Genomic DNA, 72,089 nt, shown 5'->3' on the forward strand with positions numbered 1-72,089 from the left:
TTACCATGTTCTAAATTATTTAATTATGTGGAAAAGATCCTGAGATGTTTTGACTGATGTAAGAGATGTATAGAGAAGCTGTGGGTAGCCTCAGTTGTTTGACAACCTGTACTCACCCTGACCTATGTTTTGTAGTGAGTAAAAATTGTCACAGCATTTTGCTGACCCCACAGAGAAGCATTGAACTACGTCAAAAACATGTTTTCCGTTATCCCAAAGGTACAGCAGACGAACAGCTGTGTTTCAGAAAGGGCAGCGAGGGTTTAGGGCTTAAAGCCCACAGTGATACTATCAACCTGTGAAGCCGAGTGTATGTTTCTAGCTATGACAATGCAGAAATGTGTTTATCTAGAACAACTGCTCGAAGAGATGGACACCTATGTATATATGAAGACTGTTGTTTATGAGGGCAACCAGGGACCCATTGTGATTGCTAGGAACCCAGTGTGCCGACATAGATGTAAACATGTCGATATAAAATATCATCTCATAAGATCTGTCATCAGAGAAGAAAGAATGACACTGATTTATTATCCAACGGACGACATGGTAGCAGACACTATGAGGAAACCTGTTCCAAATTGAAATTGAAGAGATTTGCAGAGGTCATGTTTAACGTGTAAATATTGACTGCCATACTCTTTTGATGTTTTTAGATTGTATTATTTTCTTTGTAAAAGTTATCCAGTATGCTAATACAACCCTAAGTGGGAGTGTTAAAGTTAGAGGTTCTATGTAGGATTGTTAGTAACGGTCTAACTGCATATATAACTGTTTCCACTAGAGGGCGCTATAGGCGGAGCCACTCATGATACCACCAGGTGGCGAGTATAAAAAGAGAAAAGGGGGGGGGGGGGGGGGCGCGTCAACACTTCAGGCAACCAACTTGCGTTCAGCGTTTCTCTGATTGGCCACGACGCCCATGTGACCGCGGCAGAGCGAGAGAGCGGCAGAGCGGAAATAGGCTGCTGACAGGCATTCTATTGCCATGCTCTGCGACAAACTCTAACCTTAACCAACTCCGAAAGAATGCCTAAACTTAACCCTAACCTTAACCAACTCCGAAAGAATGCCTAAACTTAACCCTAACCTTAACCAACTCCGAAAGAATGCCTAAACTTAACCGGCGAAAGAAATATTGCCATGCTCTAAGACAAACTCTAACCTTAACCAACTCCGAAAGAATTAGACGGTGGGCCGAAGGTTGCTAGAGGCTTCCGTTAGTGAAATGATTGATCTGGTTTTAGAGAGTATATGTTATTGTAATATGAACTACATAATATACTATAATAACACATTTCCGTTTGTTGGCAACGGTTTTTGGGTCATATCTTTATGAAAATGTATGTGTTGATAAGCTAAAAACTACCTACGTTTGTGAAAAGGGGCGTTGCTGCGGAACCAATCAAAACGCGTTACAACGTCAAGTGACTTGATTTCCCCCAATGACATTCCTCCAGCTCCGGAACCAGGAAGTAAATATTGCGTCTCGTCTGTTGACAACAGTGGATTTAGCTCTGCATCGGTAAGCTCCCAATTCATATACATTACTATTGAAATGCATTTTTACTTAACTTTACAGCATTATTCAAACGTGATAGGAAGTTATGAGTCATCAACAGTTTATATGCAGTCCGTTTTTACTTCCAATTACACCTTGGAAAATGTTGTAGCCAGCTCACATAGACTAACGTTACGTTAGCATTTTAACTTTCTCAGATAGCAATCTAACATTACGTTAGTGGAAATCAAACAACTCTAACTCAATACTAATAATAGTAACTTGTTTCACATTCTTGCTGTGTGTTACACTATGGTATAGCGGTCTGTGTTGTTGCCTGTGACGTTAGAAGTTTGAGGTGACGTTGTCACAACCGTTACATATGTACAAAATATACTGTCTCATAAATATACTCTTCCAATATATAAATATAAATATATTGTATTAGATGCTGTTGTCACTATGAATTACAAATGGGGGGCCCTGATGTAAACAAGACAAACGTCTTTCTCTGGTCTGCATCCCCTTAACAATTGTTTGATACTTTTCTGGACTCTTTGTATCATAAACAGTACTGTATTTGCAAATCTGGTATGTCATAATTAAATGTATAGATGTAGCAGTAGGCCTACTGTCTATCTGTATGTCATGTATGTCATATATGTTATGATGAATTGAAAATGGGGGACCCTGATGTAAACAAGATTAAAGTCTTTCTCTGGTCTGCATCCCCTTAACAATTGTGTGTATTGAGCTGTACTGTACCCATTCTGCAATCTGTTAATAACGTTTTCAATCAATCAATCAACATTTATAACACAATAACCAGTGTGAAAATAACATGTTATTTATTTGAACAGTCAGAAAAAATAAATAACGCACATCCTCCGTTTGTTGGTGCTGAGCCAAACTGTAAAAACAGTAATACATAAGAACAAAGCGGGGCTCGCAACTCACTTCTAGTTCCAAGGTGATTTTAATAAACAAAAAAGGCAGTCGATGCAACGTTTCAACCTTACCGGTCTTCCTCAAGCATGCCATTGACTGTCCATTTGAACCTAAACATCCTCTCTTCTGCACTTCTCCACTCAGCTCCAGTGGGCAGGATGGGAAGGCAGAGGAAGAGGATGGTGACCAGAGGAAAGAGGAGAATCCTGCTGCCTTGCACCGCAAGGAAAAGAAGAAGGTTGACATGGGCAAAGTGTTCATCAACATCTCCATCGGCCTGTGCATCTTCAGCCTCGTCTGGTTCTTCTATGCCCTCTACATGCGCTCTGCCCTAGCTAAACAGGTGGTGACAATCCACCCCTCACCTCCTGTGCTTGACGCCAACAGCACCATGTCTGGGAAAATGTATGCCGCAATTCATATCTTACAAGAGATGCATTGATGTATGTGCAGGCTATTCTGCCTCCGTCTGATCAGTATGTAAAAATCACAAAGTTGGGGATATGGATGGGAATATATTTCACTGATTAAAAGAAAAACCAAAAAAAGAAGCAAAACTCATTCTGTCTCTAGTATTATTTGTTCACGCCAACTGTTTGAGATGAGGGTGGAAGGGAAGAAAAACAAAAATGGTAAAGAGCAAGAATAGTTTGGTTTTCCATTATTGTTGATTAATCATCAATTGTAATGCATAATCTCTTACTTAATTTCTCCATTCAATCCCCAAGTTCCTCCTTTCTGTAGTGTTCGCTGTCTTTCTCAACACCTTTTTTGTTTGTTCATGGTCCAAGTGGATGTAAGAATATTACAATATCACGATGCTGGAAGAAAGTTGGAGCAGCGTGAGGCTGAAGTTGCATTTTCTTTTTCTCAATTCCTGACTTGTGGTGGTACAGTGTCTTCAACACCCATGGGGGTAATTTGGCAGTATGTTTTTATGGGGGGGGGGGGCATTTATTCTGTGTTTATTGTGTCATACTGGGGAATAATATTAATATTATTATGTCCTATTGGGGACATCATTAAAAATTCTGAGCAATTCAATCTTTTTTTATGGAGAGGACGTCTGACATTAATTGAAAACTGTATTAACAAATTGCAGAATGGGTACAATACAGTACAGCTCAATACACACAATTGTTAAGGGGATGCAGTCCAGAGAAAGACTTTCGTGAGAGACCAACAAAGTGAGGTATGTAAAAACTTGGAATCAAATTGTGGTCGGATAGATCTAACGTTAATATCACGTTAACAATCTAATGGCTAGCAAGCTCATCTGTGACGTCGGTATGGCTTAATACAGTGCGAAATACAATCTTATAGTAACAAAACAATACACAAGTTGAACATAGTTTTGAAAGTTTTATTGGAATAGTATTTAGGTCGGATAGATCTAACGTTAATATCACGTTAACCATCTAATGGCTAGCAAGCTCATCTGTGACGTCGGTATGGCTTAATACAGTGCGAAATAGAATCTTATAGTAACAAAACAACACACTAGTTGAACATAGTTTTGAACGTTTTATTAGAATAGTATTTACTGTCTCATGTTGCAATGTATAATCCAGCTAGCGTTCCAGTCAGATCCATTCTCCGTTGTTGACAATGTTGGGGTCCTTAATTCCCGTTTCTGTATCCTGATTGGTTTATCAGCTAGAGGTGTCCAAAGATATGCATGAGCAAACATTTAATTTAAATGTAAGATTACGAACAATGACCACAAAACGGCTGCCCAACAAACGTATTTTGACTCAACATAATAACTAGATATCACACACAAAGAATTGTGTAGTCTCCCAACGCAGATCAATCAAGTTCACTTTAGACACACTCGGCCTGCCATCTAAATGCCTAAACTTAACCCTAACCTTAACCAACTCCGAAAGAATGCCTAAACTTAACCGGCGAAAGAAAGACGTTTACATAGAGAGGCGATAAATTAATTAAGCGTAAAAAAAAAAAAAAAAAAATTGAAGTGACACCAACTGGACCGCAGGCTCCACAGCAAGCTGGCGAACGAGTTGAGCTAACCGTCGATGTTAAAACAGGGGGGATTGCGTGCTGCTGCCGCTGCGCTCTGGTGCTGGCGCGTCGCCGCGGGGGCGTGCTAGGCGCAAGATGGTTGCCTTAAGTAATGAAGCGGGGGGGCCTGAGGCATTGATCAGCCTGGCAGCTGAGGGGAAGAAGCTCAGTCTGTGACGAGCTTTCACAGCCTTTGGGATCCTCAGCCTTCTCCCAGAGGGGAGCAGGGTGAAGAGGCTGTGACCGGGGTGGGAGCAGGGTTTCCGTTAGAAAAAATTGTTGCCGGCTTCAGTGTCCGGTCAAATGAGAGAAATTCCGGTCAGAGTTTATTGAGCTTAAAAACAATTGATAGGCAAAAGAATGACAACAAAACAAAAGAATGACATCATCAAGGCATGTAGATTTATAATATTTTTACTTAAAACTAGGCTACTTTTGCGTATAAAGTCATTATATTCCAAATAAAATAAGTCCCGAGACTCGTGCTGCTGCAGACTTTAAATCAAATAGGTGTCTGTGGGCAGTCGCCCGACATTAATAAACAACAGTCTGTTATAATCACATTTTTATGAGCTAACGAATTCCGTTATATTGGATTGATTGATTGATTGAAAAGTTTATTAACAGATTGCAGAATGGGTACAGTACAGTACAGCTCAATACATACAATTGTTAAGAGGATGCAGACCTGAGAAAGACTTTCGTCTTGTTTCCATCAGGGTCCCCCATTTTCAATTCATCATATGACACACATGACATACAGATAGACAGTACTGCTACATCTATACATTTATGACATACCAGATTTTCAAATACAGTACTGTTTGTGATACTACAAAAATCCAGAAGAAGAGTATATACATTTGACATAGAAACTGTGCATTGGGGGAGGTTGGGTAGGTGGGGTGGGGCTGTACATTGGAGGTCGGGGGGGGGGGGGGGTAGGGGGGGGGACACACTGTACATTGGAATACTGACATACATTTGACATGGAAACTGTACACTGGAGGAGGTTGGGTAGGTGGGGTGGGGTTGGGTGGGGCTGTACATTGGAATACTGACAAAGCCATGCTTGGTCTTTATTGTACAACTGGGTTAGGACATTTGTAGGGGCCAGTTTTGAATTGCAGTCTCCCGTAGGTGTTCTTTGAGAGTGTTTTTGAAGGTGGGTAGTGATTTACATTCCTTTACAGCTTTGGGTAGGGCGTTCCACATTGTTGTGGCATAATTGCGAAACGTGTTTAGTCCCTTGTTTGAGCCGAATCTGGGTTTTACATGATTTGTGGAGCTCCCTCTGGTGTTGTGATCGTGGTATTCACTGACCTTTGGGAAGTATTTTGACATGTACATGGGTACCTTGGTCGTGTAGTGTATCTTGTAGACCAGGCCCATTGCAAGTTGCTGTACTCTGTCGTCTACTCTAAGCCATCCTAGGTTGGCAAAGTGTGCAGGGGTGAGGTGGGTTCTAGGAGTCAGGTCAAGCAGTAGTCTGACTAGTTTGTTTTGAGATGTTTGTAATTTGGTTTTTAGTGCCTTTGAGGTGCTTTGGTACCATGAGGTGCAAGCATAGTCGTAGTACCCTTGAATGAGTGCTCCTGCCAGAGTCTTCAGGGTATTCTTGTTTACCAGGGAGGAGATCCGGTACAAGAATCGAGTTCGTTGATTGACTTTTTTTTATTACATTGGATGCCATTTTGTCACAGGAAAGATTAGCCTCTAGGATGGAACCCAGGTAGGTAATTTCATCTTTCCTTGTGACAATATTGTCACCCACTGTAACTGAGAAGCCGTCTGTTTTGCTGAGTTTGTTATTTGAACCGAAGAGAATGGACTCTGTTTTGCCCATGTGTAATGATAGTTTGTTGTCGGCGAGCCATATGCAGATTTTGCCTAGTTCCGAGCTGAGGGTTTTTTCAACCTGTAACTTGTTCTTGTCAGAGACCAGCAGGGCTGAGTCGTCCGCAAACAGGAACAAGTTGCAGTCACAAGCTGACGACATGTCATTTGCATAAATTAGGAACAGTAGTGGTCCTAGTATGCTTCCTTGTGGAACACCACAGTTCACTGTGAGGGGGGGGGATAGGGTACCGTTTACCTCCACCATCTGTTCTCTCCCCTCCAGGTAGGATTGTATCCAGCTCACTGATAAACTATCAAAACCAATTGCTTTTAGCTTGTCAATCAGAATGGTGTGATTGACAGTGTCGAAGGCCTTTTGTAGGTCTAGCATGACCATGCCGCAGTATTTGCCCGCGTCCACCTCTTGCTTGATGTGGTCGTTCAAATAGAGAAGGCATGTGTCAGTGGAGTGGGATGTTCTGAAGCCAGATTGGAATTCGTAGATTAGATTTTTATCCGTAAGGTACTTTTCGACCTGTTCGTATACTATTTTTTCCATGACTTTCGAGATGGATGTAAGGATAGAAACAGGGCGGTAGTTGCCTGGGTCTAATTTGCTGCCCTTTTTGTGCAGGGGTGTTACTCTCGCTATTTTGAAGTCCTTGGGGACGTGTCCCTGTTTTATGGAGAGGTTTATTATGTGTGTGATGACTGGGGTGATGGCGGCTGCTGAGTCTCTGAGGAATTTGGAGGGGATGTTGTCATGGCCAGTGGCCTTGTTCGGTTGGAGGGCGCTCAGTTTATTGAGTACCTCATCTGGACATTTGTATTAATTATATCAAGCGAAGAACTGAGAAATTTGGCAGAGAGAGACGGCAACATTATCGTGGGTTTGCGTGACGACTCTCTCTCTCTCCACCTCCCAATGACTTATTTGCGAGAGTATGTCGATGCAGAGCAGCAGATTCAGCTGTTATTGGCTCTTTTCTGGGGACCGCACAGCAGCGCCCCCCACCCAACATTGAATTGAATGGCTGAATTGGAGTACTGCTGGAGTACTGCATTGTGCTGCTGCTGCTCCGGCTCTGCAGCTTCACAAAAGTTCGCACACCCAGCACTAAGCTCTCGCTGACAACGTCGTTGTCATTATTAGAAGCAACGATGAAACAAATGTAATGATTGTTTCGTTCATCGCATAGGCTATTTAATTTTAGCCTATTTTAATACAATTCAAATAATCAAATTGTGCTTAGACTCAGGGAATTATTTTCACCGGACATTAAGACCGGAGAGATTAAATATGTCGGACTTCAACAGATTTTGCCGGTCAAATACCGGTAATTACCGGCTAACGGAAACGCTGGGTGGGAGGGGTCGGCCATGATCTTCCTCGCCCTCTTCAGCGCCCTGGAGTCGTGCAGGGACCTGAGGGAGGGCAGGGGACAGCCGATCACCCTCTCTGCGGAGCGAATCACCCGCTGCAGCTTGGCGAGATCTTTTGCCGCTGCAGCGGGGAACCAGGAGATGATGGAGTGGGTGAGGATGGACTCAATGATGGCCGTGTAGAATTGGGCCATCATGGTCCTCTGCAGTTTGTATTTCTTCAACTGCCGGAGGAAGAACATCCTCCCCTGGGCCTTCTTGAGCAGGCCCGTGATGTTGAGCTCCCACTTCAAATCCCGGGAGATGGTCATGCCAAGGAGTCGGCATGACTCCACGGAGGCCACCTGAGTGTCTCCCAGTATGATGGGAGGGAGCAGGGCTGCTTTCCTCCTGATGTCCACTACCATCTCCACTGTCTTTAGAGCATTGAGGAGATGTCTCCTCCCCCTCTACCTCTTTCTCCACCAGCCTCTCAAGTGAGAGGAGAACTCATGTGCTGCTGCTCATACCATGTGAATGAATAAACCACGCCAAAGGCTAAAGATAGAAACCATGCCTCTTGACCACATTATTGTCACCCATAGCCAGATTCTGTCAACAGATTCCCTTATCGATTCCTGATAAATTTATAATTTAAATAAATAAATTGGAAATGCAACAGAACTAAGCTGGTTAGAATAACAACATGCAACTTGACATTTCTGATTGTCATTTATTGTTGAGCCCCCATGTCAGAAATACAAAAACTGTAAAAAAAAATGTATTCTTAAACTAATTTAATCTATTGAATAACGACCTGTTGAATGTAACTACAGTTCAATATATTTAATATATATATATAAATTATATAATATATAATTTAATCTATTGAACCGTAGTTGCATTCAACAGGTAGTTATTCCTCTGACTTCTCTGTCTCTGGTATAAGACCAGCGCGCACACACACACGCACAGAGCTCCCTCCCCAGTCCCCGCTCGCCCCTGTCCTGTAAGGTATTGGCTTGTGTTGTTACACGGACATGTTTGTATGTTGCACGGTACTTCCTGACTTACTAGTAAACAGTCAACGTGATCATCACGCTCTCCGTCTCTTATTATATGTGAACTAAAGAGTACAAGGTTTACACAACAGCCCCCACCCCCTTTTTTATTTTATTTGTACCTGTACTACCTGCTGTCAGCTGTTATCTCTCTGTGAGCTTGATTAGCTAGCGTTAGCTCCGTGGCTAATCTTAGGTTACCCTGAATTAAATCAATGACTAGGTTCTAAAACATTGGAGGAGTTTTCACTGCACATAGAACCAGCCAAACAGCGGGAGCATTTCGGGAGCATATGACCAAAACTCAGGCAATTTCGAGCCCTTAAGGAATCAAATAGTCTGCCATGGCTACATGCGTGGCGCTAACGTTATGCGCAACTGTAGGAAAAACCTGGCATCGATAAGAGGAATCGATAGCGGTTCTACTTCCGGTGGCATGGACTGAACGCAGCTCGCAGCATGTCGCAGCAAACCCTCGAATAATCATTATTTTGAACCCATAAAGAACAAAACTAAAGTTGACTTTACCTCGACATTTATCAGCTTCTTTTATTTTGTAAGCAAATTCGTTCAAAACGATCTAATCGCTCTTGAACAAACACATGACCACGCATGCACAAACAAAGTTCACAATGGAGAACGCTGACCTAGCGGTGCTCATGAGAACAATTGTACGCGAAGAACTTGCTACAGGACTCGAAACCAATCTAAAGCCGATCAAGGATCATCTAAACAAAATCCAGCTAAAGGTAACATCATGCCTGGACAAGATTGACTCTCTTGAGACGGCTGCCAACGACACTGATCAAAGGCTGATACAACTGGAAGCAGAGAATAAATCACTATCTGAGGAAGTTAAATCATTAAAACAGAAGACGGAATCGCTTGAGGACCACAGCAGAAGACTCAACGTGAGAATCTTGGGGCTACCAGAAGGAACGGAACAAGGCAACCCGACACTGTTTGTAAACGGAATGCTGAGCGAACTTTTTGGCGAAGATCTAGGGCCACCTCACTTGATCAGTATCGCTCACCGCATCGGAGCAAATAAAGGCAAGACGCGATGCCTAATCGCAAAATTCAACAACTCTGATATAAGGCAGAAGGTTGTGCGTCTTGCCGGTGGGAAAGCTAAAGAACCAGGTGGGCTACAATACAAAGGACATAAAATCAGCATCTTCCGTGATGTTACAGCAGAACAACGCAAGCAGCAAGCCTCCTTTGATGAGCTCAGATCACTCTTACGCAAAACAAAACTGCGCTACGGGGTGGCTCACCCTGCGAAGCTGCTCATCACCTTCAAGGATAAGACTCACTCCTTCACCGAAGCATCAGAGGCAATGGACTTCTACACAACCGAGATCAAGCCCACGCTAGACGCGGAGGCACATTCAACACCAGCCCCGACCTAGGACGAGACTGTCTACTACTGTATACACATCACAGAACACAGGTATGCCTATGGTCGCGCGGTGGTCAGCTGGAAGATTGTGAACATTTGAGACTAACGTGGCCACATGGACTTGGAATAATATAAAATCCTCTTCTGTTTGGGTATTGTTCATGGGTTCAAAAACAAACAAAAAAAATTTATAATTATTAATATCCTTTCCTATTTTTTTTTCTCCTCCCCCCTTTATTACTAATGACGTTATCATTATTATTTGGTCGATATATAATTTGTTTTAGTCCCCATGGTTTATATAACAAAAAAAATATATATATATCATTTAATTTTCTTTCCTATTTTTCCCCCCTTTATTACTAATGACGTTATCATTATTATTTGGTCGATATATAATTTGTTTTAGTCCCTCATGGTTTATATAATAAAAAGAAAATTGTTAATATTATTATTTACGATTTAAGTTATTAGTGACAGTATCAGTGGTAACTGTATTGGGTGAACTATTATGGCAGATATCTTATTTTGTACTACCATTAGTCAGTGCTGCTGTGGATGGTGCTGTTGGCATCATGATTGATGGGGATGATAATATCACCCATGGCATTACTCACCAGCCCTTACCCAATATAATTTGGGCCATATTCAGTTTATATATATATATGGGTTTGTGCTATTATTATTACGATCTACGTTATTAGCAACAGATATAGTGGTAACTATGTTGGGTGAATTATTACCGCTAGTATTTTTATTTATTTTATCTCTACTGTAGTGCAGCTGTGGATGGTACTGTGGTCAACATGACTGGTGGGGACGATAGTATCACCCTGGTGTCAAATCACTCATTGATAGATGTTTGGAGAAATTATAACCCAAGTTTAAAACAATACACCTTCTTTTCAAATAGACATAAAACATTTTCAAGAATAGATTATATACTAATATCTGCTAATATTTTACACTGTATTAAAAAAACGGACATTATCAACATGTCTTTATCAGATCACCATGCCAATCTGTGTGTATATACAATTGAAAATTGTCCAAAACGTGCTACTAGATGGAAATTTAATTTAACATTACTGCAGGATCCATCATTCTGTGAGCAATTTAGATCAGACTTCAACCTTTTTATCAATATCAATAAAAATAGTGTTACAGATATAAGATTTCTATGGGATGCAACTAAAGGCCTTATTCGCAATAATACAATATAATTTGCTTCAGCACGTAACAAAGCCCACCATCAAGAAATATCCAGATTGGAAAATAGACACTCATTGCTAACTGCAGAACAACAAAACAACTACGATCAAGAAAGAGAAAGGGAGCTTTGGAAAGCGAAGTCTGAACTAAATGCTCTAATGGCACAAAAAGCAGAGTTCCTAGCTCACAGAGCGAGGCAAACTGAGTATTTGAATGGAAATAATCCAAGCTTTGTGTTGACTAGGAAAATCCAATATAATGAACAGAAAGCAGACATCACATCAATCCTAAATAAAGAAGGAGCGATGGTAAACGATCCGGCCAAAATAAATCTAGAATTTAAACTTTTTTATCAACAATTGTATTCATCTGAAGCCCAATTCTCAAAAGCTGATTTAGACTCCTTTTTTGAAGACTTGGATCTACCTAAATTAACAGAGCAACAAATAACCTCAACGGATTCTCCCTTTACCCTGGAGGAACTTTACGATGCAGTGAAAGAAATGAAACAGGGGAAATCACCAGGTTTCGATGGTATCCCACCGGAGCTGTACTTGACCTTTTGGAAAGAGTTGGGTCCATTACTACTCGAGATGTTCCAACAAGCCATTATGAAAGGGAGTTTTAATAGAGACATAAGTACAGCAATCATCACACTGATACAGAAAAAAGGAAAAGATGGAAACATCTGTGCTATCGTCCATTGTCCCTTCTTAATGGAGACTTAAAATTATATGCCAAGGTCCACGCACGAGGTCTAGAGACGATACTGCCAATATTGGTCCACCCAGACCAAACTGGATTTGTTAAACAAAGATTTGCATCAGATAATTTAAGACGACTGTTACACATTATTGACAAAGCTCCAAAAATATCACCATGTGCAGTGTTGTCCCTTGACGCCGAAAAGGCCTTCGATAGGCTGGAATGGGAGTACTTATGGCACACCATGAAGAATATGGCATTTGGAGACACATTTATAAATATGCTCAAAATCTTATATCATAATCCAACGGCCATGGTTATCACATCCAATCAGTGTTCCACACCCTTCCCTATCAGACGTAGCGTCAGGCAGGGTTGCGCCGCCTCCGCATTATTATTTGCGTTATCTCTTGAACCCTTGGCCCAAAAAATTTGAAATTGTGCCGAAATAAAACCCATAATAGTAAATAACACCTACCATAAAATTTGTCTGTACGCAGACGATCTGTTATTATTTCTTGACAATACACCACGGTCCCTACCTGTAGTCCTAGACACTATTAAACATTTTAGTTTTATTTCAGGCTACAAGATCAACTTGAATAAATCAATTTTACTTCCCCTAAATACAGCAGCAAGTAGTCCCCAACTACATACAGAAATACCAGTGGGCTCTGGTTTCAGATATTTAGGTATAGATATATACACATCCATTGACAAAATTGTGTCAAAAAATTACAAGAGCCTTAAGAAGGTAATATCTGACGAGTTAAACCGTTGGTCACTATTATTAATCCCATTTTCAGTCAGGCTTTCAGTAGTCAAGACCCACATTCTCCCTAAGATCAATTTTCTGGTAAGCATGATTCATTTACCGCCACCTCCAGGATTTTGGGAGAAGCTACAGGGACTAGTATTCAAATTTATATGGCGTGAACAACATCCACGAATCAGCAATTCCACACTCCAAAACAGTAGGAAAGCAGGAGGGCTATCTGTTCCTAATTTTGAACAGTACTATTTTTCTTTTATGCTCAGACCGTTGCTAAGATGGTTCAATAATGATTCTGACATACCATGGGTGAATATGGAGAGGCACATTGTATCTCCATATACATTCAAAGATATACTCTTTTTCTGGTCTATCCCCAAGCTTTTGCCGTACTAAATTCGGCCCAATTATAGCACATTCAATTTACGTCTGGAAATATATTGCCGAAACGGGACAGTGGAACACAAAATGGCACATAGATACCCCTATTTTTGATAACTTCTTACTGTTGGGAGGGAAACCAGCTACATTTCCCAATTGGCAAAGACAAGGTATTCACAAACTATCTGACATATACAGTGAATACGGTCTCAGATCATTTCAAGAGCTCAAACAAATCTATAATGTCCCTAGTACATCCTTCTTTTTTTATTTACAGTTACGCACTGCAATGCGCACTTATGGTGTCCCATGGAATCAGCCTTTACCAGGTCACCCTTTAATGAATATAGTGAATGGCATAAATGTTAAAATGGTTTTGTTTCTGGGTTATATAATAAAATACAAGGAAAACTAAACAGAACTACAGGTAATACCAGTCTGGAAAATAGATTTAAAGAATTACAATGCCTGCATAAATTGGCAGAATGTATGGGATAATATTCCACTAACCTCTCGTAATTATAATAACCAATTAACTCATTACAAAATGATACAAAGATTTTATCTGTCACCCAGGAAACTCTGTCAAATAAAAATATTACAAAGTCCTCTATGTGCTTTATGTCCGCAAAAAGTTATAGGAACATAACATACATACATATGATGTGGGAATGTCCAGGAGTACTCGCTTTTTGGGCCAAGGTTGCATTATTTCTCACTAATATAACGGAGATAAACATACCTTGTTTGCCACACATTTTATTATTAAATGATGATTCATCTCTAAAATTAACACCTCACAAAAAGAGAGTGTTTCTGGCCGGTTTAACGGCAGCAAAGAAAATGCTCGTAATGAGATGGAAACCACCCCATAGTCTCAATATTTACCGTTGGAAACTGTCCTTCTACGAAGTATTGAGATTAGAGGCATCCAGTGCTAGAGCACAGGGAGCAAGGACAGAATTGATCCAAATATTACTTACTGCGGCCCAGAAGGTAAAATCAGTACTCCACTAGGTTGAACACTTGTACCTTGACACCAGAGAATGAACAAAAATCATGTTGCTGTTGTTTCCATTTATCTTTTCCATTTATCTTTTCCTTTTCTGTTTACTGCTATAATTTGTTGTAGTTGTTTATAAATTGTATTGTATTTTTCCCTATTACTTGGTTATCTAACAAACATAATTATGATTTCTTTTCTAATTAAGAGTATCCTATACATGTATGCATCAAGCTTTCCCCCTCTCCTAAAATGTTTATGCAAACCCGGGGGGCTGGGAGTGGGGTTAAGAAGCGACCTGGGCTGTCTCGCAGCCACACGACCGCCAGAACGGAGGAAAAGACTGTCACAACTGCAACAGGCAGACTACACAGTATATGAATATACTGACGGACAATATATACTGAAAAGACACTTTTTATGCCACTGTGTGAATTAATATGAAATGCTGATGTGAATGTCCTTCCTCTGAACTTGTTTTAAAAAAAGACAAAATAAAAAGTCGGTCACAAAAAAAAGAGGAATCGATAGTGACGGAGGCATGCGATTCCAGGAATCGGACAATTAGGAACCGGCTCCCAACGAGAACCGGTTTTCGATTCCCATCCCTACTTCTCTCCTGTGTGAATTCTCTGGTGTGATTTAAGATGACGCAGTTGACCAAAGCTCTTCTCACACTGGTCACAAAAGTAGGCCTTCCATCCTGTGTGAATTATCTGGTGTAATTTAAGATTATCCAGTCGACTAAAGCTCTTCTCACACTGGTCACAGGAGTAGGGCTTCTCTCCTGTGTGAATTCTCTGGTGTAATTTCAAAGTATCCAGTCGACTGAAGCCTTTCTCACACTGGTCACAGGAGTAGGGCTTCTCTCCTGTGTGATGGCGTTGGTGTTTATTGAGATTCCACTTTGAACTAAAGCTCTTTCCACTCTGGTCACAGGAGTAGGGCTTCTCTCCTGTGTGAATTCTCTGGTGCGATTGCAGACTATGTACCAAACTAAAGCTGTTCCCACACTGGTCACAGGAGTAGGGCTTCTCTCCTGTGTGATTGCGTTGGTGTTTATTGAGATTCATCTTTGAACTAAAGCCCTTTCCACACTGGTCACAGGAGTAGGGCTTCTCTCCTGTGTGAATAATTCTCTGATGTGATTGCAGACGATCTACCCGACTAAAGCTCTTCCCACACTGGTCACAAAAGTAGGGCTTCAATTCTGTGTGAATTATCTGGTGCAATTGCAGACAATCTCCCCGACTAAAGCTCTTCCCACACTGGTCACAGGAGTAGGGCTTCACTCCTGTATGGATTCTCTGGTGTTTTTGCAGATTACCCAGTTGACTAAAGCTCTTCTCACACTGGTCACAGGAGTAGGGCTTCACTCCTGTATGGATTCTCTGGTGTGTTTGCAGACTACTCAATTGACTAAAGCTCTTTCCACACTGGTCACAGGAGTAGGTCTTTACTCCTGTATGGATTCTCTGGTGCCTTTGCAGATTACTCAGCTGACTAAAGCTCTTCTCACACTGGTCACAGGAGTAGGGCTTCACTCCTGTATGGATTCTCTGGTGCCTTTGCAGTTTACTCAGTTGTCTAAAGCTCTTTCCACACTGGTCACAGGAGTAGGGCTTCTCTCCTGTGTGATTGCATTGGTGTTTATTGAGATTCATCTTTGTACTGAAGCTTTTTCCACACTGGTCACAGCAGAGACCTTTTCTTCCATCAAAGCCTCTTGGTTTCTTCCCAGGCCTGACAGGACAGCTATCTGGATGGAGAAGAGTGTCAGAGGAAGGAGAGATTTGGTGAATTTATTTAGCTTTAATGTAAGAGGTTTATAATGGTACATAGCTGGGTTTTATAGTTTAAAGGGAAACTCCAACATTTTGGGAAATTAGCTTATTTAACATCTTCCCTGGAGTTAGACAAGAAGATACATACCTTTTTTGTCTCTGTGCATGCATTTAGCATTGGGAACAGTCGCTCCGTTATCCAGACAAAAAAGGTATGTATCTTCTTGTCTAACTCCAGGGAAGATGTTAAATAAGCTAATTTCCCAAAATGTTGGAGTTTTCCTTTAAGAACAGTGTAGTCGACACCGGTACCCAACGGTACCTTTTTTTCTGTACTTTACTCTCCCTCTCTGAAGTCTAAACTTCACAACACACAATCTAAAACCCCTTACCTCCCTCTCCCAAACCGTTCCTACAACAATAACTTGCAAAGGAGATCTTGTATCTCAATGGGACTTCCTGGTTAAATACATTTTATAAAATTAAATAAAAAAAATATATATATATTGCCTTTTTTTTTTTGGATTAGCTAATTGCATCATTTCAAATTGCGATTTCGATTTAAAATCTATTAATCGTTCAGCCCTACTGAATACCGTGACAATTTTGCCCAGGGTTATCGTACCCTCAAAATGTCATACCGGCACATGCCTAGTTTACACTATAGGCTACACTACTAGGTCTAACACTATACCAGAGGTCAGCAACCTTTACTATCAAAAGAGCCACTTTTCCCCCCTCCCACAAAATATAATGCTCAGGGAGCCGCACAACCTATTTACCCTTAAAGTGAAGATAACAGTGTATAACGTTTTATATATCCCAAAGCATACCCCACATTTAGCATAAAACGCCTGACAATTGCATACCCAAAGTAATTTGCGATTTATTATACTTTATACTTATAGCACACAGTTTGTTGCATTATTGGAATTATAAAGCAACAAAAAGAAATTTTTTGACTTTATTGCTGTTTTTACCTGTTATAACAAAGGAAAACCTCAAACTCTTATGAAGAGGAGAAAAAAGACTGGCTGTGTAGACCTATTTATTTTTAAATAAAACACAGAAGAGGAGACAACACACTGGTGTCTGTAGACCTACTTTGAAATAAAACCCTGAACTACCGGTATGCAGCTCTATTTGAGTCCTTCCCTTATTTGTGGAAAATCTATAAAATAAAAAGTAAATTTTTCGTTGTTTGCAAATTTCGCACCACATATCAGGCATACAGGTAAGCCTGCATCGTTAGTCGTGAAAGCAAATGAATCTGTCCACGCTGAATTAAACCCTCTATTTTCCTCACTTTCCTTTTTTTGGATTCATCCATGGTTAGCTTACTGGGGGGTCGAAAACTCAAGATTAGCCACTTGCAGATGGCAGGGAGAGGCGCGGGGTGTGACGTACTGTATATTTTAGTTGATGAAATATTTTAGTTGACAATATTTTAGTTGAAATATTTTTTTATTTCAGTGTCACAGTATGACATTGGTCTCCAAAATAAGATTTTTAATTTTTTTGGGGTGGCCAGGGAGCCACAGCTGATTGGCTAAAGAGCTGCAGGTTGCCGACCCCTGCACTATACTATAGTTTAAGGCTACTTTGAACCCGCCAACCCATAGATAGTTCCAACTCACCGAATTACGTTAATCCACCACAGTTTAGGGCTGACCTTCGAAGCTTTTTTTGGCAATCGAAGCTTCGGGGCCGAGCTTCGATTTTAATTCGAAGCTTCGATATAAAAAATAAAATAAAATTTATTTTATTTCTTATTTATTTTTGTATCTTATGTTGTGGGACTTGAACAGCACTTTGGTAAACTTTGTTGTTTTTAAATGTGCTCTATAAATAAAGTGGATTGTTCACACACACACACACACAAATCGAAGTAAAAAATAAAAATAAAAAATGAAAATCGAAAAGAGAGAGACTAAACCAGTTGTTGTTAGCTTACATGAATGGGATCGACCATAGCATTGCGGCTAGGCTAGCTACCATAGCAGTACAGCAGCTAGTTGAATGGATAAACGTTATTTAACATTGCAGAATGGGTACAATACAATACGGCTCAATACAAACAGTTGTTAAGGGGGGGTGCAGAGTCATCAACACAATGTACCACCAAGAGCGGAGAGTTTATGTCTCTCAAAAAGCGAGAGACTAAACCTAAAGCTCTTGTTGTTAGCTTACATGCTAACGTGAATGGGATCGGCCATAGCATTGCGGCTAGGCTAGCTACCATAGCAGTACAGCAGCTAGTTGAATGGATACACGTTATTTCGATGGCACAAGCTTCGAACAGAAAAAGAAATCGAAGTTAAAAAAATTAAAAAAAAATTCTTTTTTTCTAAACTTCGATTTTTTAAAAAATGTTCGAAGCTTGTGCCATCGAACGAAGCTTCGAAGTATTTAAGACAGCCCTACCACAGTTGCACTCAATATTTAAATAATGTTAGTCTAAATAAATGTAGACAGATAATATACGTATTTTAAAAATAGAATGAACAGAGCAGTGTTGTTTTGAAGTACAGTGTGTGTGTTAGTTTGATGTATGCTGCAATTTATATTGATGGCCTTCTAATTTGTTTATTTTAAATAACAGTGAGACTTTTCCCTTTGATAAGAAATCCAGCCATATTCCTGTCATTGTATTTCAAATACTGCACTTTAATTTCAAGCGGAAAACTAATCTTTCCATTAAGAACTGACAATGAGGGAATTTAAACATTGTTGACATTGTTTTTTTGTTTATATTAAAGAAAGGAAAGTCTTTGTTTGCACTAAGTTAATACTTTGACAAATGTAGCCTATATTTTTCAGTCAGTTCGGTCTTTGTGTGCCAAACATAATTTAAGGCTGTAAACACTGTACATTTTTTTTAAAAAAATTTATAAATGAGAAGCATGTTTAGATTTGAGTGTTAAATTTTGTTTTATTATAAAAAACAACGTATATCGAACCGAACCGAAAACAGTTAGCCCAAAACAGTGATACGAACCGAACAGTCAATTTTGTGAACCGTTCCACCCCTAATACATACTGTAGCTAAATGCTGTTTTTCATTCAGGAAACTAAATTAACTTTTTAGCTTTAGATAAAATTACCAGCCAGATATATTTTTACCGGCCAAAAATTATAAATAGCTTTTTAGTATATCTCCATGAGTTATTATGTATTATCTCTCCACACTATGGTAGTGCTTGTGCCAGCACAGGATACGATACATTTTTTTTTATATATAGGCTATAAACATATTTAAATCAATCAAATCTTCCTTTTGAATTAAATAGGCTCAGGAATCAGGATCGTTAAAGCTAATTAGCATAATCCATGTAAAAAGAGTAGCCTATAGTACATTGAATGAATGAATGAATGAAAACTTTATTTAACAGATTGCAGAATGGGTACAATACAGTACGGCTCAATACATACAATTGTTAAGGGGATGCAGACCTGAGAAAGACGTTTGTCTTGTTTCCATCAGGGTCCCCCATTTTCAATTCATATAGACATATATGACATACATGACATACAGATAGTCAGTACTGCTACATCTATACATTTATGACATACCAGATTTGTAAATACAGTACTGTTTGTGATACAGAAGGAGTCAAGAAAAGGGAGTATATACATTTGACGTAGAAACTGTACATTGGAGGAGGTTGGGTGGGGGGGGTTGGGTACATTGGGATATTGACAACCATACTGGGTAATTTACATTGGAGGTGGTTGGGGGGGGGGGGGGGGGCCGGGGGGCACACTGTATAAACAAGTAACACTGTACATTGAGGGGGGGGGGGGGGAGGAGACACTGTACAAACAAACACAATTGTACATTGAACTATTGACAAAACCATACAAGGTAAATTACTGTACATTGGAGGGGGTTGGGTTAGGATATTTACAGGGGCCAGTGTTGAATTGCAGTCTCCCGTAGGTGTCCCTTGAGAGAGGTTTTGAAAGTGGGTAGTGATCCACATTCCTTTACAGCTTTGGGTAGGGCGTTCCACATTGATGTGGCATAATTGCGAAACGTGTTTAGTCCCTTATTTGAGCCGAATCTGGGTTTAACATGATTTGTGGAGCTCCCTCTGGTGTTGTGATCGTGGTATTCACTGACCTTTGGGAAGTATTTTGACATGTACATGGGTACCTTGGTCGTGTAGTGTATCTTGTAGACCAGGCCCATTGCAAGTTGTTGTACTCTGTCGTCTACTCTAAGCCATCCTAGGTTGTCAAAGTGGGCAGGGGTGAGGTGGGTTCTAGGAGTAAGGTCAAGCAGTAGTCTGACCAGTTTGTTTTGAGATGTTTGTAATTTTGTTTTTAGCGCCTTTGAGGTGCTTTGGTACCATGAGGTGCAAGCATAGTCGTAGTACCCCTGAATGAGTGCTCCTGCCAGAGTCTTCAGGGTGTTCTTGTTTACCAGAGAGGAGATCCGGTACAAGAATCGAGTTCGTTGGTTGACTTTTTTTATTACATTGGATGCCATTTTGTCACAGGAGAGATTAGCCTCTAGGATGGAACCCAGGTAGGTAATTTCATCTTTCCTTGTGACAATATTGTCACCCACTGTAACTGAGAAGCCGTCGGTCTTGCTGAGTTTGTTATTTGAACCGAAGAGAATGGACTCTGTTTTGCCCATGTGTAATGATAGTTTGTTATCAGCGAGCCATATGCAGATTCTGCCTAGTTCCGAGCTGAGGGTTTTTTCAACCTGTAACTTGTTCTTGTCAGAGACCAGCAGGGCTGAGTCGTCCGCAAACAGGAACAAGTTGCAGTCACAAGCTGACGACATGTCATTTGCATAAATTAGGAACAGTAGCGGTCCTAGTATGCTTCCTTGTGGAACACCACAGCTCACTGTGAGGGGGGGGGATAGGGTACCGTTTACCTCCACCATCTGTTCCCTCCCCTCAAGGTAGGATTGCATCCAGCTCACTGATAGACTATCAAAACCAATTGCTTTTAGCTTGTCAATCAGAATGGAGTGATTGACCGTGTCAAAGGCCTTTTGTAGGTCCAGCATGACCATGCCGCAGTATTTGCCTGCGTCCACCTCTTGTTTGATGTGGTCATTCAAATAGAGAAGGCATGCGTCAGTGGAGTGGGATGTTCTGAAGCCAGATTGGAATTCGTAGATTAGATTTTTTTCCCGCTAGGTACTTTTCGACCCGTTCGTAGACTATTTTTTCCATGACTTTCGAGATGGAGGTGAGAATAGAAACAGGGCGGTAGTTGCCTGGGTCTAATTTGCTGCCCTTTTTGTGCAGAGGGGTCACCCTCGCAATTTTGAAGTCCTTGGGGACGTGTCCCTGTTTTATGGAGAGGTTTATTATGTGTGTGATGATTGGTGTGATGGCGGCTGCTGAGTCTCTGAGGAATTTGGAGGGGATGTTGTCATGGCCAGTGGCCTTGTTAGGTTGGAGGGCGCTCAGTTTATTGAGTACCTCATCTGTTGTTACCATTTCCAGCTTGAAGTCGTCCTTGCGGACCCCTAGGTTTTTGTAGTAAGCTACTATGTGTTCTACCCCATAAAGCCCTGAGTGGGAGGGTAGTTTGTTTACCAGTGTTGTGGCTATGTTTGTGAAGAAAATGTTTAAGTAATTGGCTACATCCAGCTTGTCTGTGATGAGCGTGTTGTCCGTTTTTATGTTTATGTTTGAGAATCTGGTTTTAAGTTTTTTACTGCATCCTAGTTGATTATTGAGTAATTTCCAAAGTTCACGTGGTTTGTTTTTGTTTTCCTCAGTTTTGTCATTGATGAAATTCTTTTTTGCAGTTTTGATCATGGAGTTTACGTCGTTTCTTAGTCTGTTTCTTTCTAGTTTGAGTTCAGTCACATGGGCTTGGAGTTCACTGCTCGTGCTTTTAGTAAGCTTTGACTGACTTTTACGAAACTCAGAGCATTTTTTGTCTCTGGTTTTCATGCGATTTTTTACCCTGGTGGTTCTTAGGGGGGCCATGTCGTTTAGTATTGCTGAGAATTTGGTTTTGAAACCAAGCCATGTTTCGTCAACCAGTGTACCATTGAGTTCATCTGACCAGTCCAGACTCTCCAGTTCAAGGTTGAAGGCCTCGCTAGAGTAGGTTTTGAGGTCTCTAGATGTGACTGTTTTGTGGCAGCCAGCCTTTTGTTTTAGTTTTTTTCGGGTACAGAATATCATATAATGATCACTTAACCCACATGCTATAACCCCTTTATTTGAGATCTTGGACTTGTCGGAGGTCAGAATGAGGTCAATGGTAGTCTGAGTTGATTCACATACACGTGTGGGTTGGGTGATTAGCTGGCTGAGGCCATGCAGATCACAAAACCTACTGAACTCTTGGTTTCTTCCCAAGCCTGACAGGACAGCTATCTGGAGGGAGATAGTGATGGAGAAGAGTGTCAGAGGAAGGAGAGAAAGATAATTGGTGATTTAGTTTCTATGTAAGAGGGTTACAGATTTAACTATGGTAGTATAATACAACGAGATTCTGGCCTTTCAAATGATGCCTCACATGACCCTATAAAGCCGTATAGGCGTGGAATTTATATTCTACATTCATATTGCATGTGTCCGGATGGCAAAATTCTGTACTGCATCTACAAAAGCCCCTGTAAATGATCTGCCCATTGTTAATTTGTTTAGATATTGACTATACTTGATCCTAACCCATTCAGTGCCAACCACGAGTATAGTCGGGTTAACTCGCCATCGCTTGCGTGCCAATCACGAGTATAGTCGTGTTTTAATCGTTATTTCTTTTATTAGCGATATCCATTCATTTTTCATCCAACCAGCCTGACGTTATCATTGGGAATGAGTCTGAGCTCGCAAAGGGCAAATGCCGCCGCCTATCGTCGCCCGGATGGTATTGCACATCATTGGATTGGATTGGCTGGGATGTGCATCAGAAAATAACTCCGGTCCGGGGTTTTCCCTTCCGGGGCAAGCAGTATCGTGTTATCACATTCACTGGCGAGGCTGGGAGAAGGGTAGATTATGTGTTTTGGTGCTATAACGTTGGATCATTAAACGCGATCAATATTTGGAATGGCGATCAGGAATTGGATTAATCTTTTTGCAGAACATCTGATGTGAGGTAAGGACTCTATTTTACCGGTCTTGGGTTAATCAGATGTTTTTTTCACCGCCATCGCAGCGTGTCTGTGTGTGTAACGTTAGCGCTGACCAAGGCACCTGATAATCGATTTCGCTTCTCTAGCGTGCATAAGTACACATATACTATCAATAATCTAGCGTTTATTTGAAAACTATTCATAAATCAGCTGAAAAATTACACGTGTTTTGTGTATTCCACTAAAGAGCTATTATCGCGGAATTTCTCTGTAATTACTAGACATCTCCAAAACTATACTCGTATTCAAACCGGTATAAAGCGGAAATGTACCAATGAAAAAACAATCCGTTTCGTACATGTTGACTGCAAGCAAGTCATTGATAAGCGAGGGGTGTTTTAGACCCATAGCCATAATTTAAGATATATTTTAAGCACTCGCAAATCTCCCACTCCTCCCATTGATTAAAGCGATGGCGTTCTACCGCCCTGTGGCGCACTTAAGCTGTGGCATCCAATGAGTTAATGGGACATGGGTCCATTAAATAGTAATTAGGGGTGCACCGATGTATCGGTCGGGTATCGGTATCGGCCGATAAGTGCCTTGTTGACTGCAATCGGCCTATAAGCTTGAATGTGCCGATGGCAGTAGCCGATAAATATCCATCAATTTGTGTAGCGTCAAAAGACAAAAAAAGTTCACTCGCGACCTACCTGCACAACGCCTGCCGTCCCCAGTCCCCCACACACACACAAGCTACTGCATCAAAGTTACTACTTATGATTAACAAGGCATTCGTTTTGTGGCATTAACGTTATATAGTTAGTGTTACACGTTCAATAACATCAGCATATTATTTACCCGAACATAGCAAGTAAGCAAGGCATTACTCCGTTCATAGCTCAGTTCCATTCCGTTGCTCATTCCGTACCCAACTACCCATTCTGCAATCTGTTAATAAAGTTTTCAATCAGACAAATGTATAGAAAGGCTTTGTTTTATTATAACATTTGCTGCAGTAAAATCATTATGTCTCGTTTGGTCATCCTGTGGAGCGCTGGTCGGCGGGCAGCTAACGTACTAGCTATGGTAAGTTTGTTGTGCTCTCGCAAGCAGATCAATGGCGGCATTGCCGGAAGTAAAAAAACGAATAAACGCTTGCCGATTGGTGGTAAGAACAGCAGGAGGTGGGTGCTAGCGGTAGGGGTGGGAATCACCAGTTTCATCATGATACGATATCGATTCTTTGGACAACGATACGATATTTGCCGATATCACAAAGTCTCTCACGATACGATACGATTAGATTCAGGTGCCTGCGATCGATATGAGATGATATCATATGCCCATTTAACTCTTTCAGTGCCACACACGAGATTTCTCGTGTTTTTTTATAGGTGGTTGCTAGCCACTCACAAGATTTCTCGTTTTTTTTTTTTTTTTGATCTGAAAAATTATTGCATCACCCGAGCCTACCCGAGTATAGCCGAGGGGCGCCGACGATCACTGTGGAAAAAAGCGCCCCCTGTCGTCTCCCAGATGACATAAGTGATTTTGGAATGGACTCAATGAAAATGAATGGGGGAAAAAATCCGGTACTCCACATTTTCCAGTTCACTGATCCAGCCGGGGTTACCAGAGTTCATTCTGGAGCCTCAGATCCCCGCGGATCATGGAGTTCTACTGTATCGCGTTGGATCCATACACGTATCGATTTTTTCGAATGGTGATCAGGAATTGGAATATACCAGTTGGATACCATCTGATGTCAGGTAAGGACTCTATGTTATCAGTGGTAGGATAATCAGAGTAAGTTTGATGAAGTTATAAGCTGTTTTGTGAAATGTCTTCTTTCGGTTTCACTGTAAAAGTCCGTGAGCAAATCAACGGAGCGATTATCAGTGCGCGGCCGTAATGTGCGTGCGTGCACGTATAATATTGATCATCTAGCGTTTATTTGAAAACGATTCATAAAAAGGCCGACGAATATCAACGTTGTGGAATATTCCACTAAAAGACGATTTTCATAGAATGCTCCAGAATGAGCTGTTTTTTATATCAAAACAGGGGCTTTTCTAACTGCTCTGAAACGGCAACGACGCGATAAAAAAACAATCTGCCTTCACAGCACTGACTGGAAAATAGTCTTTGATAATGCGATGGGCAGATTAGACACATAGCCATAATTTAAAACATAGATTAGGCGATATTAACGTTAACATTGGCGCCGATGGTGGCATTCAAGCGGTAAAACGGAAAACCAGGCGTGGCGCTGAAAGTGTTAACACAATCAGTAACATTTAGATCAACAAAAAAAAGGTAATGAAAATATCATTTGACATTTGTATTTTTGAGCTCTTCCAGACATTTAAAGGAAAATCAATCTATTGTTTTTAATACAAATAGACCTGTTCACTGTAAAGTGCCACGTTTTTATATATTGAGCTTTAAACTTTAAGCTACATTTTTTGGAACTCAAAACTCACAACCTCCCTCTCCCAAACCGTTCCTACAACAATTTGTTGATGTTGCATGATCATGTATAGGCCTACATTTATTATGTATTATATTGTTTATGTTTAAATAACATTTAAACATCAAACTCCTCTGACCTCATCTGGTCTTTCCAAAGACGCGCGCACACACACACACACAGAAAGGGAGAATGCTATGCTGTAACATCTACACACACGGAGCTACTGCTGTTGTTCTTGGGCGGATATGAGACTCGCCACAGGATTTTCAAAATAAGAGTATCGATATGAATCGATCTTATTACATCGCATCGATCCGATTCGATTGTTGATAATTACATCGATGTATCGATAGCGGTGTGACGTAATTGGCAGATTCGACTGTCAATAAAGATTGTTCTGTTGCCGTCACCATGCATTGCTTTGGTTGAGAGAGATGGTGCTCTTATTAAAACTCATAAGTCATAATCAAGTCTTGAGCAAGACAAGAAGTTAGTCTGTAAGGTTATGAAAGCCAGTGAGTATATACAAAAATAAAATTGGGAACCGCTGCTCTAAATGTTTTGATGAATTGAAAATAGAGGACCCTTATGTAAACAAGCTGAAAGTATTTGGCTGGTCTTCATCCTCCAGTCTTAGAGTCTTAGCAGTTGTATTAAGCTGTACTGTACCCATTCTGCAATCTGTTAATAAAGTTTTCAATCAATCAGACAAATCATGTATAGAAAAGCTTTCCTTTTATTATAACATTCTTTCATATAACAAAACAATATATTATTGTTTTTAAGAAAACGTTTTAGCCCTATGCTTGACTTTTAGGCATGTCAACAAATAAAATAATAATAAAATGAATAAATAAAATATTAAATAAATAATAATACAAGTCTCTCTTTTTGTGTTACACCAAATTATGCTCACTGAGAACATATGCCTCTTTACTTACTGGCCTCTTTACTTACTTAAAAAAGGAAAGGAAACATCAAGAAATATATGTATGGCATTCCATACCATGAATATTCTCTGCAACGCGAGAATCAGCACTCAATAACGCAACAGGCCTAGTGCTGATTCGAACATTATATTCGGTAACAAACTTCTCAATCAAGCACAGCACAGATATATAAATATATAGCCAATATATTTAACATTGCAACAAAGAATACACGTGTATTCAATAACTGAGAAATGAATAGAACACGTCACATTGTAAAAGGAACATTAAAGTGAGAGATGTTTAGAGCGGCTTCGCACGTTGTTTTAGCCTACTTCCGATTCTTAAGAAAAAGCGGCATGTTTTTCTTTATAAATAGAAGCAGCTCTGCTTTGTCGCAGCTCAGTCTGTTTCTCTTCTCATCTATAACATGAGACGCAGCACTGAACAGCCGCTCGCTGTCCACGCTGGTGCATGGGGCAGATAGGTATCTGCGTGCCATCTGTGCAAGTACAGGGAAACGGCCGTGATTATTGCTCCAATATTCAAGTGCACTCTCATTTCTGGGAATGGAGACCTCTGCAAGATACCCATCCAGTTGCTGCAATGCGCTTGAGCGTGGCCTTTCTGGCCCACTCTCCTCCAAAATCTCATGGAACATGTCGTGCAGAGTGGGCCGTGCCTCGTCCGTCGTGCCCTTTTCTGCTGTGGGCTGCCAGCTGCCTCTGTATTATGCACTTCGTCATCACCAGGCAGTGCATGAATTAGGTCTACTAATACACGTAGTTTTGCATCCCCATCAAAGTAGCGGTCCTTATATCTAGGATCCAGTGCGGTTGCAATACTGTAGATGGGGTCAAACTCTATTTGATCTTGATCAAAGCGTTTATTTATAGCCTCTAGCAGTGTGGTCTTTGTGGTTTTGACACCATGGTCTGTGTCAACGTCCTTGCTCAGAAGGCGTCTCAGGGCCCTCACGGATGGAATGACGTCAGCAGCCGACGCCTCAGATGCGCTAATTTCTCTTGTCAGTTGTTCAAACGGAGAGAGAAGTGTGAGGACGTTTTCAACCAATCCCCACTGGTGCGCATTGATAGTTGCGGGGAGGTCATAATCTGCAGAATATGCAGCGAGTGTGCGCTTCTGTTCTAGAAGGCTTTGCAGCATATAAAAAGTACTGTTCCAGCGCGTGGAAACATCTTGCTGGAGCCGTTTTATTGGACCCAACTGGCCTGTCTTCTGCAGGGCATGTAGGCGTGAGTACGCGAGTGGGGAATGCTTAAAGTGACCGACTATTTTTCTGCCTATTGCGACCACATCCGAGATGCTCCTCTGACTCAGTACCGCCTCGTGGACTGCCAGCTGGAGAGTATGTGCCATGCACCCAAAACTGGTGAGTCCACTGTCCTTCATCGCTTCAGACATATTCTTGGCATTATCTCTCACAACAGCATGCACCTATGCGGCTAGGTGGCGTAGCGGAGATTGCGTTCGTCACCAACCCCGGAGCTGTGAGCTGGATTCGCCTGTTCGAATCCAGCTTGAATCCAGCTCACAGCTCCGGGGTTGTCACCAGCTTGGCTGGCCGTTGACACTAATACAATTGGCTGTATTAGAGGGTGGGAGAAGCTGGCGGGGTGGGTCCGGGTCGTTGTAAACAGCGACTCCTACAGTTCGGTCGGGGCGCCTGCTAAGCGCAGATAGGACCCGAGTGGGATAGTGTGATCCTTCCACACGCTACGCCCTCTCATGGAGGATCCGCGCTGCCAGGTGAAAAGAAGCGGTTGATTGGCTGGACGTGTGTCGGAGGAAGCACGTGATAGCCTCCACTCTCCCAGATGATCTGACTGTGGGGGGTAAGTGCGCAGCAACCAGGAAGGGGATTGGGAATTGGCATACGACTAACATTGGGATGGGAGAAAATCGGAGGAAAAATGGAGGGAAGAAGAAGAAAAAAAGAAAAAACAGCATGCACCTGTGATTTGTCGATTTTCCACGTGGCAAACATCTTATCGAATGCTGCGGAGATTGCTGTTGCTGTGTGGGACCCTGTAAACTCCTGCGAATGCAACACCACTTTCAAGTCTTTGTCTACCCATTGGGCGGTGAGGCTAAGCATGCTCATGGGACTGACATCGGAACTCCATATATCAGTTGTGAAGCTAATGGCGTGCACATCAAGGGCCAGTAGCTCGTGAATGTGTGTGGCCACAACATTGTAGATGTCGGGTAGACCGACGTCAGCGAAATAACGCCGACTTGGCAGTGTGTACCGGGGCTCAATGTACTCCACGTCTTCCACAACGGAGAAGGGTTGGTCATCTAGTGCGATAAACTCCATCACCTTCTTAGTGATACCTTTAGCTTTGGCACTGTCCCTATCTAACTTTTGGCTGCGCTCGAATGAGTGTGTTAACAGACACTGAGTCGAGGACTTGCGTTGCACTTTCGTAGTAGCCAGTGCCAATGTGGCTTTCAGATACTCAATGTAATCTTCCACGTGTCTTGATTTTAAATGGTTGATCAGATTTGATGCATTAAAATCCCTGCTTGAGGTGCCTCCCCTTGAAATATCAATGGAGCATTTGTTGCAAATAGCATAGCGCCCGTTTTCTTTTTCTGACACCGTGAAATGCGCCCATACAGCAGACATTGTCTTCGTATTTGTTTTGTGTACAAGAAAAACAGCACGGTACCGTAGATATTTCAGACACCCCCGCTTTTCTTTCGTTGAAATATAAATAACGTTACATTCAGAGAGCTGCCTTGATTTTTCTGACAAAAGATTATGTTCCTTACTTCCTTAAAGTTCCTTTTTGCAGCCTTGAGAAGCGTGCGCACACTCACAGCTGAGATGATGTTCCTTTTTGCGCCTGACGAGAAACACTGAATTCTGCTATTATTTTAGGCATGGCAACAAATTAAATAATAATAATAAAATGAATAAATAAAATATTAAATAAATAAATAGGCTACACGTCTCTTGTGTTACAAATCGTGCTCACCGATATGAACATAGGCCTCTTTACTTACTTAAAAAAAAGGAAACATCAAGAAATATGTTTATGGATTTACAGGTGCAGCTCAATAAATTAGAATATCGTGGAAAAGTTATTTTATTTCAGTAATTCAATTCAAAAAGCGAAACTCCCGTAGATTAGATTCATTACACACAAAGTGAAATATTTCAACTAGCCTTCATTTGTTTGAATTTGGATGATTATGTCTTACAGCTCATGAAAGCCCAAAAGTCTGTATCACCAATAAAAAAATTAAAAATAAAATAGATGTATTTTTCTTTTGTATATAGAAATGTCAGCCTTCTGAAAACTAAGTATGTTCATGTATGTTCACTCAGTACACTTGGTTAGGGCTCCTTTTGCAGTGCACAAATGACTGCATCAATAATACAGTGAAATATACTGACTTTTCCACGATATTCTAATTTATTGAGCTGCACCTGTATTCACCATGCCATGTATTTTATAATGCTCATGAGTCATACAATACAAGTAAACATTATCCTCGCCTTAGCGAGCACACAACAATTAACCAGCTATATCAATAAGCAGCAGTTATTAACGAAAATGTTGGTAACTCCAATCATTTTACTCAAATTGCAACAAATAAAATACTTCACCACACGAAAGAACAAAATGAGAATTACATGCATAGGCTAAGAAACGGATTATATTTATTAGTAAAACACCACCATAGCACCGCCATTAGCCTTTTCATGTCACGCACCGCCAAAAGGGCGCGCGTGCACATACACAGTAGTTTATAAAAAAAAATAAATAAAAAAATCGGTATCGGCCGATTGTGTTAGTTGAACAATCGGTATCGGTGGCAAATTTGCATATCGGTGCACCCCTAGTAGTAATGGCTGGAAATTGTAATAGCTGGAAATTGTAATGGCTGGAAATGATTGATGGGCCATTTATTTTGGTGATATAATGCAAATCTTATATAATAAATTTGTTTGCATTTCATGCAAGGTTTAAAATAAAGTTAGATTTATTGGAATATGGAGATTTCCCAGTTTCCCACAGGATTTTCAGAGACTATGGGGGGTGAACCTCCAACCCTCTAGGGGGGTCCGGGGGCAGGCCCCCCGAATTTTATTTATTTTTTACATTTTGAAGTTAAATGCATCAATCTGGTGCACTTTGAGAGCAAAATAAAGAGGCTAGATTCTATGATGAACTTTGTGCTCAAAACACAAAATCGACTAGACGAGTGCTTCCCAATCCTCTCCTCGAAGCACCAAAGCCGTTCAATGCATTTGTTAAATTCCACCACCAGCACACCTGATTCAACTTAACTAGCCCTTTATTAGTTGAATCAAGGTGTGCTGGTGGTGGAATTTAACAAATACATGGAACGGCTGGGGTGCTTCGAGGAGAGGATTGGGAAGCACTGAACTAGAGCAAACATTAGAGCCATCAAAGAAATGAAGCAAAAGTGGTTACCTGTGTTGAACTGGTTTATTTTTTTGAAAATAAAAAAAATATATAGTGGATTACTATTACGACTATTACCACTGCCAATACTACTGATACATCCCTATTGGCAAACTGTATATTTTATTTTTTTGGTTCATTATACAACTGTGGCGGGACTAATTAGACTGTGGCGGGCCGCCAGTCTAGGTCATTGATGGGAAATCACAGTATTATGTCACCTTGAAAATGATGGTAATGAGAATCATAGAAAAACATGCATAAAAACAATTGGGGATATAGTTTGAATGATCGCCTAGTCTTTGCATGATTTATTTCAAGCATCTGTATGAACACTGAAGATGGATGTACCCTTTAGAGCCTTACCTCCTCCTTCATTCACAGTTCCTTTATGTTCTGGTGTTTTAATGCAGTCCACCAAGCAGACAGATAGTTCCTTTAGTCCCAACAGAGAGCGGTGACTGCAAGACGCCATCTCCTCCACTGTACTGGATATCAGTGTGGCTGTGGCCTAAAAAATACCAGATAAAAAAACAGTAACAATAAGAGTCTTGCAAAATCCAACGTTCACTCTCCCCAGAGTAATTGTAGATTGACAGGTTTGGCTGAGTGTTGTTTTTTTTATGTTAGACATGTCTCGTCAGTCACTGGAACTTGATGATGAGTCACCTTAAAGGGATAGTTCAAGAGTTTTGGACATCAAGTGGTATGAAATACTATAGCAGTATAGTTGATGCAGTGCCCTCAGTTTACACACAGAGTCTCGTGGTCGGAGTTCTGACCTGGCAGAAGTTTTAATCACCCACAGCAGAAAACAGTGTGCCTCATTTTCTATGCTTCAAGACCAAGCATTTAGTGACTACGGCACTCTGAGACTAGTCCTTCACATCATGACACTCTGAAGCATTTAGTGACGTCACACTGAGACTAGTTCAACACATCATGTCACTGAAGCATTTAGTGACTACGTCACACTGAGACTAGTTCAACGCATCATGTCACTGAAGCATTTAGTGACTATGTCACACAGACTAGTTCAACACATCATGTCACTCTGAAGTAGGGCTGGGCGATATGACTATATTATATAAATATCGGGTACAGTTCATTAACGATACACTTTTTAAACGTATCGTGGATATCGTGATGTTTTGCCGCGGATTGTGTCACGTCAATCTGGTCCACACGTTCAAACAACGCCGGCCCACACACACTACTGCATCAAAGTTACTACTTATGATTAAAAAATGCATTCGTTTTGTGGCATTAACGTTATATAGTTACACGTTCAATAACATCAGCGTATTTACCCGAACATAGCAACGTCCCGAGGACAACCTAGATAGATAGCAAGCATTACTCTCATATCTCAGCCCGTGCTGAGTAAGTTGTGCCCATTCTGCGGTCTGTTAATAAAGTTTTCAATCAGACAGATGTATGGAAAGGCTTTTATTATAACATTCGTTGCAGTAAAATCATTATGCCTCGTTTAGTCATGCTGCAGAGCTAAAAGCTAAACGTCGGCCGCGGGGAGCTAACGTTGTTGATGTTGTTGAGCTCTCGTCAAAATCAATGACGGACAAAAGCGGAAGTAAAACATGAATACGCGCTTGCCGATTGGTGCTAAGAACAGCAGGACGGGTGCAAGCGGTGTGACGTAATTGGCAGACTCGACTGTCAATCAAAATTATTCTGTTTGCCGTCTGAATGAATGAAAACTTTATTAACAGATTGCAGAATGGGTACAATACAGTACAGCTCAATACAACAACAGTGGACTGGAGGATGAAGACCAGAAAGACTTTCGGCTTTTTTACACAAGGGTCCTCCATTTTCAATTCATCAAAACATTTAGAGACATACAAATATACAGTAGTTTCATAAAAATGTTAAAATGCTATCGATTGATTTAAAACTTTATTAACATATTGCAGAATGGGTACAGTACAGCTCAATACATACAATTGTTAAGGGGATGCACACCAGAGAAATACTTTCGTCTTGTTTACATCAGGGTCCCCCATTTTCAATTCATCATATATAAATCATATAATATCTCATTGCTAAATATATGCAATATATAATCTAATGATCCAATAATCTAAATCTAATATATAATATAAAAATGCTAAATGCATGGGTATTTTATTTTGTCTTTAATGTTAGCTTGCAAACTCAAATACCGTCTTGGTAAGCCTCATAATGAATTGTTTGGGGGGAAAAAAGAAAAACATTGTGATGTGTATCGTGTATCGCCGAAAGGTCGGAAAATATCGTGATATCATATTTAGGCCATATCGCCCAGCCCTACTCTGAAGCATTTACTGACTACGGCACACTAGGGGTGGACTGTATGGTCTAAAATTTATATCACGGCATAATTTGAAGCATAGACGGTAACGGTATATATCACGGTATCAGTGTTTCCGTTAGAATAATTTTTTTTGCCTGATAGGCAGGCTATATAAAGAATGACATCCTCAAGGCATGTAGATTTATAATATTTTAACTTAAAACTAGGCTACTTTTGCGTATACAGTCATTATATTCCAAATAAAATAAGTCCCGAGTCGAGACTGTGCTGCTCCCAACAATCCCAATAGTATGCAACTGCAGAGCCGCAGAGTAGGGGCGATTTCAGGTCCGGTCGCAGGCCCGCTCAACAGCGCCCCCCCACCCAACGGCTGAATTGGAGTATTGCACTGTGCAATACACAGTGCAATACTCCAATTCAGCCATTGGCAATTCAGCCGTTGGGTGGGGGGCGCTGTTGAGCGGGCCTGTGACCGGACCTGAAAGCGCCCCTACTCTGCAGCTGCATATGCTTCTCGCAAAATTCAGCATCCAGCTTGCGCTGCCCAGCAGTCAGAACACTACACACATATCATAATGTTCACAGCAAACTGTAGTTGATCACCAGGTATGTTTTATTAACGTAGAATAATTCATATAAGAAAAACGATGGGGAAATTTCTTACCTTTCTCCACTGGTTAGAAATGCCAGGAACTGAAATTGAAACTTGCTGTGCGCCGGGTGATATGTGTTTATTATGAAATGACAATTGCGTGTTGACACGCCCACTGCGCGAAGCCTCCTAAATAACTTTTTCCAGTTTGCACATATCTACTATCTATGATTATTACATGGCGTTTTCACAATCGCCGAAATGCTTGCTTGTGATTGGTCAATAGCGCGCGTCAGAGGTCCGTTATCACACAATAACGGACCTCTGCCAAGCAATAATGACCGCTGTGCGCAGCTGTTCGCAATCAAGCCCACTACAACACTGTATCAGTGCTGCTCAGCATAGCGAATGTTAACGCCGCCATTTTAGTTCTGGGAGATTTCAATAGCGCCAATCTGAGAAAGGTATTGCCTGACTTCTATCAGCATGTGACTTGCAACACCAGAGGCGGTAACATCCTAGATCACTGTTACACGCAATTTAAAGGTGGCTACAAGGCTCATTCTGATAGTGGCTTCGGTAAGTCAGATCACGCATCCATTTTTCTTTCACCAAAGTACAGACGGAGAATTAAAAGTACTCCCGTAGTCTCGCGAGAGGTGCAGAAATGGGATGTGACGTCAGAGGATACGATCCGGTCAGTGTTTCACAACACAGACTGGAATGTGTTCCGCGACACAGATAACATTAATGCCTACACGGAGACAGTGCTGGACTATGTTTGTACTAGGGTGAAAGAAACAATCCCCACTACCAAAATGAAAGTTTACCCAAATCAAAAACCCTGGGTAGACAAATCCGTCCGTGAAGCTCTGAGAGAGCGCACCAAAGCATACAACGACGGCCTAGAGGCAGGCAACATGAATGACCACAAGGTGGCGCGATACAACGTAAGGAGGACAGTGTCAGAGGCCAAACGACGCTACAGGGATAAAATTGAACTCCAGTTTGAACAAGCTGACTCTAGAGCTATGTGGCAGGGGCTCAAAACGATGACAGACTACAAAGGCGCCTCCCTCAAACTGAACAGTGACATCTCCTTAGCAAACGACCTCAATACCTTCTATGCGAGGTTTGATGCTGGTAATAACAACACCAGCTCACAAGCCTCGGCAATGGGGGGGGGGGGGGGGTCGGCTGCTGATGGAGGCGCAGTGTTCAGGGTAACAGAGCATGAGGTGAGGCGGACCTTTAAAAAAGTGAATATCAGGAAGGCAGCAGGTCCGGACGGCATCCCCGGACGCGTCCTAAAAGTCTGTGCCGACCAACTGGCCCCAGTATTCACTGACATATTTAACCTGTCCTTAGAACAGGCTGTCATCCCCACCTGCCTGAAGAAGTCCACTATTATCCCTGTACCCAAAAAATCCAAGCCTGCTTGCCTCAACGACTACCGCCCTGTAGCTCTCACCTCCATAGCCATGAAGTGCTTTGAGAAGCTAGTAAAGGGCTACATCTGCTCCTCCCTCCCCATCAACATGGACCCCCTGCAATTTGCATACCGCCCCAACAGGTCCACGGAGGACGCCATATCCCATGTGCTGCACACAGCAGCATCACACCTGGACAAGAGGCAGGGGAACTATGTGAGAATGCTATTCATCGACTACAGCTCGGCATTCAATACCATAGTCCCCTCCATACTCATAGCCAAGCTCAGGGACCTGGGCTTGGGCTATGACCTCTGCCAGTGGGTCTTGGACTTCCTGACTGGCAGACCCCAGGTGGTGAGAGCAGGCAACTGCACCTCCTCATCCATCACCCTCAACATAGGGGCCCCCCAGGGCTGTGTTCTGAGTCCCCTCCTCTACTCCCTGTACACACACGACTGTGTGGCTCAGCGGAGTAGCAATACAATCGTCAAATTTGCTGACGACACAGTGGTGGTGGGCCTGATCTCTGCCAACGACGAGAGGGCCTACCTGGAAGAGGTCAAGGTCCTGGCGGGATGGTGCCAGGAAAACAGCCTCTCCCTGAACGTCAGCAAAACAAAGGAGATGATTGTGGACTTCAGGAGGTCGGGGGTCAAGGACTACAGCCCCCTCAGCATCGACGGGGCACCGGTTGAGAGAGTCAACAGCTTCAAGTACCTCGGAGCCTACATATCCGAGGACTTGACATGGACCACACACATTAACAGTGTGGTGAAGAAGGCACGACAACGCCTCTACTTCCTCAGGCGCCTAAGGAAGTTCCAAGTCAGCCAGAAGATCCTTAAGAACTTCTACTCATGTACAATAGAGAGCATCTTGACCGGCAACATCACCTCCTGGTTTGGGAATAGCACTGCAAAAGACCGAAGCAGACTACAAAGAGTGACACGTTCAGCCGAACGCACAATTGGAGGGGGGCTCCCCACCCTCCAGAACATTTACTACAAGCGTTGCAAGGGCAAGGCTAAGAGAATCATCAAAGACTCCAGTCACCCGAACAACTGCCTCTTTGAACTGCTGCGGTCAGGCAAGCGATACCGGAGTCTCAAGGCGAGCACAGAAAGACTCAGAAGTAGCTTCTATCCCCAGGCCATCAGGCTGCTAAACGAACAATGAATGAACACTACACAACAACAACCACCAAACGCACATAGCACACACATCCACACGCACACACTCACTTTAAACAAACACACTGTAGCACCCACTCCACACACTTTATAGCACACACCCACTTTAAACAAACACACTGTAGCACCCACTCCCCACACTTTATATTTATGGATGAAGGATTGCACTACAACTCGTACACCTTTAGGGATGGGAATCGAAAACCGATGCCTGGAACCGTGTGGCTCCTGTGACTTTCGATTCCCTTAACGCTGCCAGGTTTTTCCTACAGTTGCGCGCGTTAGCATATAGCCATGGCAGACTGTATTTGATTCCTTAAGGGCTCGAAATTGCCTGGCTTTTGGTCATATGCTCCCGAAATGCTCCCGCTGTTTGGCTACTTCTATGTGCAGTGAAAACTACTTGAATGCTTTAGAACATAGTCATTGATTTAGTTTAGGTTGAGCTAAAATTAGCCGCGGAGCTATCGCTAGCTAACATGAGCTAACGCTATTTAATCAAGCTCACAAAGAGAGATAAACAGCTGACAGCGGATAGTACAGGTACAAATACAATAAAACAGCGGGTGGGGACTGTTGTGTAAACATTGTACTCTTTAGTTCACATATAATAAGAGCCGGATTGTTTATTTACAAAGTCTCTACTCTGAGTCCGTCAGACAGGAAGTACCATGGTGCAACATACAAATGTGTCCGTGTAGCAACACAAGCCAATACCTACAGGACAGGGGCCCGGGGAGGGAGCTCTGTGTGTCTGTGTGTGTGTGTGTGTGAGACAGAAGTCAGAGGAATAACGACTGTTATTCAATAGATTAAATTAGTTTAAGAATAAAAAAATAAATACATTTTAAGAGAATCTCAAATACATTATTTTATTTAAGTGTAGGCTATAGTTAATGTTTTATTTTTTACAGTTTTTGTATTTTTCTGACATGGTAAATGGCTGCTTTTTTATATAGCGCTTTTATCCAAAGCGCTTTACAATTTGTTCCTTACATTTTACCCAATCACTCACACATTCACACAACGACGGCGGAGGCAACCATGCAAGGTGCCAACCTGCTCATCGGGAGCAGTTAGGGGTTAAGTGTCTTGCTCAAGGACACATCGACACGCTGCCCGGGAGGAGCGGGAATCGAACCGGGAACCTCCGGATTGCCAGAAGACTGCTCTACCTCCCGAGCCACTGTCGCCCCTGACATGGGGGCTCAACAATAAATGACAATCAGAAATGTCAAGTTGCATGTTGTTATTCTAACCAGCTTAGTTCTGTTGCATTTCCAATTTATGTATTTAAATTATAAATTGATCAGGTATCGATAAGAGAATCGATAAAGAATCGAATCGATAAGCAGAATCGATAATGGAATCGTATCGATAAAATCCTATCAATTCCCATCCCTATACACCTTACTGTAAATTGTACCTAAAATTGTACCTCATCCCATTTCTGCTTTGCACTAGATAGTACTGTACATTAGTACACTGCATAGTATTGTGTATTGTATATTATATGGTAACTCAGAACATTGTACATATGTCTATACCGAACACTGTGACCTCATTTTCTTCTTCTAAATTCATGCTATATTATGTTATTATGTTATTTGATACTATCTTGTCTAGCACAGTCTCTGGAGCGTAACAGTAAGAAGCATTTTGTATGAAAGTATTCTGTACTTCTGTATGACAACTATTAAAGAACTTGAACTTGGACTTGAACTTGAACATAGTCATCAGTGCAATCAGACCACAGACCTGCCGACTGCCGATAATAATAATCACTTTATTTGGGCTGACAGAGCCACAGAACAAAGTGTTTGCATTTGATCTTGTCTTGTCGATGGTGTACAATGAATTAGGTATATTTGTTAGTAAGTTAGCCATGTAATAAGCGGGATAACGTATAGCTATACTCGATCATTGTCGCAAAATAATTGACCTTCACTGACGTTTAAAACACCTCGGCGCTGCGCCTCGGTATTTTAAACTGTGTCGGTCAATTATTTTGCAACAATGACCTCGTAGCTATACATTATCCCTTACCTAATTCTATCTATTTTTAGGGGCAAATGCGGAGTGAAATAGTCGCGCTGTGGTTACATGACGCCATTGCTATTTTAGAGCTGTTCTACCGGTTACACGGTATAGTCAAAATCCATACCGTAGAGCAAATTCATACCGCTTATACCGTATATACCGTCCACCCCTACGTCACACTGAGACTAGTTCCAACACATCATGTCACACTGAAGCATTTTGTGACTACCTCACACTGATACTAGCGTCATGTCCAAGGGGTGTACTTGTACATCAAGCTGCCTCACGCTACGGAAACAGGAGATAGGCTCCTGCCCCATGTGCCTTTACGGCTCAAGAACCATTTGTTCTCAAAGGCAACTTCACACTGAGACTAGTTCGAAAGAATCCGCGTTGCAAACGGATTCAAAATGGCGGACCTGTGGCAAATTTAAAACTGACCGTATTTATTCTCGGTTCTTCCTGCACACCTGGTGATACTAAATCCAAATTGGACTGCCATTTGAAAGAGAAGATTTGGCACAATCCATAAATGTGTGAATTGGCTATAATAAAGTAATTTATAGGCCTGCTATTCTATAATAATATTTAAAATTGCATTGGTCCGGCTGGTATAATTCAGTACTGTATCTACAAAACGTTCCGTTTAATCATCTTCCCTTTATTCATTTCCTTAGACTTTTTTGTACACATGATTTCAAGAAGGTGCTGAACGAGCTCAGTGGCAGTTGTTCATGTCTGGTCATTTTTAGCATGGTGTTATTCACTGTCAAATATGCACAGAAAATCATAATTTATATTCACCTTTGTTTCATCACAATTTACTCAAGCCTAGTAACAGACACAATATGGGAATACATTCCATGAGATCCATAGATGACCCTAGATACCAAGAACATGCAAATGGACCTTGTAGAAGTGGAGTAATCTTCCATTTACTTAGATATGTATTTTTAGGCAGATTTTCAGGAAATAGGGCTAGGGCTTAACACTTTGATTGCCACTCACAGTAGGGGTGGACGGTATGGTCTAAAATTTATATCACGGTATAATTTGAAGCATAGACGTAGGGCTGGGCGATAAAACGATAACGATAACTATCGCGATAAATTATTTCCTCGAAATAAACATGAAACGTGGTCGCAAAGTTTCGATATATCGATTTTCCAAGCTTGGCTCCGTTCAGCCTCGGCTCAGCACACTCACTAACAACAACCAACGTTACGTGATGACGTGCTTGGGCACAACTAGAGCTGCCGCGATAACCGCATTACCGCGGTATCGCTGTTGCATCACGCTCACCGCAGAGTTAGGCTGAATACCGCGTCACCGCTGTTTTTTATCATAATAATAAAGTTGGCTTGCGGCTTGCGGCTCTGCAGATATACCCTACTCGGTTCCAAGCGACCCTATTGGTCCAGCCTGGCTCTGCGGCTCTGCAGATACCCCCTACTCGACGCCTCTGAACGAAAACAGAACGCCGCCATCTTTACTGCCTCGCTAAGGATGCATTTCATTCAGGATTTGTTTGCGACAGAACCAAGTGCAATAAACAAAAAAGAATGGATTCACTGTGTATTCTGCCTTATTTATTGATGAAACAAAACCGACATCAACCCAATTTACCACCGAGCGGAGAGTTTAGTGTCACAACAAGATCGCTGATGTGTTAAGTTTGTTGTTGTTATCCGATATACACGAGAGGTAACGTTAAACCCGGGTTTGCTTGGTAGAATACACAATGAGAGGTAACGTTAGCTTTGGCAGAATAGACGCAACGAGAGTCTGGTTAATGTTGTTATTGATTGATTGATTGATTGAAACTGTGTTAAACTCTGGCTTGCTGCAAGCCCTCGGACATCTATGCCCACGGAGCTTTCAGTGTACACAAGCGAGCGGCGGCGGCCCCGCCTGCATCCCCATTTCCCAAACGGAGTAGTACCTGGCTGCAGTGGAAAAGGAACGAAGTACCAGGTGCCTAAAGCGGGTCGAGTCGAGTAGGTAATATGCAGTGGAAAAGCGCCATTAGACTAGAGGCAGGCTATAAGAGTAGACTACTAAAAAAAAAAAATGCATTCAAACTTTTTTTTTTTTTTTGTGCGCACTGTGCGGTAATTACCGCGGCGGTAGGAAATATTGCGCAAATTCGTGCTGTAAGGAAAATATCAATACCGCGGCAGCTCTACGCACAACAGCTAACAACCAATCAGTGAAGGAGATGGCCGAGAGCGAAGTACACCCGGAAGGAGGTAGGACTCACTCAACAACAAGGCTTGCTAGGCTAATTAGCTTGCACGGCGATGTTTTATATATTTACGTGCCGCGTATGTGTGTGGCGTGAATTCTGAGGCCACGTTTATAGTAGTGGGGGTATACAGTGGACGTCGTTTCAATATATTGTGGCGGAAGAGAGTATTTTCGTGTCATATTTAGCACATTGTCATGGAATACACCGCTTAGATACTACAGGCTTGCTAGGCTAATTAGCTTGCACGGCGATGTTTTATATATTTACGTGCCAAGTATGTGTGTGTTTTGAATTCTGAGGCCACGTTTATAGTAGTGTGGGGTATACAGTTCGTTTCAATATATTGTGGCGGAAGAGAGTATTTTAGTGTCATATTTATTGTCATGAGATACTCCACTTGTCGGCTAACTGCTAACGTGCGCAGACTGATGACGACATCAACTCGACTTGAGACATTCGCAGCAGCATAATAAGTTAATTAAACTTGACAGACATTATATCGACGATAATTATCGATATCGAATTATATGAAAATAATTGTATAATTTTATCGCGATAACGTTTTTGGTCATATCGCCCAGCCCTACATAGACGGTAACGGTATATATCACGGTATCAGTGTTTCCGTTAGAATAAATTTTTTTGCCTGATAGGCAGGCTATATAAAGAATGACATCCTCAAGGCATGTAGATTTATAATATTTTAAGTTAAAACTAGGCTACTTTTGCGTATAAAGTCATTATATTCCAAATAAAATAAGTCCCGAGTCCGTGCTGCTCCCATTGCAAACAGCCGGGCTGGATGCTGGATTTTGCTAGAAGCATATGTAGCTGCAGAGCCGCAGAGCCAGCGGCGCTTTCAGGTCTGGTCACAGCTTTCAGCCGTTGGGTGGGGGGGCGCTGTTGAGCGGACCTGACCTGAAAGCGCCGCTGGCTCTGCGGCTCTGCAGCTGCATGCTATTCGCAAATCCACTGCTGCCGCCGTCCTCCCGGCTCCCGCTGCAGCCGTCGTTATCATAACACTACACGCATATCATAATGTTTACAGCAAACTGTAGTTGATCACCAGGTATGTTTTATTAACGTAGAATAATTCATATAAGAAAAATGATAGGGACATCTCTTACCTTTCTCCACTGGTTAAAAATGCCAGGAACTGAAATTGAAACTTGCTGTGCGCCGCGGTGATATGTGTTTATTATGAAATGACAATTGCGTGTTGACACGCCCACTGCGCGAAGCCTCCTAAATAACTTTTTCCAGTTTGCACATATCTATTATCTATGACTAATTCTATCTATTTTTAGTGGCAAATGCGATTGAAATAGTCGAGCTGTGGTTACATGACGTCATTGCCATGTACATGGCATGTACATGGCAAAATACTTCCCAAAGGTCAGTGAATACCACGATCACAACACCAGAGGGAGCTCCACAAATCATGTTAAACCCAGATTCGGCTCAAATAAGGGACTAAACACGTTTCGCAATTATGCCACATCAATGTGGAACGCCCTACCCAAAGCTGTAAAGGAATGTGGATCACTACCCACTTTCAAAACCTCTCTCAAGAGACACCTACGGGAGACTGCAATTCAACACTGGCCCCTGTAAATATCCTAACCCAACCCCCTCCAATGTACAGTAATTTACCTAGTATGGTTTTGTCAATAGTCCAATGTACAATTTTGTTTGTTTGTACAGAGTCTCCCCCCCCCCCCTCAATGTACAGTTTTGCTTGTTTATACAATGTGCCCCCCCCCCCCCCCCCCACCCACCTCCAATGTAAATTACCCAGTATGGTTGTCAATATCCCAGTGTACCCAACCCCCCCCACCCAACCTCCTCCAATGTACAGTTTCTACGTCAAATGTATATACTCCCTTTTCTTGACTCCTTCTGTATCACAAACAGTACTGTATTTGCAAATCTGGTATGTCATAAATGTATAGATGTAGCAGTACTGACTATCTGTATGTCATGTATGTCATATATGTCCTGATGAATTGAAAATGGGGGACCCTGGTGTAAACAAGACGAAAGTCTTTCTCTGGTCTGCATCCCCTTAACAATTGTGTGTATTGAGCTGTACTGTATTGTACCCATTCTGCAATCTGTTAATAAAGTTTTCAATCAATCAATCAATTCAATCAATCAATGCTATTTTAGAGCTACTCTACCGGTTACACGGTATAGTCAAAATCCATACCGTAGAGCAAATTAATACCGTTTATACCGTATACCGTTTATACCGTCCACCCCTAACTCACGGCTAATCTCGTGTTTATGATAGTTACGTTGAAAGCCACTCACAAGATTTCTCAGATTTTTTTTTAGCGATCTGAAATCATATTGCATCACGCAAGCCTACCCTAGCCTACCCAAGGGCCGCCGGCGATCAGATGTGAAAAAAGCGCCCCCCATCGTCTCCCAGATGACATCAGGGATTTTGGAATGGACTCAATGAAAATGGATGGGGGAAAAAAAATATTCCAGTCCACATTTTCCAGTCCACTGATGCAGCCGGGGTTACCAGAGTTCATTCTGGAGACTCTGAGCCGCGGCAAGCATGAGTTCTACTGTATACACGTTAGATCTATACACTTATCGATTTTTTCGAATGGTGATCAGGAATTGGAATATACCAGATGGATACCATCTGATGTCAGGTAAGCAGGGAGCGAAATTAACTTTTTGACTCACCGGCCAGTGGCGGGTAGATGGGAAGAATCTACCCGCCAAGCATATTTCTTACCTGCCAAATTTTTTTTGATTAAAATAATATATATATATATATTTTATATAATTTTTTTTTTAAATAAAATATATTATATAATCATACTTGTAGTTGTATTATCTGCGAGACATCGCCACCACGCAATAAGTCAAAAAGCTCGCCATCTGCAAACAGCTCCACTGTCTGTGTGTATACTTGAGTAGCCTCCAGCTCCAGCAATGATTCTCCGGCCCTGCAGCTAGACCCTATATTCAGCTAGACCCTACATTCAGCATGCAAGGATTCTCCGGCGATGCAGCTGGACCCTATTGGTATAACGTTGCGGTTCTTTTGTCAAATCACATTCAACATGCCCTCAGCTAGAATACGCATTCAATCAATGTTATAAGACATTGATATCAGGAGCTATCTGTAGCTACTGCTAGCCCGGTAGATAACGTTAAGACAATTTAGTTTACTGGGACAGATAGATCTAATGTGAGCTAACGGAGGGAACGGAGGTATTATGCACTCGAGTCGACTATTGCTGGAGCATTTGTTGATATCAGCAGCTATCAGTAGCTAGCCAGTAGATACCGTTAGACAATGCCAGAGGTGTGGACTCGAGTCACATGACTTGGACTCGAGTCAGACTCGAGTCACGAATTTGATGACTTTGGACTTGACTTGACCAAATCAAAAAAGACTTTGACTTCGACTTTAATACCAATGACTTGTGACTTCACTTGGACTTGAGCCTTTTGACTTGAGAAGACTTGATACCTTGGCTTCCCCCATGCCCAAAGATAAGTTATATATTAAATACTGAATGGTTCGTTAGTTACTGCGTTATCTTTATGTAGATTGGTAGCGAGCTGCAGCGTAGTTCTCCTCTCCGGTCTGAGACCAATAGGGGTCCAGCTGCAGCGCCGGAGAATCCTCTCACTGGGCAATCCTGTGGCAGCCACAAACCTTCTTTCTATAGAAGCAGCTCGGATGTTCAATCAATCAATCAATCCAATAACACACGCTCGTCGCTCACTTAAAACAGCGCACCTCCCAGCTGCTATATAGAAAGTAGTAGGTTCGTGGCTGCCACAGGCTTGCCCCTTGAGAGGATTCTCCGGTGCTGCAGCTGGACCCTACTCGCGGAGACACGCTGTGCTGTGGTGTTTACTATTTGACCGTCATGGCAGCCCCCACTAGTCACGTTTTTACAGATGGATATAGTCACAATTTCTCTTTTGTCAAGCACAAAGAAAAGATAGTTTTAGTTAAATGTAATTTGTGTCTTGGCTCAAAGATCATATCTTCTGCCCACTTTGTTTGAAACAATCCGACAGCATCCAATGAATTTGCGCCAGAGAAGAAGTAAGTTACGAACGTTAAGAACAACGGATCCAGTGGTGAAATTATACCAAATATTGCTTCGTTTGCTTATAAAAACTATGTGGTGGTCAACAAAAAACGAATTGCAGAAAATCACAGATTGAGACGCAACAACTTCCAACTACATTTGAAGCTGCATAAATAACGGTATGTAACTTGGTTTATAAACAATCAGAAATGTCTTGCTTGATGAAAGCCTAACATTAATGCTGCTCCTTAAAAAAAATTATTGATTGAAAATTGTATTAAAGATTGCAGAATGGGTACAATACAGTACAGCTCAATACACACAATTGTTAAGGGGATGCAGGCCAGAGAAAGACTTGCATCTTGTTTACATCAGGGTCCCCCATTTTCAATTCATCATGACACTTATGACATACAGCTATACAGTACTGTTTTATCAAGACATTTATGACATACAAGTATTACAGTACTGTATAAGAGACATAGATCATAAGAAACAGAAATATATACTACATTTGAAGGGGAAGGGGGGTTGGACATTTACAGGGGCCAGTTTTTATTTGCAGCCACCCGTAGGTGCTATTTGAGAGCGGTTTTGAAGGAGGGTATGGATTTACATTATTTTACGGCTATGGGTAGGGCGTTCCACATTGTTGTGGCATAATTGCTAAACGTGTTTAGTCCCTTGTTTGAGACGAATCTGGGTTGAACATGATTTGTGGAACTCCCTCTGGTGTTGTGGTCCTGGAATTCACTGACCTTTGGGAAGTATTTCGACATGTAGGTGGTAGTGTATCTTGTAGACCAGGCCCATTGCAAGTTGATGTACTCTGTTGTCTACTCTAAGCCATCCTAGGTTGTCAAAATGGGCAGGGGTAAGGTCAAGCAGTAGTCTGACCAGTTTGTTTTGTGATGTTTGTAATCTTGTTTTAGTGCCTTTGAGGTGCTTTGGTACCATGAGGTACAAGCATAGTCGTAGTACCCTTGAATGAGTGCTCCTGCCAGAGTCTTCAGGGTATTCTTGTTTACCAGTGAGGAGATACGGTACAAGAATAGAGTTAGTTGGTTGACTTTTTTTGATTACATTGGTTGCCATTTTGTCACAGGATGGAACCCAGGTAAGTAATTTCATCTTTCCTTGTGACAATATTGTCACCCACTGTAACAGAGAAGCCGTTGGCCTTGCTGAGTTTGTTATTTTATCCAAGAGAGAGAGAGAACTCGCACACAAATTAGGCCCTACCTAATTCTAATACCTAATAAACAATATGAAATATGAATATGAATATGAACAATATGAAATATGAATTGCAGAGATGCCTTGTCATTTCAGTACAGATTTTTTATACCCCAAAATTGATAAAGGGTTAAGGTTAGTTGAACCGAGGTCTGCTATTATGGATCATGTGCCTAGACTGTATATACAGGGCAGGCAGACGTTAAATAAATGATTGGTCCAAGTGGGAAGACAATATGTTGGTTATTGTTATCCTATACCTTTAAAATGGATATGGTGATCCTTATTCTTTTTTTTCTCAATATACTCCTGAACTGGTTTTCAAGCAGCTCTTGCCCAATTGTATCTAGTTGTAAGACTGATTCTGAATATTATTACATTTATAGAAATTAGATTATGTTTTGCCAACAAGTTGATAATGAAACTTTTTGGTGAAACGCGTATTATGACTTGTTTAGGACTCGAAACTTAAAGGTTAGGACTTGGGACTCGACTTGGGACTTGTCAGTCTGGACTTGGGACTTGCCTGTCTTGACTTGGGACTTGACTCTGGACTTGAGTAACAAGACTTGCGACTGACTTGAGACTTGCAAAACAATGACTTGGTCCCACCTCTGGACAATGCCTCGCCATGTATTAAACTAAAAGTGAATAGTTGACTGGGTCATTGTTTAAACAGTAACGGTAGCTCATGGAGGTCCGATATAGACTAGAGTAGAGCCATATGAAATCCGTTTTATTTTTTCCCAAATTCCATTTAATTTTTTTCCAAATTCCGTTTTTTCCGTTTTAATATTTCAGAATTCTGTATTTTGCTTTGTACGCTCATTTTACCATCAGAAATAGTGTCTAATAAGTGGGAATGAATAAATGTCCACAATTTAATAAGATATAACAGTCCATTTAATAGGGCTGTCTTAAATACTTCTAAGCTTCGTTCGATGGGCATGGGATTCGAATATGAAAATAAATTTCGATTATTAAAAAAATAAAAAAAATAAAAAGGTATATATATTTTTGCAAAATCAACTCTGCCTCTCTTTGTTAACTACAACAAGCAATGCTGTTTGTTATTTAAGATGAGGTCGGACTCGGCACTGATAGATTTGTGTTCATTGTGCTGCTTTTATGAAGCCTCAAATGACTGCTTACAATATTTCATGAAAGCAAAGTGTTTTGTTTGTCTAAGATTTAAAAGGGTTTAAACTTTACAGCACTGACAAAGTTGAACAAAGTGCTGTACAAGTCCCACAACATAAAAAAAAAAAAAAAAAAAAAATCTTTTTAATAATTTTTTTTTTTATAGTTGATTCCATTTTTATTGCTCAATTCCGCGATTCCGTCCGCGATTCCGTGATCGCGGATTCCATATGGCTCTAGACTAGAGCAGACTGCCCGCATATCGCAATGGTGGCGTTTCAGGAAGTAAACAAGCCAAATGAGAGCTTCCGATTGGTCATTTGCTTTCTTTCTCATGAAACCAGTCACGTCACTCTACTGTGATTGGACCGTTGACTTGAGTGCAATGTGGGACTTGTAGTTTTTTAACGATCTCGCGGCGGAGAAAAAAAAGACGAGAGGCTATAATCTGTACTCGCACAATAAAAATAAGAGTATCGTTATGAACTACACGTCTACACGCCACACGGCGGGCAGCCCTCTAAGTGTCAAGCGCCAAAGGTAAAAACTGAGCGCCCCTGGCGGGCGGCAGGCTTTAGTTTCGGTCCCTGCAGGTAAGGAATCTATGTTATCAGTGTTAGGATTAGGGATGCCCCGATCACGTTTTTTTGCCACCAATACCGATCACCGATCGTCTTGAGCCATATCGGCCGATACCGATCCGATCGTTTTTGATTAATAAAAAATATTATATAATTTTTTTTTTTATATAAAATATATATATTATATAATTAGACTTGTACTTGTAGTTGTATTATCTGCGAGACAACGCCACCACGCAACAAGTCAAAATGCTCGCTATCTCCACTGTCTGTGTGTATTGGTTTTGATAGCTTATCAGTGAGCTGGATGCAATCCTACCTGGAGGGGAGAGAACAGATGGTAGAGGTAAACGGTACTCTATCCCCCCCCCTCACAGTGAGCTGTGGTGTTCCACAAGGAAGCATACTAGGACCGCTACTCTTCCTACTTTATGCAAATGACATGTCGTCAGCCTGTGACTGCAACTTGTTCCTGTTTGCGGACGACTCAGCCCTGCTGGTCTCTGACAAGAACAAATTGCAGGTTGAAAAAACCCTCAGCACGGAACTAGGCAAAATCTGCATATGGCTCGCTGATAACAAACTATCATTACACATGGGCAAAACAGAGTCCATTCTCTTCGGTTCAAATAACAAACTCAGCAAGACCGACGGAGTCTCAGTTACAGTGGGTGACAATATTGTCACAAGGAAAGACGAAATTACCTACCTGGGTTCCATCCTAGAGGCAAATCTTTCCTGTGACAAAATGGCATCCAATGTAATAAAAAAAGTCAACCAACGAACTAGATTCTTGTACCGGATCTCCTCTCTGGTAAACAAGAATACCCTGAAGACTCTGGCAGGAGCACTCATTCAAGGGTACTATGACTATGCGTGCACCTCATGGTACCAAAGCACCTCAAAGGCGCTTAAAACAAAATTACAAACATCACAAAACAAACTGGTCAGACTACTACTTGACCTGAACCCCAGAACCCACCTCACCCCTGCCCACTTTGCCAACCTAGGATGGCTTAGAGTAGACGACAGAGTACAGCAACTTGCAATGGGCCTGGTCTACAAGATACACTATACGACCAGGGTGCCCATGTACATGTCAAAATACTTCCCAAAGGTCAGTGAATACCACAACCACTACACCAGAGGAAGCTCAACAAATCATGTTAAACCCAGATTCTGCTCAAACAAGGGACTAAACACGTTTCGCAATTATGCCACAACAATGTGGAACGCCCTACCCAAAGCTGTAAAGGAATGTGAATCCCTGCCCACATTCAAAACCGCTCTTAAAGAGCACCTACGGGAGGCTGCAATTCGAAACTGGCCACCGTAAATGCCCAAAACCCCCACCACCTCCTAATAGACAGTCTCCTCACCACCGCATGTATATATTCCCTCCCCGCCGTATGTATATTTCCCTCCCACCCACCCACCCCCTCCTAATGTACAGTCCCCTCCCCATCATATGTATATACGCTGTCAGGATCTAGGGGTAACAGTACTGTATATTTGAATACCGTTATGTCACAAATGTATCAGTACTAAATACCTATATGTCCCTATGCCATAAATGTCATGTATGTTGTGTATGTCATAAATGTCTATATGAATTGAAAATGGGGGACCCTGATGGAAACAAGACAAACGTCTTTCTCAGGTCTGCATCCCCTTAACAATTGTATGTATTGAGCCGTACTGTATTGTACCCATTCTGCAATCTGTTAAATAAAGTGTTCATTCATTCATTCATTCATACTCTTGCTTTGATCAAATCACATTCGGCTCTGCAGATTTACCCTAGGCTCTGCAGATATACCCTACTCCCTCAGCTATCCCCGTTAGTGACTGCGACGCAAGCCGGGCTTCGAATATGCATCGAATGAGTGTTATAAGACATTGATATCAGGAGCTGTCTGTAGCTACTGCTAGCCGGAAATATAACGTTAAGACAACGCCTCAGTGAACTATTCAGTTGAATGGGACATTTCGTTTTGAACAGTGAGCTAAGCTAACGTGAGCTAACAGAGGTATCATACACTAGTACTAGATAACTAGACTATTGCTGGAGCATTTGTTGATATCAGGAGCTATCAGTAGCTAGCCGGCTAGATACCGTTCAGTTAGACAATGCCTCATCATGTATTAAACTAAAAGTGAATAGTTGACTGGGTCATTTTGTAACGGTAGCTAACGTTAGCTCATGGAGGTCCCGTCCCACTAGACTAGACTAGACCCGTGTTTACATGCGTGCGGGAGGAGCTGGAGGAGGAGCAGACGCGCAGCACTGTGTGCAGCTCCCGGTGTCTGAGACAGAACTCAGCGAGTGAGATCTGTTTTGACGATCGGCGAAAATAAAGCAGTATCACCGATCACCGATCGCATATTTATACTGATTATCGGCCGATAACGATCGGTGGCCGATCGATCGGGGCATCCCTAGTTAGGATAATCAGACTCGTTTTGATGAAGATATAAGCTTTTTTCTGATATGTACTCCAGCGGTTTCACTGTAAAATCCATGAGGAAATGAAAACGGCTATTATCAGCGCGCGCCTCGAATGTGCGTGTGCGCACATATACTATTGATCATCTAGCGTTTATTTGAAAACGATTCATAAATAGGCAGACAAATATCAACGTTCTGGAATATTCCAGTAAAAGGAGATTATCACAGAATGGGCTGTTTTTTTTACCTCAAAACGGGTGCTTTTCAAACTGCTCTCAAACGGAAATGAAGCGATAAAAAACCAATCTGCCTTGACAGCACTGACTGGAAAATGATTTTGATAAGCGACGGGCAGATTAGACACATAGCCATAATAAAACATAGATTAGGCGATATTAACGTTAACATTGGCGCCGATGGTGGCATTCAAGCACTAAGTTGTGCGCCCCCTGGTGGCACTGAAAGTGTCAACAGGTTGTTTTTATTTGATTTGACATTTAAAAAAAATTCAAGATTCGAGAAAACATCAAGGATGAAACACAATAAAGTCTAGACTTATTTCCATTGTGGTCCCTGGTCTCAGACAGATAAGCAATACAAAAACATGACTACAAATAACAATATGACAAACTACATAGACATTAGGGGTGGGAATCACCAGTTTCATCACGATACGATATTGATTATTTGGACAACGATACGATATTTGCCGATATCACAAAGTCTGCCACGATACGATTCTATTTGATTCAGGTGCCTGCTATCGATATGAGATGATATTATATGCCCATTCAGTAACATTTAGATCAACTCAAAAAAGGCAACGGAAATATCATTTGACATTTTTATTTTTGAGCTCTTCCAAAATGAAAAACAATTTATTGTTTTTAATACAAATAGACCTCCTGTTCACTGTAAAGTGCCACGTTTTGATAAATTGAGCTTTAAACTTTAAGTAAAAATTTTTGGAACTCACAAGTCACAACACGCAACCTAAAACCCCTCTTTCCAAACGCAGACACACAGGGAGAATGCCCCCCCCCCTTCCCCAGTCCCTAATGGACCTCTGCTGTTCTCTCTATATGGCTCTGATCAGCTTAGTTAGCTTACACTAACGCAACGTTAATTTCGGTATTTAACGTGACGTTGGCATAAAGGAATGGCGAGGATGCAAAGCATGTTAGATGCATTTGACCCGTTGTGGGGAAAAAAACAGGCACTTATTTCGGGTCGCAAAATAGGCGGACTCTGAAGCAATGCTGTCTAACGTCTACACACGCTGAGCTGCACTGAGCTACTGTTGTTGTTGCGGCCGGGCGGATATGCTCACCAGGGGAGTTTCAAAATAAGAGTATCGCAATATGAATCGATCTTTTTACGTTGCATCGATCCTATTTGATAATTGATAATAGATCGATATATCGTCCCACCCCTAATAGACATGTCCATTTTAAGTGCAGTACAACGTAGCCACAGACAACATTTTCATACATTTTTAAATCTAGTTTTTAACATTGTCAAGGAGCCATGATTTGACTTTTCTTAAAATTGTGTCGGCTGTGAAGGTAGAAAATTCCAATTTGTGGCTCCCCAGAATTTAAAAGAACATTTAACCATATTTGTTTTGAACCTTGGAATACACAGGTCGGCAATGTTGGCTCTGGTGTTATGGGTATGCATGTCCCTATTCGACTGAAAATAATTTGTAAGATAATTGGGGGCCCTATTGTTATAAATGTTGTGAAGTATATTGAGCTGAAGTTGCAGAGGAAGCCGCCCAACAACTGGAAGTGTTGTTTGCCCACATGTGCTCTGGAGGCTAGTCCTAAAGTTGCAGAGGAAGCCGCCCAACAACTGGAAGTGTTGTTTGCCCACATGTGCTCTGGAGGCTAGTCCTAAAGTTGCAGAGGAAGCCAAGCCAGCCCAACAACTGGAAGTGTTTGCCATAATTTAAAACATAGATTAGGCGATATTAATGTTAACATTGGAGTGGATTTGGGTATTCAAGGGGGTAAAAAGGAAAACACGGACTGGCTCCCAAAGTGTTAACAATTGTGTGTATTGAGCCGTACTGTATTGTACCCATTCTGCAATCTGTTAATTCAAATGTTCAATCAATCAGTATATATGTTATTTATTTTTGGTATAGTGCTTAACAAGCATAATTTAATGTTGCCCAGTTGTGGCCTGTTGAGGGGCAATACATATCAAAAGTTCCAAAACATCTATTGTGTTTGTATGATCCACTATAATGGGGTTCCCAAGGTCAGGGTCGCGACCCCGAGTTGGCATAACAAGCTAGCCCCATAAGTGGACATTACCCCGCGGATATGTCCCGCTGTAAAGACTACTGTGTGGACTGGACTGTCTGGACATCTACAGACTAGTGTTGTATGTCATGTGAATGGACCTATCTCAAACCCTGCCCTCTTTTCTTGATCCTCCAATCACAACTGTCGCTTACCTCGGACAGACTTTAGACCATATTAGGCGCTCATGCGCCGGAAGTAGTTAATCCCATGTATGCTTGATTGATTGATTGATTGATTGAAAAGTTTATTAACAGATTGCAGAATGGGTACAGTACAGTACATCTCAATACATACAATTGTTAAGGGGATGCAGACCAGAGAAAGACTTTCGTCTTGTTTCCACCAGGGTCCCCCATTTTCAATTCATCATAACATATATGACATACATGACATACAGATAGACAGTACTGCTACATCTATACATTTATGACATATCAGATTTGCAAATACAGTACTGTTTGTGATACAAAAGTGTCCAGAAAAGGAGTGTATATACATTTGGCGTAGAAACTGTACATTGGAGGAGGTTGGTGGGGTGGGGTTGGGTGGGTTGGGTGAGGGCTGTACATTGGAGGTGGGGGGGGGGGGGGGGGTTGGGTAGGGGACACACACACATTTTACACTGTACATTGGAATATTGACAAAGCCTTACTTGGTCATTTACTGTACAACTAGGTTAGGACATTTGTAGGGGCCAGTTTCGAATTGCAGTCTCACGTAGGTGTTTTTTGAGAGTGTTTTTGAAGGTGGGTAGTGATTCACATTCCTTTACAGCTTTAGGCAGGGCGTTCCACATTGATGTGGCATAATTGCGAAACGTGTTTAGTCCCTTGTTTGAGCCGAATCTGGGTTTTACATGATTTGTGGAGCTCCCTCTGGTGTTGTGATCGTGGTATTCACTGACCTTTGGGAAGTATTTTGACATGTACATGGGTACCTTGGTCGCGTAGTGTATCTTGTAGACCAGGCCCATTGCAAGTTGCTGTACTCTGTCGTCTACTCTAAGCCATCCTAGGTTGTCAAAGTGGGCAGGGGTGAGGTGGGTTCTAGGAGTCAGGTCAAGTAGTAGTCTGACTAGCTTGTTTTGAGATGTTTGTAATTTGTTTTTTAGTGCCTTTGAGGTGCTTTGGTACCATGAGGTGCAAGCATAGTCGTAGTACCCTTGAATGAGTGCTCCTGCTAGAGTCTTCAGGGTATTCTTGTTTACCAGAGAGGAGATCCGGTACAAGAATCGCGTTCGTTGGTTGACTTTTTTTATTACATTGGATGCCATTTTGTCACAGGAAAGATTAGCCTCTAGGATGGAACCCAGGTAGGTAATTTCATCTTTCCTTGTGATAATATTGTCACCCACTGTAACCGAGAAGCCGTCGGTCTTGCTGAGTTTGTTATTTGAACCGAAGAGAATGGACTCTGTTTTGCCCATGTGTAATGATAGTTTGTTGTCGGCGAGCCATATGCAGATTTTGCCTAGTTCCGAGCTGAGGGCTTTTTCAACCTGTAACTTGTTCTTGTCAGAGACCAGCAGGGCTGAGTCGTCCGCAAACAGGAACAAGTTGCAGTCACAAGCTGACGACATGTCATTTGCATAAATTAGGAATAGTAGCGGTCCTAGTATGCTTCCTTGTGGAACACCACAGCTCACTGTGAGGGGGGGGGATAGGGTACCGTTTACTTCCACCATCTGTTCCCTCCCCTCCAGGTAGGATTGTATCCAGCTCACTGATAAACTATCAAAACCAATTGCTTTTAGCTTGTCAATCAGAATGGTGTGATTGACAGTGTCGAAGGCCTTTTGTAGGTCCAGCATGACCATGCCGCAGTATTTGCCCGCGTCCACCTCTTGTTTGATGTGGTCGTTCAAGTAGAGAAGGCATGTGTCAGTGGAGTGGGATGTTCTGAAGCCAGATTGGAATTCGTAGATTAGATTTTTTTCCGCGAGGTACTTTTCGATCTGTTCGTATACTATTTTTTCCATGACTTTCGAGATGGATGTAAGGATAGAAACAGGGCGGTAGTTACCCGGGTCTAATTTGCTGCCCTTTTTGTGCAGGGGTGTTACTCTCGCAATTTTGAAGTCCTTGGGGACGTGTCCCTGTTTTATGGAGAGGTTTATTATGTGTGTGATGACTGGGGTGATGGCTGCTGCTGAGTCTCTGAGGAATTTGGAGGGGATGTTGTCATGGCCAGTGGCCTTGTTTGGTTGGAGGGCGCTCAGTTTTTTGAGTACCTCATCTGTAGTTACTATTTCCAGTTTGAAGTCGTCTTTGTGGACGCCTAGGTTCATGTAGTATGCTACTATGTGTTCTACCCCATACTGCCCTGAGTGGGAGGGTAGTTTGTTTACCAGTGTTGTGGCTATGTTTGTGAAGAAAGTGTTTAAGTAATTGGCTACATCCAGCTTGTCTGTGATGAGCGTGTTGTCCGTCTTTATGTTTATGTTTGAGAACCTGGTTGAGTTTTTTACTGCAGCCTAGTTGATTGTTGAGTAATTTCCAAAGTTCACGTGGTTTATTTTTGTTTTCCTCGGTTTTGTCATTGATGAAATTTTTTTTAGCAGTTTTGATCATGGAGTTTACGTCATTTCTTAGTCTGTTTCTTTCTAGTTTGAGTTCAGTCACGTGGTCTTGGAGTTCACTGCTCGTGCTTTTGGTAAGCTTTGACTGACTTTTACGAAACTCAGAGCATTTTTTGTCTCTGGCTTTCATAGCGGTCAGTATTTCAGTGTGCATCCATGGCTCAGCGCGATTTTTTACCCTGGTGGTTCTTAGGGGGGCCATTTTGTTTAGTATTGATGAAAATTTGGTTTTGAAGCCAAGCCAAGTTTCTTCAACCAGTGTACCATTGAGTTCATCTGACCAGTCCAGACTCTCCAGTTCAAGGTTAAAGGCCTCGCTAGAGTAGGTTTTGAGGTCTCTAGATGTGACTGTTTTGTGACAGCCAGCCTTTAGTTTTAGCTTTTTGCGGGTACAGAATATCATGTAATGATCACTTAACCCGCATGCTATAACCCCTTTACTGGAGATCTTGGACTTGCTACGGAAACAACGCTGTGTGTGTGTCTACGAGAAGCCAAATAAACACAACAACCTCTGGAGTTAAAGCAGGTCGTCAAGAGTGTTTATTATATCGGTCATAACCTGAACAAAACTAAGAGAAAGATGACAATACCATGGAGACAATAGAGGCCGTCTAGTCGACTCTAAAACAAGCTAAGCTAACAGTAGCCCAGCTAAGCTAACACTAGCTCCAGCTAAGCTAACACTAGCCCCAGCTAAGCAAACACTAGCCCCAGCTAAGCTAACACTAGCTCCAGCTACAGAAGGAAAACTACAGAAATATACCAGATAACAGTAACGAAAATAACTATTGTAATGAACGTGGAGCAAGACCGAAAACAAAAACGAGAGAGAGACAGACAGAGAGCTAATGGCTGGCTATGCTAACTAGGCCAACATCAACCACCACGAGTGATCAGAAGCAGCTGTGGACGCTGCTAACAACACAGTAAGAGGAGAACTCCCCTCAAACACTGAAGACATGCAGCTAGAAAACACATTTCAGTCACTACCTGACGAGCCTCCATCACCAGGAGGACGGGGTTCAGATGTCAGTCCCACTAGAGACACGATCAGGACAGAGGAGCAGCAGCAGGACCACACTCACTGGAGCCTCGCTGATACTGATGTCATGTGGCTGCAGCCCCGGAGGCTCGTTTTTACGCGAGAGCGCCACCTACCGGATTGGATGACAATCAGAGTGTTTGAGTCCCTTGAATGTGAATGAATGAATGAATGAAAACTTTATTTAACAGATTGCAGAATGGGTACAATACAGTACGGCTCAATACATACAATTGTTAAGGGGATGCAGACCTGAGAAAGACGTTTGTCTTGTTTCCATCAGGGTCCCCCATTTTCAATTCATATAGACATTTATGACATACATAACATACATGACATTTATGGCATAGGGACATATAGGTATTTAGTACTGATACATTTTTTGACATAGGCGGTATTCAAATATACAGTACTGTTACCCCTAGATCCTGACAGAGTATATACATATGATGGGGAGGGGACTGTACATTAGGAGGGGGTGGGTGGGTGGGAGGGGAATATACATACGGCGGGGAGGGAATATATACATGCGGTGGGGAGGAGACTGTCTATTAGGAGGTGGTGGGGGTTTTGGGCATTTACGGTGGCCAGTTTCGAATTGCAGCCTCCCGTAGGTGCTCTTTAAGGGCGGTTTTGAATGTGGGCAGGGATTCACATTCCTTTACAGCTTTGGGTAGGGCGTTCCACATTGTTGTGGCATAATTGCGAATTTGAATTTGAAGTTTTATTTGTTTAACGTTAAAAACATTCCGAGGTGCGTAGTGGACAAGTTTAATAACTAGCCTACTAAGTATTTAAAAAAAAATACCATTTATAGACAACTAGTATCTGCGATACCTTCATCTTGGAATGCTATGATTAGTAGGGACAATCAAGAATGATATGTGGCTTTTGAACTATGAAAATAACAAAGAAATATAACTTTGTTTTGCATTGTAAAGAATTATGTGATATGCCATACTGTTTTCAGTCATACTGGGAGGGTTAGGGTTATATAACATGTTATAACAGGACTGGTATAAACTACAGGTGTACTGTGTGTATTATATAACATGTTATAACAGTACTGGTATAAACTAACATGTTATAACAGGACTGGTATAAACTTACTGTGTGTATTATATAACATGTTATAACAGGACTGGTATAAACTAACATGTTATAACAGGACTGGTATATAAACTACAGGTGTATGTGTGTATTATATAACATGTTATAACAGGACTGGTATAAACTACAGGTGTACTGTGTGTATTATATAACATGTTATAACAGGACTGGTATAAACTACAGGTGTACTGTGTGTATTATATAAAATGTTATAACAGTACTGGTATAAACTAACATGTTATAACAGGACTGGTATAAACTACAGGTGTACTGTGGTTCTATAGCATGTAATGCTGGTTATTGTATGTATTGTGTTTGCTGCCGTGTTTTAATCAAAGGCCACATGAAGGACATGTTTTTGTAACGCAAGAGGAGCCCTTACTCAAAATGTTCATCTCCCATTTTAAATGTAAATATAAAATATTGAAAACACCATTATCCATAAATCATCATTAATATATAAGTCACTATTAACTCTTTCTGCGCCAAACCCGAGTATAGTCGGGTTTCGTCGCCAACCGTTGAGCGCCAAAACCTGAGTATACTCAGGTTTTGACCCTTTGATATTTTTCCTCTGATCCCCATTCTAACCACTCGCTCGGACCTCCCTGTATCTCCCTTGCACCGCTGCCTACGTTAAAATTGCAATGACGATCGAATCCTGCCAGGTGGCAGTATCGGCTACCTTTTGAACTGGGACAATTTAGTGTGGTGACACTTTTTTTGTTTCGCCTGCAAGAACTCCTCCCCCTCGGAGGACAGAGCGACTAAAACCTATTTCCCGTATACATGAGTATACACATATACCAGGGTTAGAAAATATTGGTGCCAGACTCCTGTCCTGGAAGATTTCAATCTCCCGGACAAATGTGAGAAATTCCGGTCAGAGTTTATTGAGCTTAAAAACAATTGATAGGCAGGCTATATAAAGAATGACATCCTCAAGGCATGTAGATTTATAATATTTTTACTTAAAACTAGGCTACTTTTGTGTATACAGTCATTATATTCCAAATAAAATAAGTCCTGTCGAGACTCACGTGCTGCTGCTGACATGAAATCAAATAGGCGTCTGTGGGCAGTCGGCCCGACATTAAACAGCAGTCTGTTATAATCACATTTTTATGAGCTAACGAATTCCGTTATATTGGACATTTGTATTAATTATATCAAGCGAAGAACTGAGAAATTTGACAGAGAGAGACGGCAACATTATCGTGGGGTTCACTGAAATCTAAACGTTGCGTGATTCGCTGAAACCAATTACTATCTCCGCCTCCCAACGAAGCGATGCGCTAATCCAGCATCAAGCCCCCGCCCCGCCATCATCAGCAAACCACAGGTCGCGCTGCATCAGCTGCCTAACCCAAATGAATTTCGACATCACTTCACCAATAGTCGTTGTATGAACACTACACACATATCATAATGTTCACAGCAAACTGTAGTTGATCACCAGGTATGTTTTATTAATGTAGGTTGAATAATTCATATAAGAAAAACGATAGGGAAATCTCTCTTACCTTTCTCCACTGGTTAAAAATGCCAGGAACTGAAATTGAAACTTGCTGTGCTATGATATAGGAACACACATCGTTGTCATTATTAGACCTGCTTGGTGAAGCAACAATGAAACAAATGTAACTATTTTAATACAATTCAAATTGTGCTTAGAGGGAATTATTTTCACAGGACATTATGACCGGAGATATTTAAATATGTCGGACTTCAACAGATTTTCCCGGTAAAAAAACTGTAATTACCGGACAACGGAAACCCTGACATATACACGAGTAATCGCGATGGCGATGGGATCACATGGGGATTATTCTTTTTGGAGTACCTTCTGGCTAAGGTAAGGTCTATTCTATGTCTATTTTACCTAACCTGAAACATGTTTTTGTACCGATCAGAGTGTTGTATTTTACCGGACCTAAAACGTGCTTTTGGTAACAATTGCAGTTTTGAGTTAAAACTACCCCCCACCCCCTTGATGATTTTGTGAAGACACATTATGTACATGGTATATACCTTTGATTTGGAAGTATTTGGGGTTTCAGGCGAGCAACCCGAACGATTTGGGCATATTGCATATAACGTGTCATATCTCGCAATCTATGAAAAAATACTGGATTATTTTGGAAAGGGGCGATGTTTAGTGTGTAATAGTGCACAAACTACAGTATGTAGAAATTAACTGGTTAGTCAGTGATGGACTATGAACAATGCCTGTCAAATGAGCCATACTATTGTCTCCATAGCTATAATACAGAACACACGATGGGTCTGCAAACATCTCTAAAATGGTCAATAAAGATGGGAAAAGAGCGTGGCTGCCAATGAGTTAACAAAACTGCCAACGTGAGAGGAGTAACTTTGATATACAGTAGAACATATTCTGCATTTAGAATTAGTCAAATGAAATGACCCTTATAAAAACATGCTGGCATAAAGGTCTACTGGTGTTTTATATTTATAAAACACTGGTCCACAATAAAAAATAATCTAAGAAACAATACAGTAAAATTAAGTTCGATTCATGTCCACTGTTCCCAGGTCAGTCATTGGTACATAACCACTGTCGACATGAAGACATGAATCCACATTATATTAAATGCCCAGAGATTCCAATGGAGTTCTTCCATCAATATAATGTCTTGTTTTTTCCATAGTTACAACCTCAGAAATCAGATACTTCCACATGGAAAGAGAAGGGGGGGGGGGAGTGATCCCCAACCCACTTCACCATGAAGGCACCTCCAGCACTAACAGGAATTGAACCAGTGATTGAACCACTTCCTCATATTTCCCAGCAGACATAATGGTGGATTTGCTGACACCTGCTGGCCTCTTGCTGTACTGATGTTTGAGCATTTTGCCCTCCAGAATAACAGATTTATATTGTAACACTTTATACTTACTATAGATATATGGCAATATATAAATATGATGTTGAATATTATATTGTAATACTTTATACTTACTATAGAGATATGGTGATATATAAATATTATATAGAATATTATATTATAACAATTTATATCTATATCAAATATAAATTCTGGAAGGCAACCGCATTATTTTATCCCCCACAACATTACTGTACACCAAGATGTTCCTATTTTGTTTGTCCATATTTAATATTCTATTTATTTTTGGGCTTTCTGTATTTTTCACCCATCCCAATTTAGTTGTAATGCCAATTCCCTTCCTACGCATTGCCTCACTGTCAGCCTGGGGAGGGTGTAGAACTATCTCATGCCTCCTCCGATAGATGTGGAGTCGCCAGACGCTTCTTTTCACCTGACAGTGAGGAGTATATATATATATATATATATATATATATATATATATATATATATATATATATATATATATATATATATATATATATATATATATATATATATATATATATATATATATATATATATATATATATATATATATATATATATATATAATAATGTTCCCTGTAATGATAGTTCCGGGTTATAATCCACCAATGTCATTAACATGTTGACTGGTTAGGTGTTTCTGAATATTTTCTTAAAATGTCTCCATGCCCACAATACATTATTTATCAAGATGTTGTTCTTAGCAATGAGTGGCAACTCATTCAGGCGTTTAACCAACATGTTCACAGGAGACAGGGGTTTGCAGATCACTGACTCCAAGTCAAGCCAAGGAGAATCTGAATTCTCATTCACCCAGGAAGAAATTATTCTGGCTTGTATGGACAATATATAATATTCTATATTTGGGAAACTCCACCCACATTGTCCTTTTGGCAGCTGTAATGTCTCTAATTAGATTTTAGGTTTTCTGCCAGCCCAAATAAAGTCTGACATTGCTTTGTTGATAATATTTTTTTTTCTTTTTTGTATTATCTTTTTCCCCCTCCTTTTTCCGTTTTTCTCCCATCCCAATGTTAGTCGTTATGCCAATTCCCAATCCCGTTCCTGGTCGTTGCGCACTCTACCCCCTACCGTCGGTCTGGGAGGGCGGAGACTATCACATGCTTCCTCCGACACATGTGTAACCAGCCCACCGCTTCTTTTCACCTGGCAGCGTGGACTCTCACTGAGAGAGTGTAACGTGTGGAAGGTCACACTACCTCCCCCAGATCCTTCCCTCGCTGTGCAGGCGCCCCGACCGAACTGTAGGAGTCACTGTTTACAACAACCAGGACCCACCCCACCCCATGAGGGTGATCACCAAGAAAACCTAGGAGCATCATCAAGACCAAAGCAGGCACAAACACACCCTCCTCCGTATCAACGGGACGGAGGTTGAGCGCGTCTCCAGCTTCAAATTCCTGGGTTTCCACATCTCCGAGAAGAAAGCTCACCAGTAAAGACCACCTGTCTCCTCGGATTCTGGTGAACGTCTACCGATGACTAACTGCATCACAGTCTGGTTTGGCAACTGCTCTGCCTCAGATCGGAAAGCACTGCAGAGGATGGTGCAAACTCACTCCCTTAGCGCTTTGAGATTTGCTCCACAATTATAAAGTGCATTACAAATCAAATATATTATTATTAGTGTGGGTGACCAAAACTCAGTTACTCATTTTTACTCAGTCTGAGTAAAATTTACTCTGCAAAATGTACTGTGAAGGTTTATAATGTGTTACTACTGCTTTGGAAAACCAATCACAGTAACTCAATGGATTTTGAATGATAATACAATGTATAACTTACCTGCGTGTTGAATTGAAAATGAAAGGAATGATACTGTGTGTAGATTTCAGCAAGAACAGGAAATGGTGACCTTGCCTAAAGCAAGGTCCAGGAAACACATGTATCTTAATCACAGAGAGAGCGGCGTAAAAAGAGGAACTTAAGGGATAGGCACAACACCCGGCCTAGATGACTAAGCAGTCTGTGGCAGTCAATGTGACCCTGTACATGTTTAATTATCCAAAGGATTTAATTATAATCCTGATGAACGTTGTTTGTACGTCTTATTACTGTAAACTACTAATGAGTCGGTCGCATGTCAACCAGCACCTGCTAACGGGTCTGACACTTTAGCTCAGTTGGTTAGTGCGGCCGCCCGTGGATCCTTTGGTCCAAGGTTCAAATGATAAATAGAGATGAGACACCCGTTCTGTTCAGGGTCAACGTGACCTGTTCACTTAGAATCAAGACCAATGAGTCTCTAGAATTGAATGTAAACTATTATTCATACAATTGTAGCAACCTGGAAAATATACTTATTATCCAGATGTGCTGACTTGCCTTTCTATCTCCCCTGATGCACCAAGACATTCTAATTAGTCTCCGCTAATATTCTCTCGAACAATGATGCTCGCCCCTCCTTGTTCTACTCACTGGAATATGGATTATGAACAGGATTACTGGACCCTACTCTATCAGCCTCTTCCTTGTGACTAGTTGGCGGCGCCAGCAGGGGGCGGTGGCAGGCAGAGAGCGTACATGAGAGACGGAGAAGGAAGTGGACGGAAGTGCGAGGAAGCAGCCTCTTCGACATTGGACTTGGACCGGTTCGGTCGTGTCTGGAGAGCCCCGTATTGAACCTGAGTATATTACGGGTTATCCTATGAATGTACTCGTAGTGGAGCCTTGCATGTTTCTCCCTGAATATCCCTAGTGATATACCACGAGTTATCCTAGAATAAGAACGGTATAGCCGAGTTGGGCTTAAGTTAAAGTTATTCCCTCTAGCGAGGCGCCCCGCCAGCGTGGCGCGAAGAGAACCGGTGTTTAGGAGCACCCTGCGTTATGATATATCCCGTCTAGCAGAAGGGCTGTTTGGGACCCAGAGTTTAGCTGCAGTGTGAGTGAGGGCAAGTTAGATCCGCGTGTCGACCCAGCACCAACTCTACAACCAGTTCGCCCCGGCTGTCTACAACCAGATCTGCACCCGGCTGCCTTCAGAGACCGACAGAGGTCGCTACCACCCAGCACACGCTCTCAGCCCAACACTGCCCTCTGCTCCAACCCCGCAGAGAGCGTTCGACGCCATCTTGCCTTCCGGACGACGGTGGCGCGGCGAGGCCGCCATTTTGGATGAGTACAAATGAGCATCTATGCTCCGGAGCTATTACACCGTACACAGTGTGGTGCAGCCTGCGGGCGAAGTTAACGTTGCTACTACAGTTCATAAGGGGAACCCCAAACAATATATGCCGGCATTAAGATAGGACTTTTGTAAGGTATTTGTGGGCCCACCTTTTGATTTCTTTTTATTTTCTTTGAGTGTGATACCGTGTTTGTGTTTAATAATATTTTCCCATCTAAGTAACCCTTTCCCTGTGGGGAGGTTACAGACCTGTTGCATTACAAATAAAGCCTAGAGAGGTATTATTCTTGCCATATAATTAAAGCCTGACAGAGGTATTATGCAGGGCGACCCAGACGTGGGTGAGGAGCCAAACCTATTGCAGTATATTACCCCTGATATAAAATACGGGTTTAGGAGGTATTGAGTCGATGAAACAGAGTTATAGTGGGACTTCAGTCCATTTGGTCATTATCATTAAATCCTTGTAACTGACCAGTATAGTTAATATTAAAGAATTAGATGGGAGTTCTGTGTGCGTGTCCATTCATGAGCGGTTCAGCAACTCTTTTGGTGTGGGTAACGTTAACCTAATTAACCCTTTCTTATTCCACCTTTCTCTTTTCATTGTAAGGTTTCTAGTGTCACTGAGGGAGGGTACTGCTCGCGGGGTGAACTCATGGTATTTATTTACAATTCAGTCACTAGGTGTGGGAGGGTTTAAGGAGCGTCTGGGGGAAGTGGGAGCATGTTGGGGAGTACTGCTGACCGCCCTGCTGCAGGGAAGGAAGACCAGAGTACCAGACCAGGTTGGTAAATCCCGGGCCCCATCCACTCACACTACCAGCCTCCAGTCGAAGCTCCAGACTCAAAGACGGAGGTGCAGTCAGACAGAGCTCTACTGTGTCTCGCTACCCAGTGATTGTGCCCACCCGTTCCCACGAAGCAGGGATAATCCACCCTGCTACATTTGGCGTCACAAACAGGATACACATCCTACTCCACTCCCTCGTAAGTGACGACCAAGAGACCTAAGATGTTGGAGGGCGACACCCCGAAGCCGGAGGTCAAAGCCGGGCCGTCCCGGGCGGAGCGACGAGATGACCCGCCGGCCCCTCTCAAAGAGGAAGGAGGGAAAGCCGAGACGGTGCAGGCTTTGGCCGCGGAAGTGGAGTTCCTAAAGGGTCAACTCCAGGACCAGGCGGGCGCCCTGGACCACCAGGCCGAACAACTGGAACGGGCCAGGCGCCAAGAGTCACTTGCCGCGGCACAGGCCATGATCCTACAGCTCCCTCCAGCGCCCCTCCCGGTGGTGTACGTCCAACGAGAGCGGAAGTGCAGCGAATTTGGGGTTGAAAAAGAGAGGGGGGAACTGCCTGTCAAAGACTGGATCCAGGCAATGAGGACCCATCTCCGTGCCAGTCGAGTGCCCGCGGAGTAACAAGCGGAGGTCGTACAGCTTCACCTCAAAGGCGAAGCGAAGCAGATGGTACGCTTCCGGACGGAGGGAACTATCCCTGACACGGAAGCCTTGTTCTCGCTCCTCGATGAAACCTATGGGGACAAGGTCCCGGTCAGCGTTCGACTGGGGGAGTTCTTTGACCGAAGACAGGCCGCCGGCGAGACCGTACGCCAGTTCACCTATGACCTGCAGGAGAGGATCCGTCGCCTACGACGTCGGGCGCCTACGCTGGTTGCCGACGCCACCGCCCTGCTGCAAGAGCGGTTTGTGGTGGGCCTCAGAGACGATGCCCTGAGGAGAGAAATGCGGAAGTACATGAGGGAGGATGGGACGCGGCCGTTCCCCCAGGTACTGCAGGCGGCGATCGATTGGACGGAGGCCGAGCTGGTCCTCCCCGCCAACAAGGGTCCCCCCGGGGCTTGGTCCACGCCGCGACCGGGGAGGGACGAGAGACCCCGACAAGCATGGACACGCTGCGGGAGACTATTAGGCAGATCCAGGCGGGAATGGAGCGGCTAGGTGCGCGCCAGGAGCAACTAGCCCAGACCTTCTCACAGGAACGCGGCGTGCCCCGGAGAGGCGCCACCGGACGGCGACGCCGAGACGACACGACCGCCGCCACGCGAGAGCCCCGCCGAGACGAAGACGGCAGGCTGATCTGCTATGCCTGCAATCAGCCGGGCCACATCAGCAGAGACTGCCCCCGCTTGGCCGGCGAGCCACGCCCCGCCTCTACTCCCAACCCCGAAACTCCGGGCCCGTCAGGGTACCGACCCGGACCACGAAGGACAGTCGACGCCGTCGTAACCGGAGTCGCCGACTCGGCCGCGGAGGGCACCGAGACGCAAGACGTGCAAGGGGAATGCCTCGCCCTAGACGTCCAGATCGACGGGGTCGAGACCCGCTGCCTCTTCGACACCGGCGCCGAAGTCACCACCATGTACGAAAGCCACTTCCGAAGACACTTCCCGAGGTCGAGGTTGACCCCCTCCAACTGGATCACTCTCATCGCCGCCAACGGCTTGGAGATCCCAGTGGTGGGGTGTCTCTACGCCGAGGTGAAGTGCCTAGATATGACATTTACGGGGAAATGCATATTCATACTAAAAGACGATCCCGGCCGAGGGGCCCCAGGAGACGCCGTCCAGGGACTTCTGGGCATGAACGTGCTCGGCGGGGTAGACGGCCTGTTCGCGGGGATCAAGGGGATGCGGCCGGTGAACCGAAGACGTGTCGACGCTAGAAGCATCGCCATCCGCCGTGTGGTCGCCGTCCTGGCCCAAGAAGCCAGAGAGTGTACCGCCCCGGGAAGAATGGGGTACGTCAAGGTGGCCGGCAGAGAGCCGGTGGTCATTCCCCCACACAGCGAAGTGGTCGTCTCAGGCCGATGTGAGACGACAGCGGGGATGCGGCGTCCCGTGATGCTAGAGAATACGCCGAGTGCCAACCTGCCTCCCGGACTATTGGTGGCGAACGTGGTGGCATACGCCCGACAGGGGAGAGTGCCTGTGCGGGTGTTGAACCCGACCAACGTCGAGATGGTGCTCCGACCCCGGTCCAGGCTGGCGGAGCTTCACTGCCCCCATCAGGTACGGCCTAAGGAGAGGGTGACCGTGGAGGAAGTAGACGGAGGCGTCCGAGTGACAGCGATTGAGACTCGAGACAGCCCGCCAGAGGCGGAGCCGGACGGGAAGACCCGCTGGCTCGCCGTGGCTGTACAGGCGAACCTGCAGGATCTCACACCGGCCCAAGTGAGCCGGCTAAATCAAGTGCTGGAGAAACACAAGGCGGTGTTCTCCCTCGACGACGGGGAGTATGGTTACACAACCACGGTCACGCACTACGTTCCCACTGGTGACGCACACCCGGTCAAGCAACGACACCGCCGAATACCGCCCCACGTGTTCCAAGAAGTAAAGAGACACGTACAAGACCTGGTGAACCAGGGTGTCCTGGTAGAGAGCTGCAGTCCGTGGGCGTCACCAGCCGTGATCGTCATAAAGAAGGACGGCTCCGTGCGGTTCTGTTGCGATTACCGCCGCCTAAATAACGCAAGGGGAATGCCTCGCCCTAGACGTCCAGATCGACGGGGTCGAGACCCGCTGCCTCTTCGACACCGGCGCCGAAGTCACCACCATGTACGAAAGCCACTTCCGAAGACACTTCCCGAGGTCGAGGTTGACCCCCTCCAACTGGATCACTCTCATCGCCGCCAACGGGTTGGAGATCCCAGTGGTGGGGTGTCTCTACGCCGAGGTGAAGTGCCTAGATATGACATTTACGGAGAAATGCATATTCATACTAAAAGACGATCCCGGCCGAGGGGCCCCAGGAGACGCCGTCCAGGGACTTCTGGGCATGAACGTGCTCGGCGGGGTAGACGGCCTGTTCGCGGGGATCAAGGGGATGCGGCCGGTGAACCGAAGACGTGTCGACGCTAGAAGCATCGCCATCCGCCGTGTGGTCGCCGTCCTGGCCCAAGAAGCCCGAGAGTGTACCGCCCCGGGAAGAATGGGGTACGTCAAGGTGGCCGGCAGAGAGCCGGTGGTCATTCCCCCACACAGCGAAGTGGTCGTCTCAGGCCGATGTGAGACGACAGCGGGGATGCGGCGTCCCGTGATGCTAGAGAATACGCCGAGTGCCAACCTGCCTCCCGGACTATTGGTGGCGAACGTGGTGGCATACGCCCGACAGGGGAGAGTGCCTGTGCGGGTGTTGAACCCGACCAACGTCGAGATGGTGCTCCGACCCCGGTCCAGGCTGGCGGAGCTCCACTGCCCCCGTCAGGTACGGCCTAAGGAGAGGGTGACCGTGGAGGAAGTAGACGGAGGCGTCCGAGTGACAGCGATTGAGACTCGAGACAGCCCGCCAGAGGCGGAGCCGGACGGGAAGACCCGCTGGCTCGCCGTGGCTGTACAGGCGAACCTGCAGGATCTCACAACGGCCCAAGTGAGCCGGCTAAATCAAGTGCTGGAGAAACACAAGGCGGTGTTCTCCCTCGACGACGGGGAGTATGGTTACACAACCACGGTCACGCACTACGTTCCCACTGGTGACGCACACCCGGTCAAGCAACGACACCGCCGAATACCGCCCCACGTGTTCCAAGAAGTAAAGAGACACGTACAAGACCTGGTGAACCAGGGTGTCCTGGTAGAGAGCTGCAGTCCGTGGGCGTCACCAGCCGTGATCGTCATAAAGAAGGGCGGCTCCGTGCGGTTCTGTTGCGATTACCGCCGCCTAAATAACGTGACGCACCGAGATGCGTACCCCCTACCTCGCATCGAGGAGTCCCTAGACGCCTTGGGGCAGGCCAAGATCTTCTCCTCGCTCGATCTCACCGCCGGCTACTTCCAGGTGGCGGTGAAAGAAGAAGACCAAGAGAAGACGGCAGTCACGATGCCCTTCGGCCTCTACCAGTGGACCCGTATGCCCTTTGGGCTGTGTAACGCACCAGCGACATTCCAGCGGTTGATGACCGCCGTGCTGGGAGACCTGGCCTTCGACGTCCTACTCGTCTATCTAGAGCAGTGATTCCCAACCTGGGGTCCGCGGACCCCCTGGGGTCCGCCAGGGGGCGCAGGGGGTCCGCCAGACCACAGATGATTTGAGGTCTTTTTTTTTTAATTTTTTTTTTGATTTTATTTCTTTTTTTTTTTGATTTTTTTTTTATCATCAGAAGCATGAATAGTCTCTCCACTACAATAAAAAATAAAGATAAATAAATAAACATCTAGACATGATTTTTGAACGTTAACAGTAGGCTACCGGGTAGCCGCTAAAACGCGAATCAGTTGACTGTATCACTTTCTGTAGCTAGCCTAGCACGCTAGTTAACTTTCTCGGCTCGTCTGCAGTCAGCCGCCAGAGGCGAAAATGTGTGACAAACGAAAAGGAGATGACGGCAGCTCATCTGCAAAAAAAGTTAGGACCTACAGCAATCGCGAAAATTACATCACCATGGGCTTCACTGAGGGACCAGACAAACGACCTGAGTGTGTGATTTGTGGAGAAAAGTTGGCAAACTCGAGCCTGAAGCCCAGCAAGCTGAAGAGACATCAGGCGTCTAAGCACCCAGAAACCGTTGGGAAGGATCCAGACTTTTTTCGGAGGAAAGAACAGTCTCTCAAGGCGAACAAGCCTGTTGATGTTAGAGTAGCGTGGAGCAGGGGTGGCAGTGATTTACAGAAGGCTACCGAAGCCTCCTTTGAGTGTTCGCTTTTAATTGCAAAAGCAAAGAAACCGCACAATATTGGCGAGCAGCTCATCAAACCAGCCTGCATCAAAATGGTTTAGAAACTGTCGGCCCACAGGTGGCGGATAAACTAAAATCAGTACCACTCTCGAACAATGTAGTGAAAGACCGAATTGATAAGATGTCAAGTGATTGCGAGCAGCAGCTGTCAGAAAAGCTTAGAAAGGGTCCATTTGCCACACAACTTGATGAAACTACAACTGTCGCAGACGAGGCTGTGCTCATCGTTTATGTGCAATATATTGAAAATGAGGATCTGAAGCAGGACATTCTCATGTCAGTCAACCTTACTACCAGGATATTTTTACTGCAGTGGATTCTTACTTCATTCAACATAAATGCAAACCGTTCACCATTAGGGCCTGATTTGAGAGGATGAATACAGGATTTGAATATTGGCCAAAATTTTGAAATACATATGGTGCAAGATTAGATTTGTTGATTGAAGGCACAAGTCAAAGAAGCATAGTGGGTCTAATTATGATGCATATGCCTGTGTATAAGCAGTTTGTTATTAAAATGACAAAAAAAAGTATTAAACCCAGCTAGGACAGATTCTCTCTGCTACTGATTGGAATTTCCTGTCTCATATTTAGTTTAATTTGTTGCATTGATTTGTTCCATAAATGCAAACCGTTCACCATTAGGGACTGATATGAGAGGATGAATACAGGATTTGAATATTGGCCAAACATTTTGAAATGCATATGGTGCAAGATGAGATTTGTTGATTGAAGGCACAAGTTAAAGAAGCATAGTGGGTCTAATTGTGATGCATATGCCTGTGTATAAGCAGTTTGTTATTAAAATGACAAAAAAAAGGTATTAAACCCAGCTAGGACAGATTCTCTCTGCTACTGATTGGAATTTCCTGTCTCATATTTAGTTTAATTTGTTGCATTGATTTGTTCCATAAATGCAAACCGTTCACCATTAGGGCCTGATTTGAGAGGATGAATACAGCATTTGAATATTGGCCAAACATTTTGAAATGCATATGGTGCAAGATGAGATTTGTTGATTGAAGGCACAAGTCAAAGAAGCATAGTGGGTCTAATTGTGATGCATATGCCTGTGTATAAGCAGTTTGTTATTAAAATGAAAAAAAAAAAGTATTTTATGGTATCTTATTAGGAGGGGGTCCGCGAATTTCATCAGAGATGTTTGGGGGTCCCTGGGGGGAAAAAGGTTGGGAACCACTGATCTAGAGGACGTCTTGGTGTTCGCCAGTGACTTCGAGAGCCACTGTCAGAAGTTGGACCTGGTGTTTGGACGGCTTCGGGCGCATGGGCTCAAACTCAAGCCCCGGAAGTGCTTCCTTCTGAAGACCGAAGTCAAGTTCCTGGGACACATCGTCTCCACGGCAGGCATACAGGTCGACACCGACAAAGTGAAGGCGTTGGAGGACTGGCCGGCGCCACGCTCAGCGAAGGAAGTGAGGCAGGTGATCGGATTCCTGTCCTATTATCGGCGGTTCGTGCCCCGCTTCGCCCAGGTGGCCCAGCCACTGCACGCCCTGATGGGGAAAGAAAAAAAGGGGTTCGCCAAAGGCCGGCCTGAGGCCTTCAAGTGGACTCCGCAGTGTCAGACGGCCTTCGACCATCTGCGGAAGTGCCTCTTGACACCCCCGGTGCTGGCCTACCCCGACCTCCAGCTCCCCTTCATAGTGACCACAGACGGGAGTTACTTGGGACTGGGAGCGGTACTAAGTCAGAAACAGGAGGGCGTGGAGCGAGTCATCGCCTTTGCGAGCCGAGGGCTGCGTGGGTCCGAAAGGAATGACCAAAATTATAGTGCGTTCAAGCTGGAACTCCTCGCCCTGAAGTGGGCGGTCACTGAGAAGTTCAGAGACCTCTTGATGTACGCCCAGTTCACCGTGATCACCGACCACAACCCGCTGAGGCACCTCGGCACGGCCAACCTGGGAGCAGTGGAGCAGCGCTGGAACGCTCAGCTTGCGGAGTACGACTTCGTGGTGCACTACAAACCTGGTCGACTCAAACAGAACACAGACGCCCTGTCTCGCATGCCGATGCGATCAGAACCTGAAGTGGAAGACACTGAGAAAGACTTCCTAACGATACCCGCGACCGGCACCCACACCCGTCAGGGGCTCCAGGAACGGACCGCTCCATTGTCCGTCCCCACCCTAGTCGCCCGCGATGGCTACGTCATGGTCCCAGCGGAGGAAGTACGGGCCCTGCTGTGCCCTGGGAGACCGACAGAGACGCGAGAGGTCCCGAGTGTCAGCGCACGACAGATAGCGGCACAGAAGGGGAACAGCGGATACGACTGGACGGAAATGCGGCAACTTCAGGCCGACGACCCCGAGTTGGGCCCGGTTAGGCGGGCGGTGACGCAGGGGGTCCCTCCCACTAAAGTACAGCTGAAAGAAGGAGACCCGAAACTCCGCAAGTTATACGGGCAGTGGGAGCGGTTCCGTCTGCACCAACAAGTACTGTTTCGGCGCATCAGCGATCCCCGCGACGGGGAGGAGGTTCTCCAGCTGGTGGTGCCCACAGTCCTGCGACTGAGGATCTACGAGACCCAGCACGAAGATGCGGGACACTACGGGGGACGAGGGACGGTGGTCCTGATGAGGCGAGGTTATTACTGGATCGGAATGGCCGAAGAGGTGAAGAAATGGGTGCAGCAATGCAGGCGATGCGCATTAGCTCGCGATGTGTTCCCTAAAGCCCAGGCCCAGATGACCTGTACTAATGTGACGGCACCCATGGAGGTCCTGGCCATGGACTTCACCGTATTGGAGAGGTCGGTGGGTGGCTACTAGAACGTACTGGTGCTGACCGATATGTTCACCAGGTTCACTATTGCCGTACCGACCAAAGACCAGACTGCGAAGACCACCGCCGCTGCCATCATTAAGTACTGGTTCGTGTACTACGGTTGCCCTGCCCGACTCCATGCCGATCAAGGGCGAAATTTCGAGTCAAGCGTCATCAAGGAGCTCTGCCGACTGTACGGAATTTCAAAGAGCCGCACCACGCCTTACCATCCCCAGGGGAATGGGCAATGCGAGAGGTTCAATCGGATGATGCACGACATGCTGCATAG

At 43.3% G+C, this 72,089-nt stretch overlaps 1 protein-coding gene across 2 annotated transcripts; it reads right to left on the reverse strand.

The window, feature by feature from the left end:
• Positions 1-12,037: 12,037 nt before the first annotated feature.
• On the reverse strand, positions 12,038-56,206 carry LOC311234980 (uncharacterized protein). Of its 2 annotated transcripts, none has more exons than XM_084322292.1 (3): positions 56,109-56,206; positions 31,296-31,440; positions 12,038-15,970 (listed from the first exon to the last, which is right to left on the reverse strand). In XM_084322292.1, exons 1-3 carry the CDS (start codon positions 56,121-56,123, stop codon positions 14,820-14,822), a joined length of 1,311 nt encoding a protein of 436 aa, XP_084178418.1. In that variant the 5' UTR covers positions 56,124-56,206; the 3' UTR covers positions 12,038-14,819. The 2 variants fall into 2 exon arrangements, with proteins under 2 accessions (XP_084178418.1, XP_084178417.1); XM_084322291.1 differs by having other exon boundaries at positions 31,281-31,440.
• Between the last annotated feature and the right edge of the window lie 15,883 nt (positions 56,207-72,089).

Source organism: Notolepis coatsorum (assembly GCF_963971535.1).
Source record: "Notolepis coatsorum genome assembly, chromosome: 9".
NCBI classification, from domain to species: domain Eukaryota; kingdom Metazoa; phylum Chordata; class Actinopteri; order Aulopiformes; family Paralepididae; genus Notolepis; species Notolepis coatsorum.

Bases quoted from the DNA above. Each gene is read 5' to 3' on its own strand.
- LOC311234980 (XM_084322291.1), bottom strand. The intron at 15,971-31,280 runs GTACATCCATCT...TTCTCCATCCAG, and splicing joins AGGAGGTAAGGCTCTAAAGG to ATAGCTGTCCTGTCAGGCCT.